We start from the raw sequence: 72,089 nt of genomic DNA on the forward strand, positions 1-72,089 counted from the left end.
TCTATCAGTTTATTTTGTTTTATCATATAAATAGAGGATATTCAATGATTTGTAGATGAATATGAAATTTATTTCACGAGTGGGACAAGATTTTTTGATATTTTCACGAGTGCGATGCACGTATCTTTTATTTCAAGATCACTGGGATATATTGAGTCTACATATGAATGAAAGTAACTATTGTATAAAAAAAATCCTCTCTCACGAGTGAAATAAATTCCATATTCATCTATAAAACATTGAATTTTCTGTTTATTACATTTTCTTAGATTTTCCCTTTGCCTCTGTCTTTTTGTAACACAGTGTCATAGGCTGTGACGTCATAGCTGAGCGGTTGAGACGTCATAGCTAAGCGATTGCGAGATTGAAAACGTTGTAAACATGGATTTTTAGCTACATATTTGGAAAAAATCTCTGGCAGTATAACTATAAGTCTCTGTCAGGATGACTCTTTAACACATATACCTTATAACAGGCCCGGGATTTTGTTAAAAACACTCTTCGTGAAGGGAAGGAAAATCGTAAGTTTTGCCGCACTTCTGATATTTTCACACTGTGAGAATACCATTTTGATACCCTTTCACACTGTGTCAGAATATCACTTTTATTCAGTAAATAAATAGAGGATATTCAATGTTTTGTAGATGAATAAGGAATTTATTTCACGAGTGGGACAGAATTTTTTGATATTTTCACGAGTGCGAAGCACGAGTGAAAATATCAAAAAATCCTGTCTCACAAGTGAAATAAATTCCATATTCATCTACAAAACATTGAATTTTCTGTTTATTACATTTTCTTTGGTTTTCCCTTTGCCTCTGTCTTTTCTTAACACAGTGTCATAGGCTTGACGTCATAGTTGAGCAGCTGAGACGTCATAGCTTAGCAGTTGGGAGATTGAAAACATTACATAGCATGGATTTTAGCAACATATTTGGGGAGAAATTTGCAGTTTTACCTCTATCAAAATGGTTAGTTACTATCTCTATCTTATGACAGACCAGAAATTATTTTTTACTTACTTTGATATCCTTTTAGACTGTGAGAGAATATCATTTTGGTATCCTTTCACACTGTGAGAGAATATCACTTTTATTCAATAAATAAATCACAGTATTTCACTATTGAAAATGTAATAAATTACAGTATTTCACTGCTGAAAATATGATAATTAAAATTTTCTATTCTGTGGAACATTTACAGGGTTTTTATTATACTCAGGTGACGCTAAAGCCTCTCGTTTTTCTGTGTTACCATTCATGGCTTCTGTGTCCAGGCCCCAGGGTTGGGCGAAGTTCGACAGATATTGAAAATACATTTTTGTTAAAGGATTTATAATGTGGTAACTGATTATATGATTAAAATGTGTTCTAACTACTTTACCAAAATTGCAAAATTCACGTCCCCTGTGTCCAGCATTTAAACCCCAGGTTTGGTCCAAGTTGGTCTTTATTTGAAAATACATTACACCTTTGAAATCTTCTTCTTTCCATTGAAAATCTAGGAGACTTACCCCTCTACCAAATTATCAAATTAATAGCCCCCCGACCCGTGGTTCAGGACTCCGGTGGGGCTAAGTTGGTTAAATATATATTGCAAGTACATTACATCATACATCTTTTATAAAAAAAAAAAAATCTTATTACTCATAGACATGTAGCTGGCAAATTGTTTGCATAATCATATGGAACAGTTAGCCATCTCCAAATATAGTAAAATTCATGCAGGACCAGGATCAGGCCCTAGGATGGGGCTAATGAAGCTGGTCAATGGACTCTTGTCATAAAATAATTGTATTACCGTGACCATGCTATGAAGTAAAGTGAAGTCAGTGTGTTTTTTCGATTTTTTATTCGATATTCAATCCCAACAGCCAACTAAAGTGTTTAAATCACAGTCTTGAAAAAAGTATCACATATACATGGAATTAAACGGGAATTAAACGGGAATCAACAGAATAAAACAAACCTCGTCAACTGTAGAACAGGGCAAGGGTCTGGGGTTACAAATATCCATGTAATGTGTAATATTCCAAACATCTATCACATTCAATGTAAGATCACAAAGCCAGACTTGAGTATTTTGCCATTTAAGTAACATTGCTTTCAGTTACACATTATAGTTTACTTGTGTGTTATTTTCACTTTTTTTCAATTCTAAGTACCACAAAGTAATTTTTTATAAAAATCCCTCAAGACAGCACAAACTATCTGGAGTAATTAACATAAAAAAGGAGTGGTAATTAAATGGATGCTGCGGTGAATTATATGGAATGACAAAGGTAGCAAGATGATTTTCTATTTTTTATTTATTTATTTTTTTTTTTTTTTTTTGAAACTTTTTCTTGTGTAAATCGGCTAAAAGATTTAGCTTGATACTCTTGATAGAACCTTAAACTGAAAAGAAGCACGAAAAATTTACAGACACAAAAAGCACCCAATTTGGATATTATGCCATGGATAAAACCTATCAAGAGACGTGTGCATGCAAAGCCATGTACTCGCACACTTACTTAGTGCATGTCCTTTGACTAAAATGCCGGAAAGATTTTATGTTAGAAGCACTATTCCAGCATGACCACCACAATACAACAATTATTGACTTCTTCATTCTCTGAACAGCATTATACAGACAGATGCTTTCGTCTCGTGCACTGGTTGTGGTTATCTTTAGTTTTACTTTATAATGCAAGGATGAGAGGTCGCTCATTATTCAGTGTCTGGTATCTCGATATCCGTCATCTCATAATGTTCTCCTGCAATAAACAAACCACGTGTTAGTAGTACTTACTGATTATACAGTAGTAAGGTAGATTGTAGTCATTGCCACATGGATAAACAACAGAAACAACATCACTGAAGAGTTTGTGCAAAGACAGTGAAGGGTGGCATGAACAAGTAAGGTCGGATCCAAATATTGTATCAAAAGGGGTGGGGATCAAGAATGTAACATAAAATGATTTTTTTTTAAATCAACTACACAAATCCCCTAAAATAATTTATCAAAATTTTGAAAACCAAGAATATTATTTTCTTATTTCCCAATATTTGAAGGTAAGCTATATCCAAAAAAAAATCTCTTACTCTGCCCCATCACAAACCACTGAAAGCGTGACACGAAAAAAGCTATACGCAATGCAGATTTGATTTAATGCATTTATTTTACCACTTCAGCACCTGGCTGTTAAGATATTTTTAACCAATGCACATGCCTTAAGCATCTATGAAATTTTTAGACAAAAAGACATTTGGCATGTCCATGGATATTAGAAAGCTTAATGCATTTTTCAACAAATATTCTTATGTGGATTCGAAAAAAAATCCTTGCCAACCTAAGCTGTACAACCTGAAAAATTCAAATATATTTCAAAGAAAAAACTCCGTAAATAATTTCAAACAGTTTTTTTAAATTTCTTACTTAAATGTAATGCACATGCACCTGTTCTCAAAAATAGTGATTATTCACATGATAACAAAAATTAAAATTACTTTCGAATTTTACAAGTACAGACAGCTAACAAACAATAAACCATGGTAACTGTCAATTCAGCGGAAATTGTTGCTCCCTACATCCCCAAGCGATTTCAATTTTAAACGAATTTGAAAGAATAAATCTCTAGACTCATCTTTGTATCGTGCTTTTCAAATATCACCGTACCTACCAAGATTTTAATCTTAAAGTATGATCAGAGCAAAAAAAAAAGTTCATGTATCATCAGTATGCAATTTTTTATTTTTTACAAATTAACCCAAGTTTATAGGACTTTATAACAATTATAAATAAGGAATTAATAATTTCAAATTTATAAAAAAAAAATATTTTACTCAAAGATAATAAAATGACATTATGATGACTATGTATATTTGTGATTTTAAAATCATGGGTAAATATCATTGAGCTTGAATTGATACTATGATTCAAGGATTCCTCAACTCAAAATTAATAATTATATTGTGTTGGTACAAATGCCATCATGAAAACCATGATCGTAAATGCTTTCTAAGCAGAAACCACAAAAATTCCAAACCGCAAAAACGAACGCCTCAAATTGGCATGATGAATAATTTCATACAAGCAAAGCAACAATCCAGCAAGTGAAAAATGTATATTTACCAAATATGTCCTCTAAAAGTTTTTCTTTGAATTAAAGGATAGCGTGTGAAATAAGCAAGCAATCACAGTAAATTGTATTTCAGTGCAAGTGCACATTTCACACAAGAAGAGAGAGACTGCGTGTAATTTTAACATCATTATCATATTAAATGATCACACATATAATCTACAAATCATAACTGAAAAAAAAAATCAAGAAGATTTAGATAGAGTTGTAAAAGAGAGAATAAATTAAAATATTGTTGCAGTTTGAAATCTAACCCCACAAAAACCCAAATAAATTGATTCTCATTACAAATTAAAGAGAATACCGACTACACATGTTGAATAAAAAAGTTTGAGATTGTTTAAGTTCACCAGACTAAATGAAAAGACCTACCAGTTACTGCAACTTCTTGTCCGTCATGGAACCAACTTATTTTGGCGCCATGAGCCGCACGGACCTTAACAGTCAGTTCTATCTCACTGTGGAGACTGACGTACTGATTTTCGGGAGGGACTATGATTTCTGGAGGGTGGTGAAGGTGGTGTTGGTGGGTGGTGCTGGCAGCTTGCTCTTCCAAAGACAGCTGTTTAGACACGCGCCTGGCACTTACTTCCAGGACCTGGGTCCGTCCACTAGCTGTCTTCTGTTCCACTATAGCCTCCCTATGAATTCAGATCAGCAAATAACTATTGACATCCTCATCAAATTGTATTATATACCGTTATATAATGATTTTAGGACTTATTGATAGAGAAATAATACTTGTTTTCACACATATTAAACTACCGTATGGCGGGAATTTTTTTAGCGGGGTGCTATTGCGCTGGAAAGTATGTTAATTACATATTGTTTGTATTCTCTGAGCAAAATATATTTAGAATTACATACAATCATGTACTTTTGTACTGAGCCAATGTTCTAAACTCAGATCTCAAGTTTTGAAACAGAAGGGCTACATATCAGTATCTGCTCTTCCTTGGATTTCGTTTATACAATTTGCATCCATCAATGGCAAGTTTTATTATATCCTTGGAATTGTGTTGTAAATTAAACAAATACTAGTATCAAGAATAGAATATAGTTTATAGACATTACCATTATGCACAATGAAAAATAAACAAAAAATATCAAATATTTCTAGATAACAAACTCAAAATGTGTTGACAATATCATGCTTCATATTCATTATCTATGAAAAGGTTCTTCCTATCTATACATACTGAAATGATTTATGAGACACAAATTAGCATATGTATGTAGCCTAAAGTCATTGATGTAATGCAAATCGACAAGCTTATTGTAAAGAATAAAACCAATTTCGTTCCTTTACGTCAGATAACCATTTATAAAGAAGCGTTCCTTTGCACCCTTGCTTATTAGTAGTAAATACAAGAAATATAACTTTGATCAGCCTGTTGTTAAACGTTATATCTTTCATCTGGTATTGGTTTTTACTTCAACTCTTGTGTAAAAAACTGTATTCAAACGTATATTAAACGAACTGAAATTCATCTAAAATGCGAATTTACTCTCTTTTGCAACGTCATGGAACTCGATCCGTGTCCGCCAAAAAAGATCCGCTAAAATTATTTAAGGAATCAAAACGCCAAATTTTACACCCGCTAAAGAAACCCGCTATGCGGTATTTTATGTCTATATAAAGGAACTAGGAATGTCAACGAGTACTCGATCGAACGTCCGAGTATCGAATACTAAAATCGGTACTCGGTTACTCGGATGCATTTTTTTTTTCATATTTCAAAGTGCATATTTTTATTAAAAACTTATCAAACATGTCATTTTAATATGCATTGTCCATTTGACCGATCACTGGATACCATACACAGCCGTTCTCACCTCTTGTGACCCTAATTTTGGATGGCTTTAATTATTTGTTTTCAATGAACATCTTTTAATTATGATGTATTAATTATCTTTTATTTAATTAGCATACGGTAGCGAAATCGGACATACACAGAAATGCAGCTACCAATTCAAAGTGAAGAAATATTTAAAAATAACCGGAGATTAAAAAAATGTTAGAAGTCAGCTTTGTATAGTAAATTTAGCGTATACGAGGGTACGAGGTAAAATCATATATATAAGGAATCACTGTCTAGTTTGTTGGGTATGCCAGGTCCAAGTTCAATTTATTTCTCTCCAACCACTCTCAACTTAGTCGTATATGAGGTTCTATGTACTATATATACAAAGACAATACAAAAGATACACGTGAAATAGCGGGAATACATACAAGTTAAGTAAACAAAAATAAGTCTGGAGGACAGCCAGGGCATCAACGGGAGCTGGAAACGTTGGATAATTTATGCGTAACGATGAAGTAAATATCGAGAAATCAACATACTTAACTTTCAGAATTTTCAAGGAAAAAACATTTGGAAATGTTAATAATATACGACTCGCGTTCATGACAATGATATTCTCTTTCGCTAAAGTCAAATCACTACAAAGTTGCGTCCTTCTCTTCCGTTGATCAAATTGTCTTCCTAAAGAAGAACTGTTAAGCATTTGTAATTATAGGTGTATTGATAATGTCTTTGTGTTTGCTTGATACATAAATTAAATACCCTAAAAACCGTTTCCTCGATGTTTATGTACATGCATTAAAAACATCGATGTAGTAAACATGTCCCAATAAAATTAACAAACTTTTATATGTATACACACTTTTTTCGAGTACCTGGGTATTCGATCGGAAAATCGTCCGAGTAACCGATTGTCAAATATTGACCGATTTGACATCCTTAGAAGGAACCCTTCATCCATATACAGATACATATACTTTCACCAAAAGTTCAAATTGTAGGAACATTTTTAAATTGGGTAGAACATACAAACCTGGTTTCATTCATTTTTAGAGAATCCACGTCAAGTATTTCTTTTACGTCCTCCATGGACATCAACCTGTCCACTGAAAAAAAGAAATCAGTCGATATTTATACATTTTCAAAAAAGCAATGAAAAACAAAAATACAGTAGCTTGCGACCTCTATGGTATGTCTAATTTACTTTCGTTTTTTTCTTTAGAATGAGAAGTACAGAATAACTCAAGGATATAGCCTTACATTGTCTGGTTTCTCTTATTGTTGTGGAAGCAGATTCGTTAGCTACAGAAGCTGTAACCGACTCGGAGGCTTTCTCTTTCCCACTTGTTTCTATCTCCTTTACTGATTTGACTTCAACATTTCCTTCAACAGATTTCGTGTGACTTTCAATTCGAGATGATTTTGTTTTGGACATTGTCACCTTTGACGTTGAGGCTTGCATTGATATCGCACCAGAGTCAACTGTGTCAGCAGAACCAGAAATCTCCACTACTTCTTCAAAAGAGACACTCTTACTCTTGGCTGAACTCTGCGATGATGTTCCTTCCTTCTGACCAGCTGATTCTGTTGTCTCAGTGGCTGTTTTTGTCGATATCTCGACCTCTTTACTTTCTGACTCTGCGCCCTCTGCTGCATCCTTGACACTGGACGCTTCCTCTGAGTCTAAGCTTTGGGAGCGGCGCTTCGATTTTGATAGCTTACGTTTTTTACTTTTGTTGATTTTTTCCATTTCACTGGCTGCCTCAGCAACTGATTCCTCCATGACAGACTTCGCCAAAACTTCTTCGAAAGATAAGTCCTGGTTTTCGGTTTTTGTTGAATTAGATTCCCCTAAAATTGTTTCTGCTTGCTGCACTAAGTGATCGATATCTAGTTCGCTATCATCTGCAGTCTTTGAAGTTGTTTCAGAACCTTTGGCGGTTTCCACTGCTTGTTGTACGACCTTACTTTCAGATGTTTCAGTCACGTCAGTAACTTCTTTTTTCTCAACGACTTTAGCATCTTCTAAGTTAGCAGAAACAGCAGATTCAGTCATAGCAGTATCAACTCTCTCTTCAGCTTTTAATACCGTTCCAGCTTGATTTTCATTTTGTTGAGTAGAAGTTTCTTCAGATTTTTTCCCTTTGTCTGTCTTAACAGCAACTTCTTCTTTTTTCATCATAGCAGCATTTTCTTCGGATGCATAAGCAACATTTTCTGTCAAGGAGACTTCTTCGGCGGATTCCATTGTCTTTGGTGCAGCTAACATCTTTTCCTCTGGTACCTGAGTTGATGTTTTCTCTTCAGCAACTGCTGGCTTTTCCTCAACCTCAGTCTTCTCTGCAACCACCAATTTTTCAGGAACAACCGCTTCCTTTTCAGTTGCTTTCTCCTGAGCAGGTGAAACATCAACCACTGCCTCCTCCATCTCTGTGGGTTTCTCTTTCACTGAAGTGTCCTCTACTTCAGCTTGTTTATCATCTGGCTTTACAATTGCTTCATGAACTTCTTCCTCTGTCCCAATAACTTCTTTCACCTCACTTGGCTCCTCTCTGCCTTCCGCTAATGGTTCTAAAGACATTTCAGCAGTGTCTTTAACAGAGTCAGTAGAGTCACTTTGAGATACAACTGGTTCCTCTGGTCTGTCTATCTCTCCAGAGATACTTAGGCGCCTGGTTTCTTTACAATCCTCTAAAAATACAAAATAGATAAATTTTACTGGCAAATGTTTATATTGCTTAGATTTCTTTTTAAAAGTTTTATTTAACTGTAAAATAGATAAAATACAAGAGATTTATGTCCCCAAAGAAAAACATGACGGACCGCTGACAATAAGTTTTGCTGTTTGTTTGCTTCTTCCTAGGTTGTTTTTTGCGATGCAAACGTACATTCCACTATCACGCCGATTGACGTCATGAATCGTTAAAGTTGTCTCTCCTGGAACGTTGTCGATTGTTATTCTCTTGGACTGGTAAAGATCTAACATATCTTTCTGCCTAATTTTTGAAAATAAAAATGATTATTTTTTAGTAAAAATGAATTCGCACGCGTGTGCGTTTGTAAATATGTCTGATATATATTAAAAGAAAGAGATTATTTGAACTTGCCATTTGAATTTAGGTACAGGATACCCGGAGGCAGAACACTTAAAGGTCACGACTCCACCTACAGGTGAAATAATCCCCTCCATTTTGCTCGTGAATTCTGGAGCTGAATTTTCCAGTTTAGCAGAGTCAACCTCTTCCACGACAGCTGAAACACAAACCGTTTAATAAACGATTCAATACGACAAGAAGCAAAAATATATTGTACATTGAAATTGTAAAAGTCAAAGAACATAATCTATCATTTGTTTTGGTAATTATTAATCGTTATTTTCTTTATAATCCTTCTGATGACAAATATTTTGACATACCTTCCATAGTAAGATAGGCGCTGGACGAACAGCAGCCTGACTCGCTTGTGGCCTCTACAGTATAGCAACCCTCGTCTGACTTCTTGAAATCCTCAATAGTCAGACTATGCTGCTGGTTCAAGTTCTGAAAAGAGTAAGAGAGTATAGTAAATGTTTTTTTTTTCTTTAAACAATAAAATACTTTCTTTGCTTGTTACTGCTGCGACATTGCAGATAAAATGCATAACCCACAAATGCATAGAATGCATAAGTGGCAACTGGTAGTCCCCACATTATCAAATAAAGAGAGACAATTTATTGATATACATGTATTGCATTTGTATACAATTTATATTAAATAGGTGGGGATATGCAAAATATTGTATTATTGGCCCGTACATTACACTGATGGAAGATCTAGAACACACTTCTGAAGAGATCTTTTAAATAGCATCAACTAGCATTGATAACGGCAATTGGTTTTCATAAGAAATAAAATAGAAAATATTCAGTGGATGTAAAAGGAATAAAAGCACCGCATCGATAATTAAAGAAGTCAGTAAAAACAAAGAAGTACTAAAGTATTGAAAAATAAAGGTATATTTACCACTTCCCCCCATTTACTGGATTAAGCGACATTATCAACTGAAAATTTAGTAAAATTTGGTAACGACAGTACACCTTATCATTTTTATGAATAAAGAAACTATGCTTTATTCAACACAACCAAAATACCATTAAATAAAACAAACGAACAAAACAAAATATATGAATGAATAAATAAATAATAAAACAAAAACATAAAACAAAACTTACTGTGATCGTGTATTTTCCGTGTCTAGATACAATCTCCTTTCCATGTCTTAGCCATTTCACTTCTGGTTCGGGATTGCCCTTTACAACACAGTCCAATGTTGTGCCTTTTCCTTGAAATATTCTCTTATCCTTCAGAGACAGGAAAAACTTGGGTGGGACACTTTCTGGAGGATCATCCCGATCTATAGTCTCAACCTTCTGCATCTCAAGGGCTATCAGAGATAAAAATACCGGCATAACAAGGTATGATGAAACTTGCTGTAACTTTTCGCTATGATGAACAGTAGATGAACAGCAGAGGCAATCATAAACAAGAGGCCCATGGGCCACATCGCTCACCTGAGTAACTTTGGCCCTGCTCTTCTTTACCAAATTGCCCCCTTGTAATACCTATTGTGGTCCCGCCCTATCCTGGGGGTCATGATTTGAACAATTTAGAATCTACACTACCTTAGGATGCTTCCACATAAGTTTCAGCTTTTCTGGTCCTCTGGTTCTTGAGAAGAAGATTGATAAAGATTTTTCCTATATTGGATTCCCTATTGTGGCCCCGCCCTACACCCAGGGGTCATGATTTGAACAATTTAGAATCTTTACTACCCCAGGATGCTTCCACATAAGTTTCAGTTTTTCTGGCCCAGTTGTTCTTGAGAAGAAGATTTTTAAAGATTTTTCTTACATAATTCAATAAAAAACTTGGATTCCCTATTATGGTCCCACCCTACCCCCGGGGGTCATGATTTGAACAATTTAGGATCTTTACTACCCCAGGATGCTTCCACATAAGTTTCAGTTTTTCTGGCCCAGTTGTTCTTGAGAAGAAGATTTTTAAAGATTTTTCTTACATATTTCAATGAAAAACTTGGATTCCCTATTATGGTCCCACCCTACCCCCGGGGGTCATGATTTGAACAATTTAGAATCTTTACTAACCCAGGATGCTTCCACATAAGTTTCAGCTTTTCTGGCCCAGTGGTTCTTGAGAAGAAGATTTTTAAAGATTTTTCCTATATATTTCAATGTAAAACTTGGATTCCCTATTGTGGCCCCGCCCTATCCCCGAGGGCATGATTTGAACAATTTAGAATCTACACCACCCCAGGATTCTTTCACATAAGTTTCAGCTTTTCTGGCTCAGTGGTTCTTGAGAAGAAGATTTTTAAAGATTTTTCCTATATATTTCAATCTAAAACTTGGATTCCCTATTGTGGCCCCGCCCTACCCCCGGGGGTCATGATTTGAACAATTTAGAATCTGTAATACCCCAGGATGCTTCCACATAAGTTTCAGTTTTTCTGGCCCAGTGGTTCTTAAGAAGAAGAATTTTAAAGATTTTTCCTATATATTTCAATGTAAAACTTGGATTCCCTGTTGTGGCCCCGCCCTACCCACGGGGGTCATGATTTGAACAATTTAGAATCTACACTATTCCAGTATGCTTCCACATAAATTTCAGCTATTTTGGCCCATTGGTTCTTGAGAAGAAGATTTTTTAATGACCCCACCCTACTTTTGTCTTTTCATGATTATCTCCCCTTGTAAGTTGACTTGGTCCTTTATTTTAACAATTTACCTTCACCCAAGGATACTTTGTACTTAAGGGAGCCGACTGGGGTTTTATTGTGTGAAAACTACTATAGAGAAACTCTTTAATTTTATACCATATGTACCTTACATTGACTTCGGTATACATGCTAAGTTTAGTGAAAATCTACCGTCTGGTTATTTTTTAGGGACCATCTCAAAATACAGGTACATTTACTATAGGATTATATAGGAAAATACCATTTTTTCGCACTTCGAAGCAAATTATACAAATGCTACTATAGACTTTTTGCTCAAATTATACTATTTGATGGGTAATACTATATTATAAATTTTGTGCATGAAACACAAAATTCTACCGTCTGGTTTCCAGAGGGAGCATCTCAAAATGTCAAAATTCATGATATTTTCCTGTTTTTATGGAGTACAACAAAACATGATTGATACCACAGATTTACACAAAAAATAATAAAAATGATTGCTAGATTCTCAATTTCCTATGTTTAAAATTTCAAGAGCATGTATTTTATACTTTTTATTTTCATGGCATAATTAATGACCCCGCTTAAAGAACTTCGGTCATTCATAACGTCAAAAACACACTATTACGACGTCTGTATACCCATTATTTGAAAAATAGTTCAAAAAATCAGTTATTTAAAAACGTAATTAGATTTTTTAACCTTAGATTTCCTAAATTTGTTAATTTTTATAAATTATGTAAAAATAGTTGCTCTAAAAGAGTAAATACGCCTTGTTTTACTATGCTGCGCGAGGTATTGCGCAATGAAAACCCCAGTCGGTCCCCTTAAGTTTGGTTAAAATTGGCCCAATGGTTTTTGAGAAGAAGTTGAAAATGTGAAAAGTTTACAGACAGACGGGCGAACAGACGGACAGACAGACGGACGGACGACGGACAACAGATGATCAGAAAAGCTCACTTGAGCTTTCAGCTCAGGTGAGCTAAAAAACGACTCATGAATTCGATTAGGACTTTTAGCTCAATCATTTGGAGATGGATTGGAATTGACCTGAAATGCTGTAAAAGTACTTTTTTCAGGGGGTTATATTTCCTCAGAAACAATTTTTTTGTTCATTCGGAGGGTAGAAATGAATTTCTTAGACTGCAATTGTGTGTCTTAAATTCAATTTAAGTATGCTGTGACAAATTTCTGCGAAAAATCCTTGTCCGCACACATAGCGTAAATTGATGCCACGCGGAATAAAGTATGTGTAGGTTAAATCCAATCCGTCTCTATAAATTACTGAACTAAAGCATGAGAAACGTCCAAATCGAATTCATGAATCTTTTTCATTGCAATACCTAATACGGCGTTGCTGTAAAAAAAATAATTCTCGTACGGTTCATAAAGTATTAAGTATCTTAACTTATCGAAAGTTGATGGAATAAAATGTCTCGTAATGATGTCTGAAGACTGTATATTCATGAAATTATGAAGTGGTATAAATACCGTTGTATAATTAAACTGGAAACCTTTTTGTTGGAAAATGAAAAAAGAGCAAATACACAAAAAGTGCTTTATCCATGTCTGCTTTCCACAATATCGGAAAATATTTGCTCTTATGCCTTCAACTACGTGTACCTTTAACGTGGAGAGTTGTTTTGGTGCTATAGCTCCCATTCTCTCCATACACGATACATTCGTACTCCCCAGTGTCCAGTATATGTAGTCTCTTTAGGAGCACACTAGCGATCCTGGTATCTGGATCCCATTCCAGACGGACTCGACTGGATTGCTCAAGCTTGACACCATCTTTGAACCTGACAAAAATGGAACTTGAAAGTGGAAAAAAAAAAGCCAATAATAGCAATACGTGGGTGGTTGTCTGGAAAAGTCCTATATATGCACTTGCAGTTGTAAAACATATGAATAGTCGTTATATTAAACTTTTTTATTCTTCAACATGGTGTGTCTTTTCACATTACCATGATAAAATCACTTTTACATTTTGTACATCCGGAAAAAAGACATTGTAAAGGAATGTCCAGTCTGTTATGGTTTTTAAATCTTTAACACTCTTTCGAGCTTATACACTATATTTGACAAATAAAGATGACATGGACCAGTTTCTGTAAAACAAGGATTCATTTTTTAAAATGTATTCCAGTAAAGATATCCTCAAGGGCAGACATACTCGTAGCTTAGTATCCTTCGTTGACGAACAAACTTGAATTTTTTTTCTGAGTATGCCTGCATGCATAACTTAATCATGGTCATGCTGTTCTTGATAAGATTTTTAAGTATTTCTTTCCTATATAATTCCATGCAAAACTCTGATCCACGACACAAAAAGTAAAATATTCGGTAAGATTATTTATTTATTATGCCCTGCCATGAATATGGCCGGGGCATATAGTGTTTGTCATGTCCGTCTGTCCTTCCGTCATACTTTGCGTTTAGCTCAGTTCAAAGCTCAGTTTCAAAGAAACTATCCAAGATATTTTTATCAAACTTCAAATGCTGATAGATATTGATAAGAGTTATGCAACTGCATCAACATTTTTTGACCTTGACCTTTCCTTTGACCTTGACCTAACTTTTCTTAAATTAGTGTTTAGCTCAGTTTTAATGAAACCATTCAAGTTATTTTTAACAAACTTCATATGCTGATACATACTGATGAGCGCTATTCGACTGCATCAATATTTTTTACCTTGACCTTTCCTTTGACCTTGACCTCACTTTTCTTAAATAAGTTTCTAGCGCAGTTTTAAAGATACCATTCAAGATCGTGTTATCAAACTTCATACGCTGATAAATACTGATGAGAGCTATTCAATTGCATCAATATTTTTTTTTTTACCTTGACAATTCCTTTGACCTTGACCCCACTTTCCTTACATTAGTGTTTAGCCCAGTTTTCAAGAAACCATTCATAATATTTTTATCAAACTTCATATGCTAATACATACTGATGTAACCTTTTCAACTGCATCAACAATTTTTGACCTTGACCTTTCGTTTGACCTTGACCTAACTTTTCTTAAATTAGTGTCAAACTTCATATGCTGATTTATACTGGTGTAAGCTATTCAACTGCATCAATATTTTTGACCTTGAACTTTCCTTTGACCTTGACCTTACTTTTCTCAATTTGTGTTTAACTCAGTTTTAAAGAAACTACTCATAATATTTTTATCAAACTTCATATGCTAATACATACTGATGTAACCTTTTCAACTGCATCAACATTTTTTGATCTTGACCTTTCCTTTGACCTTAACTTCATTTATTTTAAATTAGTGTTTAGCTCAGTTTTAAATAAACCATTCAAAATATTTTTATGAAACTTAATATGCTGATACATATTTATGAAAACTATTCAACTGCATCAAAAACGTTTGACCTTGAACTTTTTTGGGACCTTGACCTCACTTTTCTTAAATTTGCATTTTGCTTAATTTTGAAGAAACCATTTAAGACATATTTATGTAAGCTTATGCACTTATACATAATTTGGTGAGAATTTATCATCTATATCAAATTTAAGGAAACTATTCAAGATATTCTCATCAAATTTCATACACTAATACAAATTTTCATGTTCCATTACTAATATACCCTCGGCGGGGCATTCATGTCCTATGGACATATTTCTAGTTGATAAATACATGATATACGAAATATTTATATAAAATTTCTTTGAGGTCGATAGTTAATCCAATTTCAAAGAAAATTGAAAGTTGTCAATGAAATGACTTAATATCCTTTTTTAAATTTCAGAAACATAAAAAAAAAATAATATGTTATGTTAATTGGCAAAATATAATTCTTGAACTGGTATACTTCCAGAAACGCATGATTAGTCGATAAGACTAATAGTAAGTTTGATCTTTAAAATAGAAATAAATAAGACATTATACTGACCACACTATTTTTGGACACGGTTCTCCTGCTACCACACATTGGATTCTGACGTTTTCATCTCTCTCTAAGGGATACAGTTCTTCATCTAATGCTTGGCTAAAGTGAGGGCTAGTTTGGGAAGGAGGCAATTCCTCCTCTAGCAAAACAAAGAGTGCATTTGTAAATTAATTCATATTTTGTTTTTAAATTCAAAGGCCTTGAAATAATACTCTCTGAAGGGGCCTTAAAAGTGACATAAAGCGAAATAGAAAAAAATATGAAAAGAGATAGATTATCAAGGAAATACATCAGAAATATATGTATTTATCGAAAACAATGTATACTTCATTTAAAACCAAATGTCCACAAAATAAACCCATTGAAAACTTAAATTAATAACAACAATATCAGGAAAACGGATCTTTTCATGGACAGGATGAGAAATAATAATTTTCCACTGACAGACAATCAAGAAAGGATCTTAGATTCTTAAAATACACAATTTATTTGATGTATTTACAGGTAAACAAAGAGTGCTTTAACAACAAATATATACAAGAACCAGCACTGGAAAAGAAAACCAAAAACTAACTACAAGGTAAATACACTTCAGAGGGGATGTTGGGGAAATGGTGGAGTGATCAACTTGATACCTTTCTCGGCCTTGTCTAGAGGACTGGAATGGCCTGTTTAAAGTTCAACACATATATGTTGGTACATATCCTTAGAACAGTTGATTCAAATAGATTTGTTACAATATATAAAATTATATTAAGATGTCGAATTGGTGCCTTCGGTTTTGATATTGAAGAAAAAATAAATGCTCTCTATATTATTTTTTGTGCAATAAATATTAGAAAATACAATGAATACTTACAATGTACCCCTGTTGGGGAAACCATTGGAATGTGCATTTTGTTAGCGTCCAACTGACCTTCTTCACAAACTTCTTGGAGATCAACACTAAAGAGAAAACCAACTTTTAGGACAGATAATACAACTTTTTTTTTCAAAAATCATGAAAATAACAACTAAATCTATATTTATATAAGTAAAATGAATAAGTTAAGGCACTTACAGTTTCATTTTTCTTTCGAAGTATTTCGATAATGTGATAAAAAATTGTATAGAATGAAGGAAAATGACAGATAGAAGAATTTGAACATCATAGAAAGTTTATAATTTAGAATTTTTAGAAATTTTATATATGCATCATTTACTACCAAAATATTTCCAAAAATATAATCCTATCCATGCATCCATTTTTTTGTTTGTATTATATGTCTTTAAAGCCTTTGAGAAAGTATTAAGAATAGTGCAATGAGATGGATGTAAAATCTGTCAACAAAACCTTTATTTAGGAACTAGAAAAATCCAAGCAACAACAAAATCCTCAAGGCTTGCAATTTTTTCTGTGATAACTTGATGTCAAATAAGTTTTATTTACGCGTGATTAGCTTGTAAAAATTGTCTCCTCCATATCAAATCCATATAATGCCTGAACATAACGTGTATTACATTTACAATTTTAAGACTCTTCTATTCATAAATCCACCATAGTGTTACCATACAACACAAACTTTATTTTCTTACCTGGGCGGTATTTGTAGTTTCAGTTCTTCTTGCTCAGTAGATATTTGTTTTTCCACCAAAGGTAAAAGATCTCTCTCCTTGATGTCCTCCTCGACGAGTCCTGTGCTTTCCTCCATGGGTGCAGTTGTCAAGATAAACACTTTACATCTTGACACCACGTCCTCCTGTTCCGCTGAGCTTGATCCTCCGACAAGTTTAGCCGTATACACACCTGAGTTTACATTGTGATTAACCTTCTTGATCTCTAATGCGTGAACGTCGTGAGAATCTTTTATGAAAATATTTTCACTGGCTTCGATTGGCTTATTTTCGTGCATCCAAATAACTTGAAAAAAAGAATATCCATGATATCACCTTAAACTTATTGATTAACACTTCTCCTGATTAACACTCCAATCATAATTACAATCATACCTTCTGGTTTTGGGAGTCCGTCAGTAATGCACTGAAGAAGCAAATCATCTCCATCTTTTAAATCCAATTTTTCTGGAAGACTCTTGACGAAGGTTGGTGGTTGGGGCTCTCTTTCCTCTTGTTTTGGTGCGGCTTCCTGTGTCTCAACTTGTTCTGTCACGGTCTCTGATGCCTCTGCAGTTACAGTTTCCTTCTGTTCTTCCTGTACGACTTCTTTCTCCTCTTGAGACTTCTCCACCACTATTGGGACTTTTTCTTTCTCTCCAAATGCTTTTTCCACATTCACTCTCTCTTCCTCCACCGGGAGCTTCTCTGCGTCCACCTTCTCTACATTCATATCCCCGGGGGATTGTACCTTCTCTGTCTTTTCTGTCGTTTCCTTGATCTCAGAAGATAAGGTGTCCTCGGAAACAGCTTTTCGTCCATCGACAGCGTCAACTTTTAATACTTCATTTTCAGGCTTTTTATCACTTGGTGTTATACTGGGCGATCCAGGTTTTTCAATGCCCTCTACTTCAGAGGTTTTTACTTTCTTTTCTATGGGTGACGACACTCGTTGTGCTGCATAAATAATAAATATTAAAAAGACAAATACTTTTGTCGTTTGTATTTTTAAAAGAAAAAAATATATACATGAGTTTTAGTAATTCTATCGGATTAACTTACCAGGAACTGATACATTATAATCATCAATCTCTTTAGCAGATGATATATCACTACATACTGAGTCATCTCTTGCACTTGCTTTCAACTCAGTTTCTTGCCTGGCATTCAGATTTTCTTGACCGACCTTAGTACACAAACTTTGGTCATCAATATTGATAGTGCTGTGCTCAATGTGCAGTGACGTGTCTTTTTGTGCTCTTTGCTCTGGAGACAGAGAATTACTGTCACTAGGTTGTGGATGAGAAAGATCAGTGGGAGTATCCAGGGAAGAAGAGGGTTCACTGGTAAGAAATTCAAAGTTTTCAGATTCAGGGGACAATGAGGAATAAATGAGTGCATCGTCAGATTTTACAGATATATTTTCAAGTTTCTCTTCTGCTGTACATTTAAGTTCCATCTGCGCTTTAACGTCTTCTTCACTTGGTTCTGAAACAGGAGAAGAAATTGGGGATGAAGTTTGGAATCGTTTTAAATGAGTTGTCTCGACAAGGGATACAGATTCCACATCGCTGCAAATTATTTTTGCCGGTCCCTGCTTCTCGCCTTTGTACGTATGTATGTCACAACCTACATGATCTTCTGTGTTTTCGACTCCAAGTACTTCAAATGACCCCTCAGTTGATCTGTTTGAGTTATTTTTGTTAGTCGTCTTTGCGAAAGATACTTGCTCCATGTTTGAGCTTACTTCTTGCTTTGCCACATCGGCAGTTCTATCAACACCCTGAAAAGGTTTTGAAACATTAACAAAACTTTCCAAAAGCGTGTCATTCAATGACACGAGTCCTTCCTCGTGAACATCAGGTTTAAGCGAACCATCCTGTAAAGGTAATTCCGAACGCACACCAACCTCTCTTTTTGAAACTCTTGTTTTCGACGCTTTGCTGATTGCGTCAGTACCAGAAACTTGTTCCAAAGTTTCAAAGTCACAGTCTGAAGGAAGGCTGGAATCAAGTCGATGTTCAACTTCAACTAAAGACGTATCAGTTGATATGATTTGCACATCTTTTGAATCTGATTGCACTTCATATATTGTCCCTGAATCTCTGTGGGAGGGTTTATCATACTTGCCTTTCTCCACATCAGCTGCCATGAGCTGTTGTGAATCATTTTTAATTCGTTGATCAGCATCTGCCAAAGATGGTGTCTGTTCAGATTTAGAAACAAGAGTATCTACAAGTGCTAGTTTGTTGGAATCGCTAGTGATATCAGTTAATGGTGATCTTTCGATTTCTAAAACTGTTAAAGGAACAGAGGAGGTGTCGACATTCACCTTTGCTGGTGTTAATGAAGGTGAAGATTGGTCAGGAGAAAGAGGAATTGTTAATTCAAGCTCAGAAGTTTCGGATTTTGATAGAGATTCAGCAGGAGAGGTTAGACTAATTTCCATTTCTGTGGATTGCGTAACATTACCAGCTTTTAAAGTCTCGTCCAAGACTGTCAGAATTTCTGATGACTTCAGAGGTGTCTCCTTTACAGCCTCTGTCTTTTCTGCGGTCACAGCCTCCTTCAGTTGTTCTGGGGACTCTGTTGAAACTAGCCCAGCTCTCCAGGCCTTTGGTTTCTGAACTGGTGCCTCATTTACAATACCTTTAGCATTCTTTGTTCTGCTGATGATTCTCTCTACTTCAATGTTGCAGGATACATCATCAAATGCATCTGCCATAGATTCTGAAAATCCAAATAATCTAGCTTTACTTAAACCTTTTAAAACAAGCTTGGACTTCTCAGCTATAATTAAATACTAATGCTTTATTTTTTAAGATGTGAATTAAGTAAAGTCAATCAAAAGACTTAATCCATTTTTAGCATACCCAAAACCTGGAGCTTTGCTGTGCTTCTGCAGCGTCCCGCCATGCTTTGGGCCTCACACTTGTACAGTCCCGTATCACATTCTTCAGCATCATGGATCAAAAGAAAAGCCTGTCCCTTCTCCCCTTGATGAATGTCAATTCTGTCCGTTTGTTGAAGTTCTATTCCATCCTTGAACCTACAGTTGTATAGAAGGATGATATAACTTAATCTTTTATACATATAAGATCTTACTTATATAAGAAGGATAAAGAAAACATACCGTATTGATATGGTACTAATCATTCAATACTATGCAATAAAGTCATGCCCTGCCTTAATTTGAGGAACTAAAACGTGTAAATATACAGCAATCTTAATTTTTTTTCTTTCACATAATTGTCCCTCAATAATCAAGTGTAAACCTTCCTCGGAACTTTTGACTTACCATCTAACAAAGGGAGCAGGGGTGCCCTTTACTTTACAGCTGAATGTAGCAGCTTGTCCTAGTTTTACGCTAACATGGTGAATTGGCTCGATAAATTCGGGGTGTTTGTATTCCACACGAGGATCAAAGACGGCTACAATTGAAAGACAAATAGATAAGGAAATAGATTAATTAATTTTTACACACTTGCTGAGGTACGGAGATACATCCTTCAAGTTTATAAACGTACGTTCTACTTGGAGGTAACAGTTGGATTTAATCTTCCCCTCCTCATTGCGGACCTCTACCATATATTCACCAGTGTCGTAGGTAGAGGTGACCGGGATCTCAAGACTTAAGAAACCTCCATTGCTCTAAAATTGAAGGAAGGATTGATATCATATTAAATTTTAAAAGTAAATTGTCCGATAATTAAACATAAATTTAACTTATAGTTTATTTTGTAAGTATTAACACGTTTTCGATGATTATGTTTTATAGATATTATTATTATTCTTACCCTGATGTGGAAATTTTCCTCTTCGTCCCTTGACAATGCAATCCCTCGCCGGTACCATAACACAATAAAAGGTTCTTTACCAGTGACGAAACACGATAAGAGGACACTATTACCCTCCAAGGAAGACTTGCTTTTAAGTCTCTCTATGAATGAAAGCGGCTTATCCTTTACCCAGTTGGTCCCCAACTTCAGTAGCGCTTGTCTCTCTTTGTCATACATAGCGTTAAGCACCTTATTCTTAGTCTCTAACTCCGGACCTACAGACTGTGCTCTTTTGGGTTGTTGGCGCCGGGCCGGGAGTTTGGAAGTTCGGATATCGTCGAAGTCGAAAAGCTCGATTTTGTTCTTCCTTGCCCTGTGTTTGGTGTAATCAAATCCAGTGTCTTGTAATCTTTCTTTTCTCCACGAGGGTACTTCGCTGTCTTCAATATCATAGAATGAATTGTTTGCCCTGTTAATGAATTGATCCAGGTTTTTAAGGTACATCTTTCTTTTGAATGCTTCGTCTGACAACATCTCTTCCTCATCTGTATTTGGTTCATTTTTTACAGGCTTAATGTAGGTAACTGGCTCCTCATTCTCAGTGTCTTCAGTTGAACGTGACGATTGTTTATTCCTGGACATTGAAACGTTTAGTAGATCCCTGTCAACTTTATATCGATATCCCTGTTTATTAACAATCTCTCTAGCTTTCAAACTTAATCCAGGATTGATTTCTTTGATTGGCTTATTCTCGTCTGCAAAATGTCTCGTAAGTGTATGGTACTTGAGATCTTTTCGGTGTTGTTTTCTTTTGCATGTTGGATTGGAAGTTTTGTCTGTTCTTTGTTTGTTGTGGAGTTCTGCTCTATATGCCTCAATATCTGCAAACTCTGATTTTCCAACACTACTTTCTCGTACAGAACGGATGAGCTCCTCAGTTTCACGCGACACGGATAAAGACCTAGCTCGAGCTTCCCTTTTTCCTAAAACCTTGTCTTCGTCCAATTTCTTATCTGATGTGACGCCTATATCCCGAGCTAGAGAAGCTGACCTAGTCCGTCTTGATGTATCAAGATCACGTGAGAAAGATAATGACTTTGGTCGTGTTCGTGATGACCGGAAACTCTCCTCCCTGTCAGACTCGTAACCAGATTTTGAAACAAAATCACGTGTTACACTAGCTGACTTAGGCCTACTTTCGAATTCGGAAAATTCATGCAGCATAGCAACCGACTTTGGTCTTGGTCGCAGTGTGTAATATCCCTTCTTGTCGTCAAGGACGAGTCGGGAGGTCACATCTCGACTTAAAGAGACCGATTTCGATCTTCTCAGATCTGCACTAGTACCGACATTCCGACCCCTTGTTAGCTCTATTGCCTTTTTACTTAGGCCTGGGTTAATCTCATCACTCAGTTTCGTTCTGCTGCGTGTAGATTTCGGTTTATAGCTAAAAGCTTCAAAACCACTGGATTTTTCAATCCCTTTGTCATGGGGTGTTCTTTTTGTCAGACTGTCAAAGATTTTCTTTGACTCAAGCTTCCTTTGAAGCTCCATTTCTTCTAGGATATCGGTTTTTGCCCCGTATTTGTTATCAGTAGTGAAAAGATCAGTCGTTTTGCTCTTGTGTTCATTTTCAATATCATATATGCTGGATTTTCCCTTCAGCTCTTCATCATCATAACGTTTTCTAGGTTTGTAGTCGTTTTCAACATTATATATGTTCATCCTGTCCGTTTTATTTTCATCATATCCTGGTGATTCATACTTCTTTTGTCTTCTTATGTCCAATGCATTGTAAAGATGAGATTTTCTATGACCTTTGAACTGCGGATCTAAATGGTACAGTTCGGACTTCTTTAAGTGAGGGGACGTCTCAAAAGTATACTGATCAGACTTCAACATCATCCGCTCAGCTGCCTCGAACTTAGAGAGGTGGTGTCCGGTAAAGCTTGCAAGCTCCTCGTTTCTTGTCCTGGCTCTACTGATTGAAAATTGGTCCCTCAGGTCTGCATTCGTTATCTGTTCTGTAAAGAAAAATTGATAAATATGATTTATCCAAGTTTAGATTCTTTACAGGGAAAAGTTTGCAAAATTTCTTTTATTATGACTTTGGGAAATATAGGGAAATATATCGATGTCTTTTATACTACTACAATTATTGCTAAGTAATTCATACTTCTAATGGTGAGATGCGCCTCGGTAAAACTGGAACCTTCGGAATTCCTTGCCACACAACGGTATGTTCCACTGTCTCGATCCGCTACGGGAGAAAACAGCTGAAGGTATGCCGTGCCATCTCCTCGATAGGCCGTGTGCACAAAGCTGGTTTTTCCAATGGGTTCGAGGTCTCTGTACCTGTAATATCAATGGATTAAAGACCGTATATTTTTATAATTTTAAAGTTGTCTATTCGGGAGCCCCAAGGATCCGAAAACATAGTTAATTTAAAATGTGACTTACATTGAAATCGTGTTTTATATGTTAAATATCATGTTGCCATTTGTTTTATCATTTAACACTAAAGCCTGTTACCATTCGATCCTCGGGATTGGGTTTCCGGTGACGACACATTGGAACTTGACACAGAATCCTTCCTCTACCTGCTGGTCCCTCAGGAAGGTCACAAACTTAGGTCTGGAGGGCAGACTGTAGGGGTCTACAAAATATAACGATTGATAAGGATCTATGAGGAAAACCCTACACCGCTGGGATATTACAGAAATGTTGTTAACATTTCTCATTAAAAGTAGAAATGTTACTTTATGTCAAAATACATTTCCTGGCAAAATAATTCGCATAAACGAAATGATTAACGGATAGGTGGTTTCTTACATTTGGTCATTTATGATATATTTTCCCCTCATTCCTTTTTTTTAAAGGCAACATAAATGGGCAAGTTCAGAATAAAATATCCGGTGGATTATTTCAATACTTGTTGGGACAAGTTCATTATTTCTTCGATCGGGCGAACTGCTTAGACTTCGTTCGGATAGAATTTCATTTGGTTAAGAAGAATTTACTTGGCTTTGGATTGTGTCTTATATAGTCAAATATCTGGATTTCAAAACTGCGTTCGCCTGGATAATGCTTACAAGTGAAATGGCAAGCTTTTAAATAAGGAGCTCTCCGTTTTCACGAATTCCACTCAATCCGAAACATAGGAAAAAATATGCATATTTTTATAAATCAATTCAAGAAAAAAACCTGAAAGGGGGAATGCTTTTCAATCTTGTTACGGTTAAGAAGAATTTACTTGGCTTTGGATTGTGTCTTATATCTGGATTGTGTCATATATCTGGATTTCAAAACTGCATTCGCCTGGATAATGCTTACAAGTGAAATGGCAAGCTTTTAAATAAGGAGCTCTCCGTTTTCACGAATTACACTCAATCCGAAACATAGGAAAAAATATGCATATTTTTATAAATCAATTCAAGAAAAAAACCTGAAAGGGGGGATGCTTTTCAATCTTGTTACGGTTAAGAAGAATTTACTTGGCTTTGGATTGTGTCTTATATAGTCAAATATCTGGATTTCAAAACTGCGTTCGCCTGGATAATGCTTACAGGTGAAATGGCAAGCTTTTAAATAAGGAGCTCTCCGTTTTTCACGAATTTCGCTCAATCCGAAACATAGGAAAAAATGTGCATAGTTTTAAAAATCAATTCAAGAAAAAAAAAAACTGAAAGCGGCGGGGGGGGGGGTGCTTTTCAATCTTGTTACGGTTAAGAAGAATTTACTTGGCTTTGGATTGTGTCTTATATAGTCAAATATCTGGATTTCAAAACTGCGTTCGCCTGGATAATGCTTACAGGTGAAATGGCAAGCTTTTAAATAAGGAGCTCTCCATTTTTTACGAATTTCACTCAATCCGAAACATAGGGAAAAATATGCATATAGTTTTAAAAATCAATTCAAGAAAAAAAAAAAATGAAAGCGGCGGGGGGAGGGGGGGGGTGCTTTTCAATCTTGTTACGGTTAAGAAGAATTTACTTGGCTTTGGATTGTGTCTTATATAGTCAAATATCTGGATAAATTTCAAAACTGCGTTCGCATGGATAATGCTTACAAGTGAAATGGTAAGCTTTTAAATAAGGAGCTCTCCGTTTTTTACGAATTTTACTCAATCCGAAACATAGGGAAAAATATGCATAGTTTTAAAAATCAATTCAAGAAAAAAAACCTGAAAAGGGGGGATGCTTTTCAATCTTGTTAGTTTTGTTCTTGTTAGAACAAATTACATGTAGAGGTATGTTCGGGAAAATAAAAAAAAAATTCGAATACATATACGATCGCTCTGACAAACTACTCATTCGTTTAAATACTAGTAAATCAAATATGTTTCTTTACGAATAGATATCGCTCTTTGAACTATTGACGATAGCTTGTTTGGTCTTGTGATATTTCGAAAGCAAGATGTATAGGTCATATTGTTTGCTGGGGTTAAAACATTGATTCTAATCCCCCCCCCCCCCCCCCGCCAAAAATATGAATTTATCTGAACTAATATTGCATGAACTAAGTTATATTCGCGTGTAAAATGATAATTCAACCAGAACAAAGAACTATAAATCGCTAAAACAAATATCAAAATAGCCTGATCGAAGAACAAAAAGAAAGTTATTCGTCCAAACAAATTTTGATAATTAACTTTTCGTATTAAATAAACATTTCTTTCAAAATAATTCCTATTTCGTCGGAATACGGAGGAAAAAATATTTTGTTCTATCTATCCATTAACTGCGCCGTGATTTTGTGACACACATGCACGTACGAGTATTTTAAGTCCCTCCTATCATATACATGCTAATTGACTTGGTAAACAAAAACGTTTACGTTGATTCAGTGTGTGTGTGTGTTGAAACAGAAATATGCTAAATAGGTGGATTTTTAGAATAAAATTCTGAAAGGATGATTGCTTTGATTTTCAGAAAAATGCAGTTAACAAGAGCTGTGAGTGAAAGTACATTACCTTCATTAGCCGGCTGAAAATGTGCATGGCCGTAGGAACAGGGGGGCACGGGGGGGGGGGTGCCCCCCCCCCAATAATTTTGCCGATATATAGATTACTATATTAAACATAGATAATGTGTGCTTGTGCCCCCTCAATAAAAAAGTCTGATGACCTTTTTTTTTTTTTTTTTTTTTTTTTTTTTTTTTTTTTTTTTTTTGCTTGTTAAGGAATTTTGGTAGTTGATGTTTTTTTTTTCTTTTTGCTTGTCAGGAAATTTTTGGTAGTGCCCCCTCAACGTCAACTGAAAAATGTATGGCTGTGCCCCCCCAAACTGAAATTGCTTCCTACGGGCCTGATGTGTTCTTTTTTCATTTTTGCAAATGAAAAATGTTCACCATAATAATTATACTAGCAGTAAATTAAAGGACAACATAGACATAATAAGGTTCATTAATCCTCGGATAATATGATGATAACGGGATAAAGATTATATTGTCGAAATGCCATTTCTGTAAAAAAGAGTGTAATTTAAATTTAAATAATTCTTTCAAAAAGATCTTTAGCAAAATTTTATGTGAATGATCAGAGGGATGAGGAACTTATAGACATATTAAGCTTCAGGTTATGACAACGGTTTGATACAGTCTCACTGAGGTAAACAGTCATAATACTGACAGAGATCAGAGGTCTACACTGTCATTTATCACTGGGAGGTTATTAACCACATATCTCCTGATGCCAATACCCCCCACCCCCCACCCCCCAAAAAATATAGACAAGTTAAATGTTTTCATATTATAAAGTATCCATAATTTTCACAATTTTTGACACAAAGGCAAATGGAATGCTATATATCAAGCTGTCATTACACATGTCAAACTTATAAGTTCAAACCCCACCCCCTCCCACCTTTGAAGTCACCTACCTCAGTTGGGCACACTTGGCCAGGGGAAAAACCCATAAAAAGTAGACTTATATCAATATTTTATGTAAATTTCCCCAACATTCTGCAAACTTTATATTTGATGCTTTTAAAACCCATCAGAACTTCACAAAAAGAACTTTCAAATATCATTTATCTTCATTTATGCGCCTTTAAATATATATATATATATATATATATATATTATATATATATATATATATATATATATATATATATATATATATATATATATATATATATATATATATATATTGTTAAAATACAGTGACATATAGGTCCTCTGGGCTTGGTGTGAGAAACTAAGTTTATGTTGTTAAATATACTGTATATAACTACCAATATGCATGTCACTTTAATAAATAATTTACTTACTTACTTACCATGCTTACTATCAATTCATATGTTGAAATAAGAAGCTACTAGTATTCAATAATTATGCATGAAAAAAAGACCCATTTATGTATTTATTTAAAAAAAAATGTTCTTGTTGAAACATTAATAATTTATATAAAACACCTAGACCCAATTTTAGTAATACTTTATTATAATTTAGCATCTCTTATATATTTGTAAAAACCTGAAGCCAAAGCAGATACTATTGACTTAAATATATCCGACATATTCTTTAGATCTTACAAAAGTATTTCCCATGAACAAAATTTTAAACTAAAATTACTTCATTTTTATAATTGAATTCAAAAGTTCAGACAAATCATACATTTGAGAACTTGGAAAGATAAAAAAAAAAATCAAATTCAGCACACATTTTTTCTTTTGATATTTGAAAAGGGATTTACTCCTGGCCCTGACCCCATTAGTATGTTCTACCTATTCAAAGTTTAATTGAATTTATGGACAGTTTAATTTCAATAATTGTCCTCCGCGTGGCGCAGTGGTTAGAGCATTCGCTCTAGAGTGGCTAAGTAAGGAGTTGATCCTTACATCGCGGGTTTGAATCCCACTGTGGGACGTGGAGACTGGCCCTACAGATGAGACCGTATAAACTGAGGTCCCATGTCGCAGTAGGTGCTGGCACGAAAAAGATCCCTCACTGCTCAATGGCCCTGAGTGCTGAGTATAGGTCAAAATTTGTAGCTCTCCACCGGCAAGTGGTGGCATCTCCATATGAGTGAAAAATTCTCGAGAGGGATTTTAAACAATAAACATACAAACAAACAAAAAAATTTCAATAATGAACTAAACAGACAATAGTATTTAATTACAGATTAAAAATAAACATTCCAATTGTATGGATTTATGAACTTTCAATAATAAACATAAAATGCAAATATATATAATTACAAGTTTAAAACAAAAGCTCAGCCCCCCCCCCCCTTCCATAAGAACTGAATCCTTCAATGATCTAGTGGCATCTCATTTGTGACACAGGGCATTCTGAGGATGATTTATTAAATATGGTACATGCATGGTCATTTGAACACACAAATAAAATATTTCTCCAAGCTAGATGTGAAATGCACATATTAAACATTTAAAACATCCGACATGATGATCAGAGGCAAAAAAATTTCTCTCTTTAATTGGATGGGGATGGGAGATGGTAGACTTGTCATCAAAATAAACACCCAGACCCCCCCCCCCCCCCCCAAAAAAAAAAAAAAAAAATCAAAATTCTGGAAAATGAAAGAGCTAATCACACATTTCCATTGAATATGTAATACGCACTGTAAATAAATACTAATCAGGAAAATAATACATTATTGCCATATATACACAAAAAAATAAATATAAGCCAATTAAAAATAACTAACATTTTAAGTTTTGTTTTCCTTATAAATTTAATGAGTTTGTTTACACATGCACATATATTCACAATTTTTACAATAAAGAAATGAATATTTTAGAAGATTTAGAAGATAAAAAAAGAACAGCAAAAAAACTGCTTTTATATGACTGAAGATTAAACAAGGTCTCATATGAACCAGATCAATGCCTGGCATTAAAGTAACTGCAGTTCAATACACGTTTTTCTGTATATTTGTTTATCTCCAAATGCCATAAACACAGCCATTAGGTCTAACAACAATAAAATTGCCGACAACACTTCTCTCATATCCTATTAACACGATTTAACAGCAGTCTTCTAAATCGAGCACAAAAACACTGCCACTTCTGTCTAGGTCATTATGTCAACTCTGTAGAACTGGAATAAATTCCCCTTGGTGACTCAGTGAAGAGGTGCTCTTTCGGGTTGTGGCAGTGGTTTGGGATCGTAACCAATACGTTCATGAACCGTTCGATTATCTAAGTGAGACATCGGATGAATGCCAGATGTGGTCGGAGTTTGGCACTGTTCCGACAATAATCGCTGTTTCGTCTGCTCGTTTTCCTTCTCCTTTTTCATGTCGTGGTATTCCTGCATGTCCTGAAGTTTTAGTTCAATCCGTGTTGGATTTCGTCGAAGCATTTTACCGACAGAAAAGGGTTAGTTTTAATCTCTGTGTATTTCCAACACGACAATATTTTTTAAAAATTTTGACTGGAAATTTATTCTGCAAGCTAAACGTCAACTGATCACGGACACTAAGAATATTTCCGTATTTAATTGTCAATCCTTACTGATTTGTGTTGTATAAACACACACTCAATAACGACATAATTAATAACTTCTGATGCCCATAACTTGACCGAATGTCATTCTAATATGATCTTCAGGAGCATGATAAAAGAATCGTTATTGGCATTGTAGAAAACTTGGCTCTGTCCACAGTGTATCCATTGCGGAACCGTATCATGCTTTTTTGCCATTGATAGATTTATCGTGAATCCTTAAGAGACCTCTATACACTGCACACTAAAGAGTTCTGATTTTGTGGTATTTTTATGCAGATAGAGTAATCTGCACTTTGTTCAAGAATAAAATAAATTGAAATGTACAGTTTATTACTTAATCTGTAATCAAATCAAGCATTCATGACATTTTTTAAAATAGGCCAAGATGAATAGACTGAACACTTCATTTGCAGGTATTTTGCCCAATTAAAGTAAGCAACAGTTATTTCTGTTCATAGTACTTCATTGTCTTTGAACATTTTTCCTGGGGGTAAATGCAAAGTATCCTATGTTGAAAATGTGATAGATAAGCTCAATATTTACACCTTTATACACTATAATTTTCTCAGTGTCCAAAAAATCTTTTCCTTTAGTGTATAGAGGGTCCTTAATCACATAACTTTGTGAAATATAAAAAAAAATTATAGTTATTAATTCATTAAAAGTCATATATGGAGTATTTTGATAAGTTCAGATTAACTAAAATCAAAAAGATCTTTCTATTTGTTTTATTACTTTATATAAAGAAAGTACTTTTTACACAATATTTAAATCAATCACGTTTCAAAGATATTAGAAATTTAAAACAATAACCGATTTATTTACCGACTCCGCATTTAAATATCAAACACAGTTTAAAGTCAATTTAACTATAGAAACGTGGGGTTATTCAAGTTCAAAATCGGTGAAAATTTTAATCTGAACGTAAATAACAAATGATACCATGTTCATCTACACTCAATTTCGTATTTTTAATTTTTAGCTCAGATACTCCATAAATAGCTTTAATATTCTCAATCTCTTCTTTCAGAGATGTTTGACAAGAACAAGTATATAAAGCACGTCGGAATAATTTTGTAATAACCATGCAGTAGACCTTATAGCATTCACAGTGATACTGCGTAGAATTTGTTTTTAGAATTCTGAAGAAATAAAAAATCGGGAAAAAAAACTCACCAAGAAGAAGATTGCAGGAAGATGACGTGGAACCATACTTGTCCTCGACTTCACAGCGCCATCTTCCGGCATCCGTCGCCTGAGCGTCATGAATCCTTAGTTTGTACAGATGAACTTCCTCATCGTCAAAGTTATTCCCCTTGCTGACTTTACCCGCATACGTCACTGATGGTTTTGGTTTTGGATCATCTAATATTAAAATGCGGTCATAAATCAATGTAATATGTATCCCCCCTCCCCCCCCCCAAAAAAAAATATATTTAAATATAAATAAATGGAGAACATGACTAAAATCAATTTTAGTAGTCCCCTTTAGAATGCATTCAAAACCCCCAAAATTATTAATTTTTGCAAAAAATAATAAATAAATAAGTAAATAAAACTAAAATAAATAAATAATTTTTTTTACGTATATAATTTTAGAAAATAATTAAAAATAGCAAAAAATGTAATTTTTCAATTAGAGAATATTTACCGAGAATAGCAAGGTTACATGACGTGGAGGTAGAGCCGTATTTGTCTGCGACCTCGACTCTCCACTCCCCGGCGTCCTTGACATCTGTGTCATGAATTTTAAGTTTATAAACGTGGACCTCCTCCTCAGAGTCAGACGATCCCTCAAGTACGCCAGCCTTCACCACGGACATTATGATCTACAACATATATGTAGTATTCGGTGTCAAACACTTTCATTGCTTGTTTTGACCTGTTTTATTAATATGCAAGTCTTGTCAGCATATTACGCGTTAGCCTGGTACTAGCTCATTGACACAAAATGTTTATGGGCAAAAAAGATATTGTTCTCAAAATAAATACAGATTGTTAGTTTGTTTTAACTAAGCTTGGAGATTGCTTCTGTGCGTGTACAACATAGCTATTTTGTCATGGGATGGGAGCTGGGAATTTCTCTTAGTTACGCAAATGATGAATGTTTCAGGGAGCTATTCATACATTCATTTTTATTATACTTTCATGTTAAATACTAAAATCTGATTGGTTTAGACGCACTTAACAATCCGTAATGTTACCCTCAGAGTTAGCAACACACTTGACAACGGGTAACATTACGAAAATATCACATGCGTTCAAATCATGCGCGTACGGTTCACCGTAGAATTCTCAAAACGTCGGTTGTGCGTTTGAAAGAAGCCGAATAAACTACGTCATTAAAAGCTTCCGTCCGATGTAGCTTACCTGAAAACAACAAACGACAGACGAAACATCCTTGCGAGTGCACACTTTAGATGATAAAGGACTTTTTGAGTAGCAAACAAACAATAAAGAGGTTGGTAAATCTTTTCCGAAGCTTTCTTATTGAGAAAAATAGAAGCGGGGAGTTTGAAAGCTTTCTAAACGTGAACTTAACGACGATCTCCGAATTTTTTTATGACACCCGAAATCAATAAGACATTCAGTATAATAAAATAAATAGTGCACGTTTTTGAGGGCAACAGTTGAAATTGACACCCCTCGGAAAACCATTGTCAACCTCCGCTGACGCGTCGGTTGACAATGGTTTTCCTTGGGGTGTCAATTTCAACTGTTACCCTCAAAAACGTGCACTATTTATATAATAACACATGCATGTCCTAAATCGATCCAACATTAGATCTATACATGCCAATGTACTAAACAAAGCAATATGAATATACCGTCCAGCTAGTTCTTTGACGACAGGTCAGCTCAATCTAATCCACCATCAAGAGGAACAAGCAAGACAACTGTTAATGGTACAGTTCGGTAGCGATCACGAACTGCTCTTCTAGTAACAGAATATCTTGCCAATGTCAGCATAAAATATGTATAGCTCTTGCTATTAAACACGTATACTTATTATTCCAAATGAGCTTAATTTCAACGACATGGCTTACTATCATGTTTTAAATTTTGAATTTACTAGGCGGAGATGAATGCAAAATTTGTAACAAGTTATCATGTTGTAAAGTTTGCATTTACCTCCACCTGGAAAATTCAAAATTTAAAACATGATAATACATTCGTGGTTCAAATTATTCTGTCTTTTATACATACTTAACTGAAGCCTCTTAAGATATCTTGAAATTTGAAAGAAGAAAAAAACTCGAAACTTGAAAATCTATTATTTGTTTCCAGGTATTATTTTTCTGTATTCTTATTTGCTTAATTAATGGAAACATAATCTTAGCGACAAACTATGCATTGAAATTCTATTTTTGAGTAAGATAATGAAAACACATCTCTGCTTGTAGGTGGATTAATACCATTTCCAGATTACGCCATCTGCTATTACGCAGTTGTTCGCATAGTTTTCTTGCATTAGTGATAAAAATATCGTGTTATAAGTATGCTAGGAGGATAGTTTGGCAGGTCGTAACATTCATAAAAGTTAGTTGATATTTATGAATGGCTGAATGATCAATGCACATCAGAAGAGGAACTCACTACTAATCTAAATTTTGACAAAGTCTAAAAACTTTTAAACAAAAGAAACAAATTTAACATTACATACAAAACAAAACAATATACATGTAGTCAGATTGTTCGGAATTATTATAAGAAATTTTATCCTTTAGAAAAAAAAAAAATAAAAAACTATATGGAAAGATTTACCTAAGACTTTAAGGAAATAAATATGGAAAATGAAATATGTTCCACATAATATAAGCTACAAGCTGTAGCTGAATGGAGAAAATATTGAAAACGAGTACTAGCTCATTCCACAAAGTGAAAACAATTGCATGCATTAAAACGGAAATTATTACTTTAAAATCATGTGACAGAACAGAAATTTCTGAACATATTAAATGTTTATTTTTGAAGTTTCTATAAGTATATTAAATGTTGCTATAGCAACCTTCAATTTACATTCATATTACACATTAAAAAACAAAACAATAAATAAATAAAATGTTATCTGGGTAACCAATTTAAGGATGCAGTATCAACATTCTTCTGCAACAAAACAAAAAATTGTACTAAAAAAGAAAAATTGTAACTTTGAAAACACAAAAACTTAATCATCGTGCAACTTACCTAATTCCTATGTGAAGAGAAATTAGTTCATATTTCTGTCTTAATAGAAGTGAAAGAAATCCAAAGGAGAGAGAGAAATCCTAGAATCCTGAATAGAAAAGATTCACACCCCCCGAAATCTGTGGCTTATGGAAGAGGGTAAAACAGAGATGTTAATTGGCAGAGTGTGGTGTTTAATTATAAACATATGGCGGATTGGAGAGGGATTCCGATATATGCTTCTATCGTTTCCAACCGTAACAATGGTCAAGGTGAAAAAGTCGGCTCCATGCGCCATGTCTGAAAAAAACTGTTACGTGCATCAAAAATGATAAATCGCGTTCTGATGAACGGCCGACAACTGACGTTTCCACTGGGGGGGGGGGGGGGGGGGGGGGTCATTATAATTGTATTCAAGGGAAATTGCAACACTTGCAAATCAACTTTTCAAAATATTTGTGAAAAGAAATTTATATACATGCATGTAAGGTTTTTTTTTTTGGACACACATATATTTATTTTTTAATTTTCTGAAGGAACATTGTGTCCTTTGCTTAGAAGCGATTTTCCCCATCCCCCTTTTACCAACAGGTGGTCATCAATCACTTTTTAACAAGTAACATTTCAGAACTATACACGTGCATGCTCTTCCAGCAGGGGTCCTGCAGTTCTTGGCTCTGATTTACAGATGTATTAACGTAATACCCACACGATCGGCATCCCCCTTCTGTTATCAGTTGTTTCTAATTAACGAGTGCTCAGAGTAGACTCATCGACAATTGCAAGGTGATCAAAATATTACAATGGCGTCATATAAAATGTGGACTGGAAAGAGATCCTCTTTGGGGTACTCAATTCATAGTCACTGTGAAAATTATACTAAAGGCCATCGATGATTGTTAGACGAAGAATCATTTTTGATATAGAAAATGTAAACAATAGGCTACTGAAAACGTATTTTAGCAAAAAACTTATATCGCACAAAGTAGAAAATTGAATTTTTTTTTTTACACAAATGATTTTTTAAAACGAATATCTTAACCCAACTATTGCATTGTCCCTCCTATGAATTTTGCACCAAAAACCAACTCATCCAAAATAATAATAATAAAAAAAGAATATTCCACTAATAATTAAAACAAAAGTATTTACATATATATACATTCTTGCGAAAGAATAATGCACATTCACTCTCGTATTCGCTTATGATGAACAACATATGTTTGAAGAAACCTCTTAGAAACACTCTCTGAGGAGGTCGCCCTGATATTTTTAAAAGAAAAAAGAAATCACAGGTTTATTATAGGATTAGGTATAATTATTATCTTGATAATACATTATAAAAATAACTTTCTCTTTTAAGGATATCCGATCCTCAGCTAGGAAGGATAACTCTTAAAATTATTTAATTTAAAAAGTCTCAAAATTAAGTTTGAAATTGAAACCTTTTCGTGCAACAGTTTTTATTTTATGCATCTCAGTATGATTTTTTTAAGACTAAGAAACGGTAATGTAAAAATTTGACATTTATACTCCATGAAGTAGAAAAATAAATGCATTTTCATAGAAACCGAATTTCCTTTAAACAAGCCTTAGATACCAAGGTTTATTAGCATGATATGAAATTGGAAGTGATCTATGGTGTCTTACAATGATAGTACAATCATTTTACACTATTTATTTTGTAACAATTGAACTATATAGAAGAACTAAAGTAACGAATTAGTATGAAAGCACAATTTTCTCCAAATGCCTGGATACCTATAATTTTTTATCATAAAATATATTTATTGATCAATTTTTCAATCAAAACATGCATAGCGGGTACTTTGATTGGCATTTCCTTAAAATATAATTGAGATTTAATATTTTTCCCTATATAATACGATTAACTTAAATGATAAATTTTGAAGAAATACCTTGGGTAAATACACATTATTTTGAGATTTCGGAGACATTTTTGTGGGCATTTTCAATTCCCAACTGACTTTCTGGACCTGGGGATCGTACCACCTTAAATACGAATAAAATATGTATACATGTATTATACGAGCATATAAAATGTATATTATGCATGGAAATTTAAACTCTAAAATGTAGATTTCTCGGTAGTTTGAGGATATTATTAGTGATATTGCGCAATTTTGCAAAATGAAAAGAGTTTCCTCTAACAACTTAAACGAAAGGTATGATTGATAGTTTACAAAGTTTAACTAACAAGAGATCGAGGAATGTATGACTGGGCTCCATTTCGATAGCCTTTAAAGCTACCATGTATGCTTGAATGTATCCATGTTATATTTTTTTCCAAGAACAAAAATGATTAAATCAATAAATAAATACAAAATTCTTTGTTGAAAGAACGTATTTCTGTAAAAGTGTTTCATTATTTTAAGATAATATATCTTCACGTTGCACATTCCGAGATTCAATCAAAAGAGGTCCTGCAAGGCTAAGTAGTGCCAATTTCTGCAGAGTGTCCGAGCGGTTCTTCTCCGTCGTCAGTAAGCGGTTTCAATATCGTATAGCGCTAATACAGTACTGTTTCAAAGGAAGCTCAATTAAGTAGAACACTCAATTAAGTAGTAACAAAGTGCGCAATTCTGTACCATCTCTGTGATAGTTTCGGAGGCCCCATACCTCACAACACAAGTCCAAACGGGTGCTACACAATTCAGAACAGTTTTTGAAAGTTGAAATTCCAATACATGTATCTTGATATGAACGAATTTTGAAAACCATCCTTCGAAAGCACGTATATTTTAGGATAAAACTATAGGTATCCTTGCATTTAGAAAAAAAAAAATACATGTTTTTATATTTTTGAGGTAATTATTTTTTTTTCTATTAACTTCAATTGTTATAAAATACATAGTGCAAAAAGCAAATGATATCATTACAAGATATCACAGATTACTTCCAATTTTATTTCATGCTAATAAAGGTTTTTACTAGACCAATTCCATGGCTTCAAGGAATCATATTAAGATGTGTGAAAGGAGAAAGAAAATTATTGAACGGAAAAAATTCAGTGTCAAGTTTCATTTTGAGACTTATTCAATTAATTAATAATTTTAAGAGTTATGATTCCGACTGAGGAGCGCATTTCCTTAAGGAGGTTCGATCCTGAGCTTTTGAGCAGCTTTTTATGTGGAGTTCTACAATGTATTTCTAAACTTCTGCATTTTATTTTAGTTCTTACAATTGTTTTGAACATATTTTATAAACTACATCAAAAGGATAGGAAACAAGTTCTTATAACTTACTGGTTCCTCTCCTTATACTAGTATGTTACAAGAAAAATAACACAACTGATACAAATGAAAAGCAATTAATTAAATAACATATAAACTAAGAGAATCTACATGTTAAATCAATAAATTTATAAACAGCAGCAAAAATACTGTTTTTATCTGTAAAGTCAAATTTACATGACCTCATACGGGGGTGGATCCAAAAGTAACGTTACAGGTGGTATAAATTCTTTAATAACTGAATGTTATCAACAAAATTTCAAATATTTACTCCTCTATCTATTTTGATTTTTGCCGTAAACTTTCATTTGATTGGATAGAATACTTTTTAAAGTATTAGCATAAGCACAACGTTAGGTTATGTCTAGATACACTGTATCTTAATAAACCTCTCACGTGCTTCTTTTAAATAGTCTTTACTGCGATTTTGCTGAGACGCTTCTTGTTTTGAGCAGTTGTGTCAAAATAATTTGAACTTTGTTCAAATAATATTTTTTAAATTCATTCCATTTTGCGCAGATATTAGTTGCGGATGAACTGAAAATGAGTGCCGAAGAAAAACTTCATCACAATGTCGGTACGTTCTTGACGTGCGGCGATAGATGAGACCCAACATTGTGTTTATTTTAATAGTTTAAAAAGTACTGAGTATATCGGAATAAAATTTTAAGCCAAAAGTCAAACTAGATAGAGGTATTAGTATATAAAATGATGTTGATAACATTTGATTAATAAAGATTTTATAACAGTTGTGACATTACTTTTTGGATCAACTCTCGTAATGATAGATTTAAATCAAAAGTGGCCAGTCCAAGCATGAACAGGCGATTGAAAAGATTACTTCGAGCAAAAAAATAATTTTTGCATGCAAAAAAAAAAAAAAAAAAAAAAGGTACACATCTTCATGTTTTCCACATTTACATAAAGGACTATATATAATATTTCGTTTACACAAATCATAGTTTAGTATACAGCAATGTCTTATGTTAGTATGAATGTTATTCATATATCGCTTACCAAAAGAAAAGTACGATGGTGGACTATTAATTTTTGTTTATGAATTTTCTGACGTCTATATTTAGTATATTCCATAATGATTCTTTGTCAGCGTCGGGTACGAAGGAGTTTTCTAAACAAGCAAATTCAAAGAATTGTAGTTCCCGCTTTCGGTGCCTTAGTGGATGGGATGCCATTGTTTATGGCATCTTGTAACTGTCTTGTTTGTGTGTCTTGTCTTGTACATGGCAAATATTATAGCTTCTCAAAACTAGGTCAAACTTCAAGGTCACGGGGTCAAAAATCATAGTATATTTGGAAAGTTCTTGTCACAGGTAATGTACATGCCGAATATGAAAGCTCTATCTATTTTCAATCAAAAGTTAAGAATAAAGATAAAATTTTCGGAAAGTAGGTCGAACTTCAAGGTCAAGGTCTCGGGGTCAAATATATTTACATTTACATATCTGGAAAGGTCTTGTCACAAGTCATATACATATGTAATATGACAACCCAATCGTTTCTCATTCAAAAATTATGACAATTTAAAATAAGATAATGTTAAAATTTTTGAAAAGTAGGTCAAACTTCAAGGTCACTGGGTCAAAAATCAAAGTATATTTGGAAAGATCTTGTCATAGGTAATGTGCATGTGATATATGAAAGCCTTATCTCTTCTCATTCAAAAGTTATGACCAAGGGTAAAGTTTTTGTGACAGACTGTCAGACAGACGAATGAGATTTAATGTTCCCTTGCTTTCTCATATGGGGATGTGGATACATGTTCACTCTTATTGCCCCCCCCCCCCCCCCCCGCTTTCGCATAAGTGAGGGAACATTAAATCACATTCATCTGTCAATCTGTCCGTGTCAGTCTGTCTGTCACAAAACATTTTTATCTCTAAAGTAATGACGAAGTTGGCGGTTTCCTTTTCAGTACGGATGCTTAAAAAAATAACAACAGCAACAACAAAGAAATCTAAGGGTGAAGCCCTCGCGGAATATGCTTTTTGTTGGCTGAATAAATCTTCATATTTTACTCACAAACATGCAATAAATGTATCATAACACGTAAGGTTTAAATATCGAAGGATACTACGAAATTGATGTGAATAAAATAGCCATTTCGAATTCTAGTATCCTCTAATTTTAAAAAGATTAATTTTCCATTTTTTTTTCTATGCTTCATATTTATTTATTTATTTATTTTTTTTATTATTTTCAAATATGATGAAGAGGACTAAATATTGATCAAAAATATTGATCGTTTAATAAGAGAGAAAAATAGGAAAAATGTTTTTACTGATTTTTCACACAAGTTACAATGCTTTCAATAATAGGTTTATCAATGTATATAAATTCTTTTTTTTTCTTCCTTTACGGGGGACTCTTAACGTTGTTTTCCTGTTATGAACCCCGATTTTAGAATATGCAGGCTTTGGTCAGTCGTGGAGCATTTAAATCCAAGTAGACGAGGTCAATGTTTTTATGCTCGTTTGCCATTTTTGGTGACCAGTCCATGATGTTTAGATAGTCTCTATTTCTCTACAAAGGGTAAGTTGAATTTTTCTTACACTTTAGCTATTTGGGCACTGCTTTTAGACTTGTTACTCTTTGTAAGGACACAATTTCTTATGTTAATGTTTGTGTATACGGTTCCCGTCGGGTAGGGTTACTCATGCATGAAACGTTCTATTTTGGAGCAATATTGAAAATACTAGTACTATAAAAGTATGTACGGTGTATTTAATTTGCTTTACAGGCGACCAAGAGTTGTTGGTTTAGTTGTTCAAACCTTTTAAATTGTTCTGTTCTTAAACTACCTAGTACACATTGAAAGAAATTTGGAAACAAAATGATTCTTTGTTGACAGATAAAGCTTGTGTGGACTTATTAGAGCAAAAGACAATGTAAAAACCCAATATGCAAGCCCAGTCTATAATATGGAAAAGTTACAATTAACAATTTGTTTTATCAAATATTTGTTAATACTGCATTAATGGAAATTAGGATGAGAAAAAAAAACTTTACATATTCATATTGAAGCAATATAATGTAGATTAAAATTGTTGAATTCGGGAAATCAGGGGTATGTGGCACAGTTGGGTATAAAAAAATTTTCCAATCTTTTCAAGAGTAGCTAGGCCACACTAAATTTTATTATTATGCAAATATGTTCCTAGGGTGTGTGGATTCAGTTCTTTTGGTAAATTATGTACTAGCACTATGGTGTTAAGACGAGGCCTTAAATTGGCGATCAAATTTTACATAATGCCAGTGTTAAGGAAAAATATCTCTAAAAAGTTTTCCTTTACAGAACAACAAGGCCTTGATAGTCATATTGATGTTGAAGCATTCCAATATTTTGTAGATTCAAGATTGGTTTAATAATAACCCCCTGAGGTGAGGAAGGGCCACAATATGGGATAATTTTTCATTGGAATAAATTTCTATTAGAAGAAGGCCAATGTGACCCCTGTGAATGTTGTGGCCCATTTGACTCTTGTGTATTAACTGCTTTATCATCGTATGTCTCACATTGTACAACCCTTCAAATAATGTATTTAAAATAAACTTCTCTCCCTTCATTCACACCGCTGCATGCCATGAATAAACCAAAAGACTAATCTGCATGTACTGAAAAATAACCATGGAGTACACAGAAATTTGATATTGAATGTGTCATGACTTATTCTGATTGACAAAATATGGCGGTCATGAAACAAAGCATAATATACTCCCCCTCTCCCACTCTCTCTAGATGGACCAACAAAAAAAAAACTGAATTTTTGCGTATACGATATGATATGTGTTCCCTCATGGAATATCATTTTTAGCGTAATTGAAAAGATTATTTATTTATTTATTTCAGGTAGGGCTAAAATGTTTACATCCAATTCCCACTGAAATTTAGCCCACCCATTTTAAAAGCCCAAATACATATTTTACCAGAAATAGACGGTTTTTTTTTGATTTGTTTGTTGATTAACGTTCCTCTCGAGAATTTTTCACTCATATGGAGACGCCACTACTTGCCGGTGGATAGTAAGAATAATCTAACTGTGTCTCGGGACAAGCCCTCACCACAGTTAGAATACGTCCCATATACATGCAACGTAGCAAATCGGAGTGGATCTACTCCGAAATGATTTTGAAGAATACAAAAGGAGTTACACTGAAAATAACTACCAAATTAATCATAACAAACCTTTTTGAGATTGTATATGCCTTTTAACCTAAAAAAAATAATCCATATAAATGGACACAGACTACCAATTATTTTGCTATACATTCCTTTATAATGTAAAAATTAATTTAAAAAATCACACCGGCTCAGTTACCTGAAACTTGGCACGGAGTAAGAACAATTCAAGTCCAAAAATTTTTCAGGCTCTCGGGAAAATTCATAGTCTGCAAGTCCTGCTATGGCATCGCAAATAACCCCTATCCTGCTTATTTCACTTTCCCTTCGAGGAAAGGGTAAAAATGGGCCTCTTTACACCCTTCCTACTACGCGCTTAAAAGCAAAATTTCCCATTATTATCAATTTTATAATTTTTTCAAACCCTCTCCTTTCCATCCATGCCCAAAAATAACCCCATTACACCCCATATACATCCCAAAGAATTTTTAAGAAAAAACCTCTATTTTTAAACTGGCACTACTTGCGTGGTCAATGAAATAGGGATAAAATTAGTAGCCTGTGACCAAATACGAAATTTCAACTGATTTTCTCAACGTTTTTTCCTCGCTTCAAATTTAACGCCATGTTGACATTCGGAACTCTCTGGATTGTTCATAGAAAAGCACAGAGTTCGAGTTATCGCCCGTGTTTATTTTGCAACATTTCCAATACCAATCTCTATCCAGAGTTATCGTTTCCGCTACGCTCCACTTATACCTCTGTCAACGTCTAAAAAGTAGTACGGAAAGCGGAGACGAGTGGCCTTTATCTCAGGAAGATTAATAAGCGTATAACCTTCACTTTTTTGTATACATGTCAATGCTGCAAGTTGTTTGTCTTTAAAAACTAAACCATGTTGATATTTGTCGGCAATGCGTTTTAAATTTTCCACGTTCTTCATATCTGTCTACATGAGTGATGCAATATCCCGCCGAGAAATAATCCCTCGTAAGATATGGTGATACAGATATATCTCTTTCTAATTTTCATACATAAACTTTTCTTCAAATCTTAAAGCTAAAATAGATAACTTTAAAATATATAATTTGTTATGCAATAGGTCAGGGTAAGTTTTGCCAAGAATCTTGGCATTTAGACGTTAACGGAGGTGTTGTAGCGAAGCGTAATACGCCTTCTGGTGAGAGATTGTGCCAATACACTGAACGAATTCTATCGTTAAACCGGATCCGTAGGACAATATCATTTAACGGTAGAACGTTCTATCTAGCAGGTGGAGAGCTGCAAATTTTGACTTATACTCGGCACTGAGGGCCATTGAGCAGTGAGGGATCTTTTTCGATCCAGCATCCATTGCGACATGAGACCTCGATTTATACGGTCTCATCCGAAGTACCGGTTTCCACGTCCCACAGTGGGATTCCAACCCGCGACGTAAGGATCAACTCCTTACTCCGCGACCCTAGATCAAACGCTCTAACCTCTGCGCCACGCGGGCGACTGAAAAAGACGGTAATGGTAACCTAACAAATCTTTGCAATAAACGTGATGACTTCAACTTTTCTATCGTCAACTTCAACTTCCCTTATTTATGTAGCAATATACCATCATCACTTGCATAATGAGTTTATGTCTCCCAGTTAATTTAAGAGCATGCTTTACATACGAACAATTTCTAAAACGAGGCAAGCTATCGACAAATAAGTTGATGGAACAAAAATATCAACAATCTCGTTTAAAGTCAAAATTTTGCAAATTCTATGGTCGAGTTAATGACCGTTTCAGCAAATACAATCTAATCGAATGTTGACTGGCATTTTTCATATAAACTGTTAGGTCATTATTTCACACTGAATTGCATATTCACAGAGAAATGAAGTTCTTAAATATATTATATGTTCTCTCTAACTGCTTTCCAGATCTTCCTGTATTGTAGATACAAGAATTATGACTCTATAACACTGCACATTGTACAGTTTATGTAAAATGAGAATAACGTATAATGAAAGGATTAAAATATATAATGGCATATTAAACTAATTAGGTTTGAAATTTCTTTTATTTTGGTGTCATATTTTCAAAAATAAAAATTAATGCTGTTTTTTAAATTAATTTCAGTTCCACTTTTTAAAGACGGACAATGGTCACTCCCTCTTCCTGGGCTCAGGAAGAAGGAGAAACAGTCCAAGGGAGTGAACTCAGCACAGAGTTAGGAGAATACAAAGATATGCTGGCACAGACAGCATTATCCAGTCTGACAGATAAAGTCTCTTATCTTTCTACGAGAGAGTTATTAGACAAAGCCAGAGTGATTGCTACCATTCCTACTAGAGTTAAACCTCTTCTCAGAGTGGCCTGTGGCGGAATAAATGAAGCTTGGATTAGTGGAAGACAACAAGTCATAAGACGTGTTGACCTCAATGGATGTGAACTGGATTCTGTTGCCTCCACGTGTACAGACGGTCCATGTTTAGCTTATCCTGGCGACGTCTCTGTGAACAGACAGGGAGAACTGATTTACAGTGATTCTTACAATGAAACTGTGAACGTTGTCAGAAATGGAAGGACAGAGGTACTGATCACCACACCACAAGACTGGAGACCATATGAACTACGCTATGCACGGTCAGGAGACATACTGGTTTGTGTGTGTAGAGAGAAACAAAACAAAATATTACGTTATGAAGGAAATGTAATGAAACAGGAAATAGATAAAGATGAAAATGGAATACTAATCTCTAGGGCAGGAAATAGATTAAACTTTGTTTCAGAAAACAACAATGGAGACATTTGTGTCTCTGATTGCAATGTTGACATCTTGATTGTGGTGGACAAGACACGGAGAGTTCGATTCCGATACGACGGTACAGCAGCCAGGAGAGAAAAGTCATTTAGTCCTAGACATGTAGTGACAGACTCTTTGAGTCAGATCATTGTGGCAGATTATAACAATGCCTGTCTACACATCCTAGATCAGAATGGACAGCTCCTGAAATGTGTGGACAATTGTGGACTAGATAGTCCTGGTGGATTAAGTGTGGACAGTGAGGGGAGGTTGTGGGTAGGAGTAGCTAGTTCAGGAGATGTGAAAGTGATCCAGTACATGAAATAAATATTGAAAGTTTTTTCTTAAATATCAGGTATTAACACAGTTATTCCATTCCACGTAACCATGTGTGTGTGTGTGTGTGTGTGTGTGTGTGAGTGAGGGTGTGTTGGTTTCACCGATCTCCCGAGGACTATGGTGTGAAAAAACACCTTTACTCCGAGGACGTAAATTTCTTCCGAGGACTTTTTCCACGTCCTCGGAAAAAAAATTGCTTGTATCGTCACAAAATATCGAACTACATCACGTGGTGAAATTTGGTGAAAGTCCTCAGAAGAATAGTAAGATGTGAAATTGTGTTACACCATCACACACTTTTATCGTCTGCCATAACACACATTTGATATTTTAGACGCGCGCTGATGCGCGCGCATCCAAACAGGATATTTCCGATGCGCACTGATGCATGCGCATAGGAATGGCGGAAATGATGAAAGGTCTTAACTTTTACGTCTCAATATGTAAGTATTCACAATATATTTACTTAACGTTGTTTTCATTAATGAAAATAAATAATCTTAGATAAAAAAGACATTTAACAAAGAATTTTAATGCTAGTATCTGTACTTACATGTAGATGTAAACAGATAGGACATACACGAACATTAATAGGAAAAGACATAAACAGATAAATGATAGATCTCATTTGACTACTTAAAAACGTGTAATTGAGGAAAAACTGTCAATGAAGAAGGGGAAATGATAAGTACGGAAAACATATGTTTATACCATGTTCATTTCTATGAGCCTTTCAGGTTTTTAGGTGACATTAACTTGTTGACAAAACGCTTGCTTATAATAACCCCCCCCCCCACCTAAATATTTTTTTTTAAATCACAAAACACTTGTACAAGCAATGATACGTGGCACTGGTTAACTTAATTCACACGAATTAAGGTAGGATTATTAAAAATGGCAGTTTGTAAATTTAGAATTTACAGAGGGAAGAGCCAAAATTACTGAAAAGGGAAACTAAAATATCGATCATTTATCTTCACATGACAATCTTAGATTCCTCACTTTTTCACTGTAGAGACTTTTTATTTGGAATCGAAAACAATGTATAGTTCCTTTGACATAGTTTTCAGAAATGGAGCAGTAGATTAACTTGTTAAAAAAGTAACATGCATGCAAATCTTTAATTTATGGAAAAGCAAAATTAAAAAAAAAATATTCTATTCTTTTGGAAAATCATGGTTAAGTTTTATGGGTCTGAAAAGCAGTGGTGATCAAGAAAACAAGACCAACCGTACTCAGTATTTATAACTTAACAAACTTTCAGAAATTTATAAATGGAATATTAAGGTTATGGATTTTGTTTATATTTGTTGTTGTAAAACTCGAGATTAGTATGAATCTTTTGCACACTTCAATTCATTTAATGTTCCTTACCTTTCATCTTCAAAACACAAAACTGATCTCCATGTTTGTTACACGTTCCTTTGAGAATTTTTCACTCATATTAAAAAGCCACCACTTGCCGGTGGAGGGCTGCAAATTTAAAACTGTACTCAGTACTTATGGCTTTTGAGCAGTGAGGGATCTTTTTCATGCCAGCACTTACTGCGACACAGGACCTCAGTTTATAAGGTCTCCTCCAAAGACCGGTCTCCATGTTCTGCTATGCGATTTGAATCCACAATGTAAGGATCATCTTACTCCTCGACTCGTCGCCTGCATGGCACAGTGGTTAGAGCGTCTGCTCTAGAGTCGCGGAGTAAGGAGTTGATCCTTACGTCGTGGTTTCGAATCCCACTGTGGGACGTGGAGACCGATCCTTCGGATGAGACTGTATAAACCGAGGTCCCGTGTCGCAGTATATGCTGGCACGAAAAAGATCCCTCACTGCTCAATGGCCGTAAGTGCCGAGTATAGGACAAAATTTGCAGCTCTCCACCAGCAAATGGTGGCGTCTCCATATGAGTGAAAAATTCTCGAGAGGGACGTTAAACAACATAAAAACAAACAAACAAACTCCTCGACTCTAAAGCAAATGCTCTAACCATTGCACCATGCAGGTGACTTTGATTTCCATGCCTCAGAGGAAATGACTTGATAGCCTCTTATAGGAGTAACTGTCACTGACTATAGTATATGCACTACCTATGTAGTCACATAAACCAAATACTGCTGCTCTTTGAGACATAGTTTATAAGTCTTATATAATGCACTTAAAATAAGTCAAGATTCCAAAGAATTTCAAACATCCCATTCATTCAAAGAGTTAAAAATAATCAATACCTCAGGAAGTTTCAACAATTCTTAGATTTGAAAAAATATTTGCTCAAATTGAATTAGATTTCATATTTTATTCTGTTTATGTCAAACATGATGTTCTATTTATTAACAATTGATTTCTCTCCTTGGTAAAATGATTTCAGGGGCGTAGCTTCCATTGTAGCAATGAGGCAACTGCCTCACTAGATTTTTTCATCACCACCACCCCTTCCCATAATCAACAATGCATTGCAGATAATACGTAAAATTAATGGCATTTCTTTTAACATTTTAAGCAGTTCTATAATGTTGAATTGAAGTTTTAAAGAAATAAAAGCAAAGTTTAATATGCGCTTTCACCTTTAAATGTTTCAAAACTTTTAGTAAACGTATTTATTAACTCTTTTACAATATGTGGTTTCATGCTGAAGTCTTAAATAAAGAAACCAGTACAGCAAATGAAATTTCAATGCATTTTAAAGTCCCCAACTCCATTTTCTGTCGGAGTACCCCCCCCCCCTCCCATGACACCACCCGGAACCTGCTGGGAGCTAAAGGCGGCCCCAGACCTCTTGCTGCTACATGTATGGTTTTGCCTCACTAGAATTTAAAGTCAAGCTACGCCCCTGTGATTTTTTACTGTTTATTTAATGTCCCTTCGAGAATTTTTTACTCATGTTAAGAAGCCACCACTGCCCTGTGGAGGGCTGCAAAATTAGACCTGAACTCAGCACTTATGGCCATTTATATTAGCAGTAAGGGATATTTTGTGCAAACACCTACTGCAACAAAGAACCTGCTTTATACGGTTTCATCCAAAGGACCAGTTTTCAGGTCCCACAATGGGATTAAAACCCTTGAAGTAAGGATCAACTCCTTACTTTGCAACTCTGGAGCAAAAGCTCTATACTCTATGCCACGTGGCGACTGGTAAATTGATAAACATGCACTAAATATGTTAACTCTACCACAGGCCTCTATGTGACCTCTAAAATTTAGGCACCAACTGGCTCCTTATGAAAAAAAAATTTAGTCACAAATGCAAATTTTAGCCGCCAGGTAAATTTTTCTTCGGCACCAATCTAAAAACTGATATTAGTCAATATTAGAGACATGTCCATTGCTTCTTTTCGGCTCTTTCTAAAAAAAAAAATTGAAAATGTTTATAGTTCAGTAATTTGATGATCACCAAGCCAATTTAAAATGGTCGCCAATTTGGCGAATTCTAGAAAAATTTTAGGCACCAATCATAATTTTTAGGTGCTATGGCAACTTAATTAGTCGGCAATTAGACCTATACCATATATCGCATACCCTGTAATTGTTTTCACTATCTGCACATTTTTGATTTTTTTGCCTTTACAAATCAACTTGGTTATAAAGATACATGACTGTATAATTTTTGTAAAACAGCTAGATTTTTAAGTTAAATTTCTTTTGGTTTAAAGCTAAGAAAACTTAGATATTATAGCTAAAGGACTGGTTATTAAGGGACATGCAAGCTTAAGTATTTCTGACACATTTATTCTATCCCCTTTAAAATTACCATGGGGCTATAGATACACGTTGGTCATGTGATCAAATCCCATGGAATCCAAAGGGCTTTATGGTAGGTAACAACATATGACAATAGTCCCATAGATGATAAAATATTATACTTTTTCATGTTACATTTTGCCCATATATGAAGCATTAGAATATTATAAATTGTGTATAAAACATTAATGTTTTTACTTTGAATTTCAAATGTCAAGCGTCACCTGTGTGGTGCAGTGGTTAGAGCATATGCTCTAGAGTCGCGGAGTAAGGAGTTGATCCTTACGTCGTGGGTTCGAATCCCACTGTAGGACATGGAGACCGGTCCTTCGGATGAGACCATATATATCGAGGTCCAGTGTCGCAGTAGGTGCTGGCACGAAAAAGATCCCTCACTGCTCAATGGCCCTGAGTACCGAGTACAAGTCAAAATTTGCAACTCTCCATCGGCAAGTGGTAGCATTTCCATATGAGTGAAAAAATCCCGAGAGGGACGTTAAACAACAACAACAAAAAATCAAATGTCAAGCTAGAATAAGGAACTACAGCATTGAACTATTGACCCTTTTTAGTCATTCATAGTTATAAATGAGTCTCCTTGAATCCTAATATTTCTCAGGAGAAAGCACTGCAATTTTAAATAAGTGTTTATTTTCTAGAAACTTTTGTTTGTGCAGGTGTATCAGATGCATTCCAAAAGTGTTCAGTCACTGAAAATTTAAATACAGTTGAACTTTGGTATCTCAAGCACTGATAACTTGAATACCATGGATATGTCAAAGTTATCTGGAAGTCCGAACCACTTATTTTTTAAGAAATTAACACTCGATATCTTGAATACTCCTATATCTCTAAGTTTTTTCAGTTCCATCTATTTTGAAATAATGAGGTTTGACTGTGCATGTTTCTTATTTAGCATTTGATGAATTTCATATGAATCACCAACAAGTTTTCACATTTTGATGCAAACTTTTATAGTTCTAAACAACCAACCACTCATTAATCAATTACTACATATAATTTAAATAAAATAAATTAACAATTAGTTAAAAGTTCATAATTATATACATTTTACCAACTCTTTTTATGTATTCAACTACAAGATATTATATACATAATTTAAATAAATTTAAATTGATCAGAAATGTCAAAATGGAAAATTTGAGAAACATGGCTTCATTTACTGGACAGTACTGAAATTGTAGAAAAGAAGTTCATTCATTTATCAATTTTATGATTCGTTCTAGGAACAGATCAGAAAATATGTTTCAAAAATAGGTAGTATCTATTAAAATAATTAAAAAATCAAAGTGAAGGAACACTTTAGCATATGTGCCTGCCTGTTCATCTATTTGCAATCATACTAATAAATATACAAAGATGATGTATCAAGATAATAAATGCTACTATATAAGTGAAGCATTTCAAGTAAATCTTTTGGTTGTAACCATTATAGCATTTTGTCGTGTTAAACAGAAAAAGTAATCTAACTATGAAGTAGCTCCCAAGTAGTCCATGTGCAAGTACTTCCAAGTTTCTTTTTAACAACCAGTTTTGAACCCATTTTTGCAGATGAGTAGGGCAGTATACATGGACCATATTCAAAAGCTTTAGAGATATTTATGAAATAATGAAAAAGTTTGGTAAAATAATTATAATTTCATTGCCTCAATTGATATAATTTACGTTTCTTTGGATTGAAAAATCTTTATATAACCTTCAATAAAAGTCCTTAATTATTTCCTATGTATCTTAAAACATGAGATCTGATTGGTTAGCAAGCGGGGTGTAAATTTCCTTACACCCAGCTAAAGCTGGGGTGGGGTGGGTGGGGTTAAATAATGTGACATCACAATGAATAGTTTCTATATCAAATAAACACCATACAACATGATGTCACGATGTATTGAAGCATGTAGTAAATCAGTAGTTTAAAATATTAGTGGAATTGGGTTTACAGAGAAATTATTAGGTTATATAGGAAATAAAGATTTGTTATCCAGGTGTAATCAAGGGTGTACAAAGATTTACCTGTTAGCAAATATAACCTATCACTGGGTCGTATTTTGGCTGACTTGCTTCATACCAATTGTTAGGCCTTTGTTTATATGCTAAATTTGACTATCGAATATTCCATCTACTTGATCAATATATAGGGCTCACAGTGGGTGTGGCCGGTCAACAGGGGATGCTTAATCCTCCTTGGCACGTGATCCCACCTCTGGAATTTTAGGGGGTCTGTGTTTATGCAGTGTTCAAAGATTTGTATTGTTTGTAATTTTTATGAAATAGATCACTGTTCATTATCTTCTCTTTTTCATTCCATATCCATACCCCGCAATCATAACTTTCACCTTTTGACTCCAGAATCAAGAGGAATCATCCTCTCCACTGGAGTAGAGACTGATCTAAAAGCCAATTTGAAAGCAACTAAATCATAAACACAAATTTAATTCCTGATGTACACATACCCTAAATTAAATTAGTGACTATTGTCTGCCCCAAAATAAATACAGGGACCCAAGACTTTATCTTTGAAATAATTAAAAATTCTTTTAAACAATGTATAAGTACTGCACAACAAATGTAAATCACATAACACATAAATATGTATAGACATTTAACACATACAACAGGGTGATTGGGCTATGTGTATGTTTAAGGTGTGCAATAGAACATCTCCTATGACATGATACAATATTTTACAAGATGGTGCTTATATATCGAATAAATTATGTGATATTTTGTTAGTATATTACTATATAGGTCTCTGGGTATTGCTAAGAGACCCCTAACATAGAATGAAATGCAAGTTGGGACCCATGCATGTAGTTTTCTCGTTTATTTAATTAGACGCATGCAATTTCTTCACTATAAGAGCATATTTTATGATTAAACAAATGTCATTTCAAACTCTACCAGATATACTGTAATACAGTGCCCTACACTCAGTATGTGTACAGGGTGATAAAAAATACATGATCAATATTGCCATTTATCATGTTTATTTACCAATAATTTCAAAACTTTTTAATTCTGTATTGCATATTTATGAAAAAATCATGACGATACTATCATTAATTACTTGCAATAGGATTAATCAATAAAATAAATGAATTGTGCATTTCCGTCCTCATTACCATCTTTCTTCAGCATCGACTAATACGAGGTTCGACATGGCAATTATAAATAAATATTTATCTTTTTATTCTGTCTTCAAATGCTGTACAGCTGGTCTGAAAAAAATTGTGATGGATTACCAGAGGAAATAAGATCTGATTTATTAGAATTAAATGTTCTGTATTTAAAAAAAAAAAACGGGTTGGCAATTTACGAAACAACAGTGGGTCGGGTTATTTAGCCGACCAAAATGGCAGTACAGGCTCCGACCGAGGACTGAGGAAGCTTAGGATGACTAATAAGAATGGTTGCGGCGAGTGTTTTGTTGTGGAGGTATTAGAAGAATGTGTAAGAAACATACGGTTAGTCGCCTAAGTTCAAATCTATCAAATTCAAAGTTTTAATTAAAAGATATCTACAATTCTACACTTGGACGATACACTGATACACAGTCATTTAGCTGGTACAATCACTAGTTTTAGCTACGTAGCTTGAATTACCTACATAGCTTTATTTACCTACCTGAAGTAGCTTTATTTAACTACTAAATCAAACATTTCTTTAATTAGCTTTTTTCTCAAGATGTGCACAAAATCGCACTTTCGTGCAGTGATAATTTTCAACTTTTAGCTAATCTGAAAACAATTCATTATGTTCATGAAAAAAATTCTCTTGAAAATGTGTCTTTTTCTGCGCAATTGCACTCAAAGTTATAAAAGTTTTAGGGCTATATACAACGCTCAGTTAATTTGTGACCAAACAGTTACTATTAACAAAGAAGATCAGTTCAGGTAAACTTGATAATTAATTGGTAATTATTCAGCACAATGTGAAGTAATCATACTTATCCATGCCTCACCGCACACAAAGTGGTGTATGGTTACTCAAACAGCAGAAATACTTCTGTATTCCGAATGTCGCAGACCCGCGCTTCACGACTCATGGTATTTTACCTTGCGCAGTTACGTCTGTTCCTCGCATGAAATATCCACACATTTGACAACCAACAAGTCATGAACATGCATGGTACACATGTATGTATAAAATAAACAATTTAATTCATAGTTTAACTTGCTGTAATCCTTGTAACAACAATAAAGCAGTGGAGATACCAAACACCAAAACCAAAAAATATAAAACTCATTTTTTGTTTACACTGCAATAGACTGGAGTCATCTGGAAGAGGAAGTAGTTGTAGATAGAATTTTCTAATCATTAAAATGATTAATGTGCTTCAGACCCGGTTAAAGAGAGGTGTGGTGAGGGCTCGTCTGGAGACGCAGTTAGATTATTTAACTAATTTAAAAGTAGTTCGTGCCCCAAAGCTATTAAAGAGTTTTAAGACCGCGTTACAACATCCTGATGACTAAATGCACCCTCCTCCATCACATTGAAACCCAAGAAGATTATTATAAATTTATACTTGTACATAAACAAATTGATTGAAGAAATGCCCATGTAGAAAACGCATGGTTTTTTCTCGTCAATGTCGTAGCATTATACTGGTGGATGATAGTTGACATATTAGTATTGATAGAATACTTCCAATTACAATTACTTGTTTTTAATTTTAACCTAAAATCATTAAAGTCATGACTGTATTTGTAGACCCCTACAGTTTGGGGTATTTCGAATCCTGTGTGTACATGAGAGCAGATGAATAAAATACACATGCTGCACACTTGTTATATTAATTTTACATGTCAGATGTACACTCAATTTTTAGACAGGACCAAACTTTTACTAGTCAGTGTCGATCAGACATGCCTTATAAATGTTAAACCCTGTGTCCGAATGCATAAATATTTTTTACTTGTCTGATTCTGAACAGATTTAAAGAAATTTGTTGAATTTAATGAAGGCTAAATTAGCTATAAAAATAACTGACTTATTTAGATTTGTGTTATCATGAAGATAGAAATATTAGTTGCGCTCCTCCTCTCATTAGCAATATTTATCGAGGTATAACTGAGCGTTAAAGATGGAAAATTTATGCTATGCTACAAGTACATATTTTAACTTCAGTATCTTGAATCGTAGGATATCACAAAGATTTTTCTAGGACCCATTAGGTTCGATGTTTATATTCTACTCTAAAATGCTTAAAAATGAGTTTTTATACTACTAGTATCATTTACATTTTTGAAAAACATTTTTTAATAATTTTTTTTATCATGTTTTTGTCACAAATATAGTTTCACTATATATACCATGAAGAATTCACATCACATCAGAAACAGTTAATAACAAATGCCAGAAACAAATACAACAAAACAGAAACAGTTGTAACACCCTCTTGATCATCCTCATGTGCTTTTATGCTACATATTATAATAGTTCAGGTTAGAGATTTAATGCTGTTGGTTGCTAAGGCAAATATAAACAAAAAATGGGGCATAGTTCCTGGGATCGACATTGTATGCTCATCCACTTGTCCAGTACAGGTACCAGTAAAATTTTTCATGAAAAATTGATAATTACTGACCACTTGTCCGATTTGACAAGGGATATTTTTCTAGGAAGAATTTTTTTTAGCTGAGCATGAAAACTTAAAGAATTAAAATTTGTTGTCAACTTTTTATCGGAGGTTCAAAATGAAAACATGCCATGCATGCGGTTTGTAAATAGTTAAATGTTGATCCTGCTCGTAATAATGATGGCCCTGGTTGTCAAACTTGATCAGGAACAATGTTACTATGAAACTTGTCTGAAATATCTGATGTTTTTCAGGCATTTGTCACAATTTTAATTTTAATATTTAAAGTACCAGGAAGTTGACTACTTAGAACTACAGTAACTTTGAAACGTGTACTTTTACTGAAGGAAATTCGGGTTTTTATTATCTGGCAGGAGAGCTTTAGCAAAAGACAATTTAGGCTACAAAGGATAAGCAAAAGAAGGCAAAGAAAAATTTGAAGTCATAAAGTCAGCTATTTCTTGTTGTTACTATTTTTCTTTCATACATGTAATTATATAACATGATTTACATCTACTTTAGGATAGGATGATACAGTTTAGTAATTTGCAATAGATGTGTCCACTCAAAATCTCAAAAACAGACTCAATGAATGTATTATAGACTATTGTAATGTACAATATTTTTTCAAATTGTTAAATAGGTCTTTTATGAAATATTTTCATACAAGTAAAAGTTATGTTCAGACAAGTAAATTTCACAATCACTTACTTCGAGGGTAACATGCCAGAATATTTTCCCCAATTGTGTCACCCAATGTCGAATGCATATCTTGTCATTTAATTATTCAGTTTTATTTATTTCAATATATTAATATCCAAAAACATTATTGCTTACATGTATGTAATTGCTAGTCATGAGAACCCCCTGGAGATAAGCCTATTATGGCAATAGATGGGACTGAAAAAAAAAAAAACCTTTGAGAAACAGATAATTGAGGTTTCAAGAATAGCGGGTAAAGATCATAAACTCACTGAACTTGAGCACTTAGACATATCCATGGTATTTGAGAAAGAGTTTTAAAATACATAAGTAAAACTGCCATTAACAATAAATTTTATTTCTCCATTTTTTATTTTAGCGCACCTGAGCCAAAGGCTTAAGAGAGGTTTTCTGATCAAAATTTGTCTGTTGTCTGTCAGTGTTGTTGTTGGAGGCGGCAACATAAACTTTTCACATTTTCATCTTCTTCTCCAGAACCACTTTGCCAATATTAACCAAACTTGCCACAGAGCGTCCTTGGGTAAAGGAAATTCAAGTTTGCTCATATGAAGGGCTACACGCTCTTTCAAGGGGAAATAATTAAGAATTGTTGTAAATTTAATGGCATCTTTAAAAACACTTCTTCTCAAGAATCAGTGGACCAGAAAATGAAATTTCTCTGAAAGCTTCATTACTGTGTGCCAGAAAATGAAAATTCTCTGAAAGCTTCATTACTTAGTGTACATTCAGGTTTGTTTAAATCATGAACCCCCCTCCCCCCCCCCCCCCCCCCAGGGTAGGGTGGGGCCACAATGGACAATCAACTTTTTACATATGAATAAATATACATCATCATGTGTAGTAAAAAAAAAAGTAGAACAGCAAGGCCATAGTGACTCGGGTGAGCATTGTTGCCCATGACCACTTGTTCTTTTTACAGGCATTTTTACTTTGACAAATTGCACTTTAATAATGTAATTATAAGCTTAAATTGGATAATATTTTATTAACCATAACATTGTTATTCAAACTTTTGTGAAACTGTGAAATTAACTTGTCAAATGACTAGAAATTTCTTACTGAATCTAGATATGGATATACTGTTCTACAACATTTAAAATTTTACTGTGGCTCAGCACACATAAAAATTTTTGGAGATCAATAACATTTTGTCGAAATCAAAGACAAAACCAAATGCTTGGGTATTTATTTACAAAGTTTGATTTGTTAATTTCTTACCATATGAATAATTTACCCTTTCTTTCCAGTAGTACCTTGTTATGCCATGCTTAGCTTAGAGCCAGGAATAGCAAATCAAAATGAACTTAGTCAGTTATTGTTCTTTGTAGAAAGAGACAATTTCTTTTCATGTTTGCTTTTTCGGTTTCTCATTTTAGGCCTACAGTATTTATTTTTTACTCAAATATTAGGAATATTATACTTGTGGGCAATCAATGAATTTAAGGAGTACTCTTTTTTTAGGTGCTCATGATGCAACTTCCTGGATGGTGTGTTAACTGTTTATCAGCATGTGAAATCCACATGATTGAAGGTATCTTACCTATCAGTAATATCAATTTTCTCTATTAAAAGCTGCATAAGGAATTATTTTATTTCTGGTCTCAAATTTTTGTCCAAGCATCATTCATTTTTTCTTCATCTTTTATCTAGTGAGGGTCATATTAATTGATTAATTTAATCAAGGCTTTATAGTAAAATATAATGAATTGTTTTCTTGTGTATGACCTTTAAAGGGGCATAGACTCAGATTTGAAGTTAATATTTTCTAAAATTTTTGACTAGATCATGACATATGTGTGGCTATAGTATTTCACAGGGAAATATCATAAAAACTTATTTTACCTGGAAATTATTGAAACTACGAATTTAGGGACGCATTTGATTGACACATCCTTGCACTTTCACAAAGTAAAACTTCATCCTTGATACTTAAAAAAAGTAGAATTTTTGTTGTGTTTTAATGAAATAAATTAAAGATAAAATCCAGAAAATTCACAGTTGAAATGTGAGAAAGCAAAACCAACTCATCAGTATTGTCAGTCCGTGCTCAGTGATGTGTGCAGAGTTTAACAAATTGATCACACCCAATGGAACGTAAACTGTTTTGTGTTCAATTTGTTAAACTCTTCACACGTCACTGAGCACGGACTGGCAATACTGGTTAGTTGGTTTTGCTTTCTCTCATTTCTACTCTTAATTTTCTGGATTATATTTTTTTTTAATATTTTTTCATTAATATGTATCAAAAAACCTATTTTTCTTAAGTATTAAGGATGAAGTTTACTTGTGAAAGTGCAAGGATGTGTCAATCAAACGCATCCCAAAATTCATAGTTTCAATAATTTACAGATAAAATAAGTTTTTTATTATATTTCCATGTGAAATGCTATAGTCACATATATGTCATGATATAATACAGACAATTTGAGAAAATATTTCAAAATGTCGAATCAGTGTCTATGTCCCTTTAAGAGTAACAGGTAACTTCACTTTTGAAAATAATTTTTCTTATTTCAGGAGAAGTCTCCCTTGTTAAAGATCAGCAACGGCAGATAAACAATGCATGATGCAATCTGCTCACTAAAAAGATTACAACAATACACCCCATGCATGTATTTCTACCTATCACCTATGTAACCTTTGTCATGCTCTTCAGAGAGGTAAGAAAACAAAATAATTATGAAAAAAATTTTTGGTAAAAGTGACACTTAGAGATCACATTTCCGCATAGATGCAATGATTTGTCAGGTTCGAATCTATAGAACAGCCCTGTCTCATCAGCATTGAAAACATATGCTTCATATACTTCAATTCAAGAAGTTTATTTTCCATTTACTTAATTACAGTGGATTTATTTACTCCGGCACTTTCACCACTAGGGCTGTGTCAATATATTGATTAATCAATACATATCGATATTCAGGAATTTATCGTATCGACAAACTAACTTCCAATACGTATTGGGAAGACAGTTTTTCTTGTAATTCTGTGAAAAAGTTGGGAATTTCAGTCACCAAAGATAATTTTTAACTGTTTTTAATTAAAACTGGTCAATAATAAAATAAACATTAAGGAGATAGCACATCTTAATTAACTATTGCAAAATTCATATACAACTATATTTTAACATATTAGTTTTTCAGTCATTAAAAGTTTGAATTTGAAGTGTTCTTTGTAAAGACAGTGAGACATATGAACTTCCAATTTGGTATTAAAACACCCAGTTTTTATCAAATTTATGCATTAAATGATTTACAAGACCTTTTTGCTAGACTTATTTAAGAATCCAATATATTGCATATTGCTTTATAAAATATCTTATCGAAATATTTTGGTCAATACACAGCCCTATTCTCCACACACCAATGTACACATGACACCCCTGCGTATTTTATCCATGTCGGTTTTAATGCCGTAGATAGAAAATAAAAATGGGGACTAATATGTTCCGGTGAGAAATGCTCAATTATTATTATTTTATCTATACAACACATATTAATTATATTTGTACAGGTCCACCAACATCAAATCACCTGTGAAAAATTAACACGTGCTAGACTTTATATATAGTCAGTCACCTGAGTCCATGCGTCGCAATCGGCAACTTCAATGTACCCGTTATCAAAACTGGTTCAGCAGACCCCAAAATCACTTCAAATTAACAGAGTTTTTCAAGTTAACCGATTTCAATCTAAACGAGTATTTATTGCAAAAAAACTGTACCAGCATTTTGATTTTATATAATCACTCTGGCGGTTGATTGAATTATTATTATGTTTTTCTTTGTTTTTTGATTTTGAGAGGCAGGATTTTGATAATTAGCATTTATATCACATGTTACTGTATATGAGCTCATGACACTGTACTTTGAAACTGTATGCAATATAACCACACAAACTGAAATTTAAATACAATGAAAAGACATCAGGATGGGTATACCAAAAGTATCGTTATAGAGTGAATAGAGAGTGAAATCTCTTTTGGAAGATATCTGGGATAAAGGTATATTTATTAAAAATAATTATTTTAATTATTATACCCCCATTCCGAAGGAGAGGGGGTATACTGTTTTACCCTTGTGTGTCTGTCTGTCTGTCTGTGTGTCTGTCTGTCTGTCCCTAACAAATATTTCGTCACAGTTTTCTCGGCAACTACTCATCGCAGATGCTTGAAATTTTAGCACACACTTTATTGAGGTATGCCATATGGTGGGATTCATTTTTGTACGAATCCAATGTCAACTTCCTGTTTATCCGTGTGTCTGTCCATACCATACATAACAAATTTTGGTCGCAATTTTCTCAGCAACTACTGATTGCAGATGCTTGAAATTTTAGCACACTCTTTGTTTAGGCATGTCATATGTTGGGATTCATTTTTGTACAAATCCGATGTCAACTTCCTGTTTATCCGTGTGTCTGTCCGTACCATACATAACAAATTTTGGTCGCAATTTTCTCAGCAACTACTGATTGCAGATGCTTGAAATTTTAGTACATTCTTTGTTTAGGCATGTCATATGGTGGGATTCATTTTTGTACGAATCCGATGTCAACTTCTTGTTCATCCTTGTGTCTGTCCATAACTGAACTTGTGTATATTCACATCAGAATGTATATTCACATCAAAGCGGGGGTATTACTAGTGAACATTGGCTCACAGACTTCTTGTTAATTTCAATTTTATAATTCACTTTAGCTTTGAAGGGTGGAGAATCATATATCTATTGTCAGATTTTTTATGATAAATGCTATTCTGTATGGGTCTTACTATTTGTGGATTTTTTTTCTTTGCTATATAAGGGCTATTTTGAAATTATAATGAGACATTTACTTTTACTCCATAAAAGAAAGACATAAATTCATGAAAATTTGTCAACATTTTCACAAGAACAAATAAAACAGCTATGCAAAATTTCTAATTGATAGGATAATTAGACATGTCCCATTGGAATTATAAACTTGCATATGTCTATTGACCTAAAGCATCATTGCTTCTTCATTTTCATCTCATGCCAGCCATAGATCTTTACCATGTTGAGACAGTCTGGAAGCTTTAATGCTTCTTTCTCTGACATCATAGAGACTACTCAACTGATTGAGATGAAACCTTTTTAGGGTTAACAGGCATGTTGTGTAGATGTGCAGAAGGAAGGTCATTTTACCCACACTTACATGCACATGCGTGCGCGTGCAAGGAGTGAAATGACTGAAGCAATTAAAACACCATTAACCTTCCTGTTTTTTTTTATGATATGCTTTGAACTTCATTGTATAAACTTATATTAGTGGTGTAGACAAGAAGAGGTGGTTGAATTAGCAAGAAAGCATGTGCATGCATGTGTGCTTTGCTCTGTTTGACTGACACAAAAAATCTCAATAACCTTTTTTTTTGATGAAATGCTTTGAAATTTAAAACATAGTCATACACAACAAGGCTCTACATTTTGATATAATATATGAGATATTGTGAAAACATGCTCATGCAAGTGTGCTGCAATTTGATTGGCTTAAACTTTAAATGGCTGTTACAGTAGTAACTTTCTTAGTTTTTAACAAAACTGGATGGAATTTACAATATAGATAGGTGTATTGGGTCTACATTGTGCTACTCTGAAAATTGAATGCAAGAACGTGGATTCTGATTTGCTAATACTTATATGGCTGTATCTCTCATTGTTTTCAATGAAAATCTTTAGATTTCTTACATAGCTATTTATTGTGAGTCTCTTCACGAGGAAGGAATATGAAATATTTAGAAAATATGGGCATTTGCATGCGCTAGGGGTGTAACGATACAGCAATACATCGATCGTATTGATCGCAAGGGCTGATGATACGCGTATCGCCATGTATGTATTCTGATACAGTAGAAGATAATTTTCATTGTTTTGTTTGTAACTTCTACATTCATCCTAACAAATTTTAATGTTTTAAAATGGCTGAAAAAAGGTAGCAAAGAAAAAATACAATATCAAGACTATAAATCCACCTTTTGTTAACTTTGATAAGGGTTATCAAGATATTCTTTGTATATTTTCTATAACTTTGGAGTTAGCAAAGAATTATATGTTAAGATAAAGCTTAATTCAATTGGTGACAGCTGTATCGTGGTACATGTTGTATATCACATGACCGTATCATGATATGTGTCATATTGTTAGGTAGTTTGCAATACTCAGGCCTAGCATGTGCTGAAATCCAATTGGCTAATACTCGAAGAACTATACCAGTGTTGTTTTTCGAATAAATACTACTGAAAATAAAGTATAGATTTATTAAACAAAAGAATTGCATAATTAAATGAAGCCTGTAATGAATGGGGCCAATAAGAGAATGGGGAAATGCTGGGGAACATCTGAAACAGTTCTCGTTACAGTTAGCACTAGTTGTTATTGTTTAAGCAGATCTTTTAGTCTGGAAAAGAGTTCTCCACAGAGCTACGTAAAATTCTATAGGTATGCTTGCTGTGTCGCATTGACGTCAAAATCTATTTTATTGATGTAATCAGATATCTATACCAAGCTTAGATTTTTTTATGATCTCCGTATTTCTGATTGAAATTCTAAGAAGCTTGCACAAAGTGAATTGAAATGAAATTGAAAAAATAAATACCGATATATAATTTGAATTATTTTCGCTCTTGCTGTATATTGGTCCACTGGGAGTTTGAACATAGGTATAACATATTTCAATATATGATTTCGTGACGGCACCGGGTACCCCTTCTATTTACCTATTAATATACCATTGAAAAGAAGAAATAAAATATTTGTAAAATATTTGTTGCTTTTATTAATTCTTAGTGTTTTTCAAACATATATGCCATTTTTCACCAAAAGGCATTACTTGGAAAGAAAAATAAACACTATGTACTAATAATCTCTTAACAGCCCTCATAATGCTTGTATCAAATAATATTTGACCATCTTAGATTTTCTTTTAATCTTAAATGATGCTGTTCATCAGGCGACACATGTGTTCCTTGGAACACTCTTTTAATTTTAGCTAGCAAGATTATTTGGACTTAAAAGTCAAGTTAATAATCTTTTAACAAACATTTTCTTCTGTCATGTTTAATTCATAGTCACTAGGCTACACTGAAATTTCCACTCATTGCTTTTCAGTCATCGACGGGAAAAGGAATTACCGGTAAGTTGACAGGACTTTCCACACTGTTCCTGGTAGCAGCTTATGATTGAATTGATGGTAGAAGACATGGCCCACTTAATCAAATGTAAATCTCATGGAATAGTGCTAATAGTACTGATATTTTTTTTTACTCTGTTTTGCATTGAAGCTTTAGGTCAAAGGCAAATTTTCTTTGTGTGGATTCTTTTATTCTTCTCAGAATGTGTGGCTGCTAATTGAGCCATAGCTGTCTGTTTTCTTTGAGAATCAAAGAATTGCAGCAAGTCTTCTAGGTTTTCAATGAAATTTCCTTGTTTTTCAGATAATCTGTATAGAGTGGCACCTTAACCACCACTGGTGAAATAGAAGATGACTAGTGGATGGTCATCACTTTGCAGCTCACTTTCACTTTCTGCAGCCCATCTCTTCTCATTCACAATCATTGTCTTTGGAGGAATGGTGACAGTGCAGTCCTCATGACTGGGCAGGTAACTTCCTTTCCTTTATTTCTCAGCTTTCACCTTTCTTACAAAATTTATTTCCATAGAACACTGCTACAATATTCTTCCTCTAAGAACACAGTATATGTCACTTGGGTAGCAGCTTAGAATTGGGTTTTCCCAATGGCACTGAAGGTGGCATTTTGTATTGAGCATCTCCTTCCACTCTGATACGTGTATCAGGAGTTCCCCATTTTTCATTTAGATCCTGAATGTTCTGTTATATATTCATCATGCTGGTCTTCTACCCCCACAATAAAGGTTGGGGGAATATATAAGAATCACCTTGTCAGTCTATCGGTGCCAACTTGTTGGTCATTGGAAGCTCAAACTTGGTACAAAGAATGTTTATGACCTGTTGGTGTGTCAAGATCTTGACCCAAGGTCATTCCAGCTAGTTCAACAGGGTTTGACACTAAGGCATGTTTGACCCAGTCTAGTAAATGAGTAGTCCAGTCGTGTAAAAGACCAATTGGTCGTATTGATAAAATAACTGTTGAACCCCCATTTCAGTCCTTCAAATAAATTATCTAAAAACTTTTAAAGAAAGGACAAGGTATGGTAATGGCCGAATCTGGCCCCTTATTTGATGTAAAAGTCAGAACACAGTTAACTGTTGCAACATTCTAAAAGACACCCCAAACCAGGGGCCAAAAAGGGATCTTAGCCTATCTTATCCTTTCTTATATGTTAGATTGTAAACAGTCATTGCTCTGTAAAGAAAAAATCCCCACATGTCCCAATCACTATTTTTAGCCACAGCTGTTATTAACAAGTCAAGGGCAAAACTACTTTTGTTCAGTACAATGTTTCAATATGATGTAAATAGTTAAGTTTAGTATAGTTTTAAACTAATTTATTAATATTAACGATAATTATTTTATGAAAGTTTGTTGAATCTTTAAGGCTTATATTGCTCAAATGTCCTGATGAACCCGACGTGATTGGCGGGATCCCATCAAACAGTCTGTCAAAATTCAAGGTCACTGACAGAAATGATATAAATTCTTGTCCAGGATATCAGTTTGCAACAGAGAATCATTGAAGCTCATTCTTGGTACAAAGATTATTGAAGACCTGAGAGTGTGTCATGACCTTGGCCCATGGCAATTCTGGCAAGTTCAAGGTCACTGGCTTAAAAGGTATAAAACACTTGTGTAGGCTGTAACTTTGTAATGGAGAATCATTGGAAGCTCTTACTTGCTACAGAGATTGTTTATGACCTGGACGTTTGTCTTGACCTTGACCAAGGTCATTCTGGCAAGTTCAAGGTCACTGGCAGATAAGAGATAACATTCTTGTCCAGTCAATAACTTTGTAACTGAGCTTTAATTTGCTACAAAATTTTTTTTCTGACCTGAGGGTCATTGTGACAAGTTCAAGTTCAAGGAGAAAAATTGGATGTCCATATTTCACTCTTAGATTAATCATGTCCAAAGATCTGTCTTTTTTTTTTATCAAAGTCATTTTGGTAAGTTCAAGGTCACATTTACACATTCTAAATAAAAGAATTGCAGCAGGGTTATAACCTTATTATTTTGTTAGCTCGCTCAAAGCTCCTTTAGCTGACATAAGTGATGTAATAATTTTTCTCACTTTGTTTCAGGTCTACTGCATGTTGACAGCTGATACTTGTTCTCTATTTACTCCGAGAGGCCTACTACACATTGTACCTCAGTTATGACTGTACTCGTGCTGGCTTCTATGATGTTAATTTCCTTTACCTGCACTGCGTTAAACTTGGTCAATTCTGTTACTGTCGAACACCAACAGATGAAAATAAGATTTAGCTGATCCTGCCAACATTGTGACATAAGCGGTCCAATGTCCAATATCTCACTCTGCAGTCAAACATAATTTTTTTTGTATGAACGCTCAGTAAAACATTGGAAATGTTAGACTTTTTTAGTATTGATTTATATAGTTACATATTTTTAAAATAATAACAATTCTTTTTATTGATGTATGTTTAAGTATGCAAAAATGAACATTGATGATATTAAAGGTGAGGTATTTATTTGTGATTTATCTTCTGAATAAAATTTTATATCAATAATTTATGCTCTTGTTTATACAAACTGCAAATGAGGCTTTCTATTCATTAGGAACTGGACCCATAATTACTTCCTTAAGGAGGAATGCCACACCAAAATTTAATTCGATTGGTCTTAAGACATCCATTTAAGGAAGCTCTAAACGCTTTCTGGGCTTTGAGAAAAATATATCATATAAAGGTGCACATATTCAGTATATCAAGTTCATTTTCAACATAAAGTACCTGCCTTATTTCTGCAGAAAAAATGTTCAAAGACAATGAACTATTTGTGAACAGAAATCAGAAATGTTTTTTACTTTGATCAGGAAAATTAATGGAAATAATGTATTCAATTACTTAATCTTGGTCTAACATAACATTAAGAATACTTTAATTCATAAGAAATTGTGTCATTAACTGTAGATTCCCATTTATGCTATTTTTCTTCTAAGGGCAAATCACCCAATAAAACTACCCTACAAATAGAACTCTTTAGTGTGCAGTGTTTAGAGCTTCCTTAAGTCATGGTTTCAGCATTGAAAGGCCTAGCTCTTAATTATGTTAAGAATATTTATAAGAATTTTCTCCAATTTTTCATAGAAAATGAAAAAAATGTTTTATTTGCAAATAAGATGCTTTATAGTTAAAAATTTGATGTTAATGAATGCATAATATAAATATCTCATAAAATATGTGAAGAAAAGCCAGATAGACATTTTAATTTTTTTACTAAAATTTTTTTTCGGAAAAGTACATTATTTGTGAATATTTTCAAAACATATGGATAATATATTCAAAAAACAAGTCACAGCTACAAAGGATATGTTAGACAATCATATTTGAAAAAGAAATTGAAACGAAATTGCGAAATTTTAGAGAAATTATTTTTTACAAATTTTAGCCGATCCCGATCGAAATTAAACTGATCCCAACCAGAATTTTATAATAATTGATAATAGATAATATTTTCAGAAGAAATACAAGTTTGTTAAGGTGTAATACGCGTTAAAAAGTAATTGAACTTGATAAATAAATGAATTTCTTAGTGAAGGCAATAATTTCATCTTATTTATTTTGTGTTAATTTTGATCGGGATTGGTCTAAATATTGAAAAAAATAGTTTTCCTAAAATTTTGCAATTTTATTTCAATTTCTTTTTAAAATATGTTTGACTAACATGTTCTCCATAGTTCTGACTAGTTTTATGAAGATTTTATCCATAGGCTTAAAAAATATTCACAAATAATGTGTTTTATTTTCATAAATAAATTTTTTACTTAAAAAATTTAAATGTCTATCCAGGTTTTCTTTAGATATTTTATTACACATTCATATTATGTAAAAATTTGTTGTTTATATCAAAAATATTTGTAAGAAAAAGCTTTCCAACAACTACATGTGTAAAAGTTTTTGGTTAGCAAAGATGCATTTCATGCGAGAGGCGCACCAGTCATTGTCGGATTATTTTTTTGTTTAATATTCAATGGTATTAAGCCGATATCTGTACCGGTAGGTACGCATATCCCAAGATGACGTCGAGCTTGACAGGTTCATGAGTTTACACCGTTTGATTTTGTTATTTTTGTCATATTTCCTTAAATGAATCAAAGTGAATTGTAGATATATTGAGTCTTAACAATTAGCTAGCGACAAGCAGAGTTGAATAAAACCGCCAAATAAATTATATATCTCGTATGAAGGTGATAAGCGTACCTTGATGTTTTGGACATAAAAACCATGTGTAAATGATATCGATACCTGCTAGTTTTATTTTTTTCTAATTCTTTGCATTTTAACAATTTGCGCATAAATGTATCTGTCAAATATTTCACAGGAACGTAGCATCGTTTTTGAAAAAAAGGGGGGTTGTGGCAGCAAGAGAAAAAAATTCAACATACTCGAAAATCCTATTTCGTGGGAGGTGTAAGGGGGGAGGGTAGGTGTTCCATCTTTCAGTACCAAATTTTATTAATACATTACCCTGAATTGACTATACTGCAACAAAAAAGGGGGAGCTGCCCTTTCAATGAATGAAATATATGTAGATAACGAACGGTATTCAAGCTCAAATGTCCATTAAACAATACAAATCGGGAGCAGAGCAAACACGGACCTCTAAAATGTCAGAGGTGGGATCAGATGCCATGGAGGAGCGAGCATCCCTTGCCGACCGGTCATACCCGCCGTGTGCTCCTTGTCATGATCGTGAAATACGGAAAAATCCGTCGACAAGGAACCTTTGCAATCGTGAAAAGTAAAGTTTGTAGTTTCAAGTCTGTAACAATGTTTTTTAAGGTGGAGAGGGGTTGAGCCTCAGGAAAACATTCAGGATTTTTTTTAAATGTTAAAAAAGCAAAATGTTTACAAGCAATAAAGGGAAATAGGCTGTTGACTATTTTACAAAACTTAAATTCTTAAAACTGAGAAAGGAGGGGGAGGGTGGTGGTGTAATACTCTCATTTTCTTTTCTGCACGAAATATATTCTGTACAATACGGTGCAAGCGGTTCAACGCTACCACAGAAAAGTGTGGAAAGTGTGTGTTTGGGGGGGGGGGTCTCAGATAAAATAATACCATGCATACAGGTGTATCTGCAAAAGACAGATGAATCCAAATCCAAATCTTATGTAGAGAAAGAATACATATTCTTTTACATGTACCGGTAAATACAATGTATAAAAATGTTTGTTTGTTTGTTTGCTTAGTTGTTTAACGTCCCTTCGAGAATGTTTCAATCATATTGAGACGCCAACACTTGCTGGTGGCGGGCTGCAAATTTAGACCTGTACTCGACACTTGCGGCTTTTGAGCAGAGAGAGATCTTTTTCGTGCCAGCATCTACTGCGATAAGGGACTTCGGTTTATACGGTCTTATCCTAAGGACCGGTCTCCACCTTATACAGTACGGAAATAATCCATACATTGTAAAAACAGTTTAGAAATGAGGCAAAAATGATACTTATATACATTTTTGTATGCTACGAAGAGATGCAAAAACAGATATATTCGAGGTGCCGTAACATATTTGGAGATTCGACCGTACATTATTTCGCCTACCACAATATCGAAGTGTATGCTTAAATCTTTGATAAAGTCCCAATATTTAATTACATTGTGACCCATATTCTTTTTCTTGAAATGTTGGGTTTTCTTTGGTGATTATTCAGATTTTGAGCGCTTGAATCATTTCCTTTGATTTAATGTATTGTATAAAGTTATATGTTGCAAATTTCTCTCTGCTTTATAGGTTTAAAGACTATATGTATATATCTTCAAATCATTTTAATGCACTAGCAGATTGAAGGGATATATAAGTATATCTATAGATGTAAACTCTCGAAGCTGTGGAGCTTTTCGACATCTGAGGATACATGTATGCGTACCTACTGGCACGGATATCGGCTTAATACCACTGATTTCGGTCACTGGAGGAGAGATTTTTTATACATGTATTTTCAAGAACAGATTCTTTATTTCCAAAATCTGCCAGCGCCCCCCTCTTAATTACCCCCCCCCCCCCCCAATAGAATGAAAATTGTCGTGCCCTAAAAGATATTGATGATTTCTTTAAAAGAATAGATTGGATAGAAGTTTCTAATCTGAATTAAATTCAAACTATTCGGAAATTGAAATTATTATTTGTTTTCTGCATCAAGCGTATGAGAAAAGCAAATTTGGATTGAAAATTAACTTCAAGCTAGAATTTCAATCAATTTTTCTCAGACGTCCGACACGAATTCGCTTTCTATCACCAAATCATATGCGGCTTTTCCCCAACCAACTCAGAACCAGCAGCATACTTTGTACATATCTTAGGACTATCTTAAGATACGTCTTTGGATGTAAAACAAAAGCATCTTAGGAATATCTTTAGTTAAGAGGTCGTAATTTGGGAGGGGGGGGGCGTGGTCATGGGATCCGGTCCCCTTGGAATTTTTAGAGTTGTTGAAATGATATTAATAGTAAACCCAATCCCTCTAGAAAACACGGACCCCTGTTACAATGGCATAGAAAGTCACATACATTTATACATCTTCTGTATATCTATAAAGGCAAAGCGATTTAACACCCCCTCCCCCCTCCAAAACGAAATAGCTATATAAGGTATGGATAAGTTTATGGTTTTTTATCCATGCTTGACAATAATGTCTGAGTCTTCTTTTTTTTTTGAGTGCGCGGCTCTGTACCCTCCTCCCCTCTCCGGAAAATGCCTGTATCCGCGCTTGATATGTATTGGTAATAATAAAATGTTTCAGAAATTTTATAAATAATCGCTATTCCTCGATTTTCATTTCAAATTTTTTTATCAGGTTTGTCCATTCTTATCCCGTTTTCATGTATTGAGCTGTAATAGATATAATAGAGAAATAAAATAAAAAAAAAAAACAGAAAAGAAAATCTATATGCAATTTTTAAAAAAAATATTTATATTAATGGATAAGTCAATTTGAAAAAAAAATTGAAGCATTCCCTTTTTGAATAACAATAAAAATTAACATTATAACATTATGATATATTTATAATTCACATATAAAGAACAATTGAGATTAGTAATAAGATTTATTTTCAAAATGCCACTTCTTGCGGATGTTCGTCCCCAGATGTAACAGACCCCCCCCCCCCTCCCTCTCTCTCTGTAGAAAGGTTGGAGGTAGTGCCCGTCTGCATCCGCGCCGTAGTCACGCTTATGAACGTTTTAACCTGCTACATGTTTCATTCATCAATTAATAAATGTATTTTCATTTATCACTGTCTCTTTTCTATTTGTACGGTTAAATGCATACATATACAGTGACACGGCACAGTGTCTACTTAATTGATTTAATTCATAAAAGAAATTAATATTTTTACAAAAACTATTGGATTAAATTATATAAGCTCTGTAAATTCAATATATTCTAGTTGTTTTCCTGGCACCAGCGCTTCTGATATCATTTAGATATGTCTTAGGATAAGCACATCGTCGTCTTGAAGTTAGGGCAAAGATAAGGAAGTCTCCTAAGATAGGATAGCATCGTTGCCCCCCCCCCCCCCCCCATCTCTCTTCTCCCTATGATATGCCGTAAGCTCGTCCCAGGAAAGCTTCAAAAGCATGCCTGCAACTCTAGAAAAACATACCATTCTTTGACAAAAAGAGATAGGGAGAGAGAGAAATTTATGACGCCAAGTGCAAGGAATATATATATATATATATATATATATATATATATATATATATATATATATATATATATATATATATATATATATATATATATATATGAGATACTTAGATATATATATATATAAATGAGATACTTAGCCCCCTCCATTTCCCGGATTTCATACAAGTATAAGCCAAGTATTCACATAGTGCAGTTTTGATTTATTAACTATGCTGTATTTATTATATAAAGGCATGGAATAAAATGTGATAATAACATACGTCATTATAATAGTGGTTGTTACATGATTTTGGGGAATGCGAAAGAGAATCTGCTTAAATGCATGTAAAATTTTAATTTTTGCACTCAATATAATTATGTAGGTTGCAAATTTCGAATGTTCATTACGTCATACATGCACTGAGGTTTTCATCATCTCAACCCCTTAACAGCATACAATTCATCTAATTCTTGAAAAATATTCAATGACTAAATTAAATTACATGAAAGTTTATACCTGTATGAAATCCGGGAAATGGAGGGGGCTAAGTATCTCATTTTTGACTCATCTTCACGTACCTAAATTAATTCTTTTCTTCCTGTTCAACTATATCTACTTTTGGTTTCAGAATTACATTGTAATTAGTTATCAGTTAGTTGATCAATGGTCAGTTAGGATTTAGAACTGATGAGGGAATCCGTACACCTACCCCTGGGATTTTCAGTCTTAAACTTTATAGAGTCAAATAACCTTCCCCCCAACCCCCTAAGGAGAGGAAACGCAGAGCTTTCGGAATTCATAAAATGTACATGCATTTACAAGAAGGAAAGGGGTCTGTCAGTGTAACCCCTTTCTAGTTAATTTTGTATCATTCATTTGATTTATGCCCAATTCTTTTTAGATGCATGTATAATATCCTCTAGTCCCTTACAAAGTCTTGTATGATGTTTCCTTTTTTATTACATGTGCACTGCATGCACCGCTTGGTATTGGAAAAAAAACCATCTAGTTCAGAACATTAATAAAAGTGTTAAAGTTCTGCCGGCAATTAATATTTCGTAGTAAATAAGGAAATTCTAAATACTAAATTTGGAGATTTTTCAAATTGGTGCGCTCATATATATCTCAGTCCTTATCCCAGTTTATATCAAATCAATGTATTTAAGAATAGTTTGATTTATATTAAGATTTGGGTTGTTAAGCGCAACATCTTGTAATTTTTGCTAACCAATGCAAAGTAACATGCACCGCATGCACCAATCACCTTTTCCTAGTGAGTACTGAATCTATAAGTATTAGTATGCTGTCACGGTTGTTAAATTTCTGTTAAAGTACATCATTGAGGGAGTTAGCAAGATTCCAGTTCCCCAAGGCCAGGACTATTTCCCGAGGCGAAGATTCCAGTTCCCCAAGGCCAGGACTATTTCCCGAGGCGAAGCCGAGGGAAATAGTCCTGGCCTTGGGGAACTGGAATCTTCGCCTCGGGAAATAGTCCTGGCCTTGGGGAACTGGAATCTTGCTAACTCCCTCAATGATGTACTTTTAACTGTTTTATTATACCGATACAAACGTAAAATTTAGAGGATTCGGATGGCGTGATTTCAAAGCAGGGATTAGCTCACTGAACTAACACACGGAGATATGTCCATTCACATATCATACCAATGTAAAAGTAAAATCATTTCGGATAACCGGGAATTAGCCCCCGAAGGAGGGATTGGCTCATTTGACTAACGCACGGGGATTAGTCCATTCATAACGATTTCCAGGGAATTAGTCAGATACAATAACTGCGACATAAACACTTCGTGGTCGTTTCATTTTGTAAATGAGCAGAAACTGTACAATAACTACAAAATATTAACAATACAGAACTGTTTAATTTTAGCGATGATGGAAAGCTGTGTGAATCACTCAAATTACATGACAGCGCTGTTACGTATTTACTCAAAATTTTAGATGAATTTAGGATAGAAGTGAACAGCGGCGGATCCAAAATTTTAGAAAGGAAGGAGGAGGAGAGCAGTTCACGGATGGTTTTCTTTGACAAAATAAAGAAAAGAAAAAAATTGTCCAAACTCTAAAATCGTATTTCCTGGGTTAGGGATACTAGGATAAGGATATAAGGATACTAGCTCATCATTAGTCCTGAAACTATGTGCCTGGTCGTTACGTGTGAATAAATTAAAAATTTACGAAAACCAAAAAGAAAAAAAACAAACAACTCAAAGTTGGGGGGGGGGGGGTGCCCGACGCGCGCCAGTATGTGCTCTAAAACCATTTTCCCGGGAAATACTTGAGGATGGGGGGGGGGGGGGTCTACCGTACAAAGTCGGTCCTTTTGCTGGTTAGAACAATGTTGAGGTCTACATGAATATTTTATGTGTTTGAAGGGTCGAAGAAGGTCTTGATTAAAACTATGTAAATTAAGATTTACGACGCTATCACCCCCCCCCCCCCCCCTCGCCTGTGTATGACGAATGATGACCCTTATTGTCAACACACATGGCGCACGTTCTTACAGCGCACCGTAAGAATGATTGAAAACAAAAAAGTGTGTTTCCTAACTTTGTTTACATCTCTTTTGTGGGGCATAAGCAAAACGTCCTCTATCGGATAACACATCGTCCTCGCAAGGTTAACACAGCGTCCTCTCAAGCTTAACACACCGTCCTCTCACGGTTAACACACCGTCCTCTCAAGCTTAACACACCTTCCTCGCAAGGTTAACACACCGTCCTCTCACGGCTAACACACCGTCCTCGCAAGGTTAACACACCGTCCTCTCACGGCTAACACACCGTCCTCGCAAGGTTAACACACCGTCCTCTCACGGCTTACACACCGTCCTCTCACGGCTAACACACCGTCCTCGCAAGGTTAACACACCGTCCTCTCACGTTAACACAACGTCCTCTTACGTTAACACAACGTCCTCTAAAGCATAGTGAAAAAATCATGCTTTAATTTTCAAAATACAACATAATGCAACCCCCCATCGTGTATCTAGTGCCAAACCTTATAAATATACCAAATCTTGAAAAAATATCTCAATTAGAAAGTATAGTCCTCGGAGGAAGGTGGGGTGTCATAGTCCTCGAATGGTCGGTGGTGCATGTGAGGGTGTGT

General features: G+C 34.3%; 1 protein-coding gene and 2 long non-coding RNA genes across 4 annotated transcripts; 2 read left to right on the plus strand and 1 right to left on the minus strand.

Annotated features, from left to right (window-relative positions):
- Positions 1–1,834: 1,834 nt before the first annotated feature.
- LOC133203813 (muscle M-line assembly protein unc-89-like) lies at positions 1,835–33,826 on the minus strand. Of its 2 annotated transcripts, XM_061339599.1 has the most exons (25): positions 33,602–33,826; positions 31,065–31,242; positions 30,590–30,778; positions 23,472–23,595; positions 23,116–23,294; positions 20,958–22,963; positions 20,688–20,811; positions 20,459–20,591; positions 20,034–20,209; positions 18,223–19,890; positions 17,557–18,117; positions 17,143–17,467; positions 16,427–16,512; positions 16,203–16,235; positions 15,571–15,706; positions 13,285–13,463; positions 10,136–10,347; positions 9,341–9,464; positions 9,029–9,177; positions 8,749–8,917; positions 7,186–8,616; positions 6,959–7,031; positions 4,493–4,761; positions 4,114–4,137; positions 1,835–2,755 (listed from the first exon to the last, which is right to left on the minus strand). In XM_061339599.1, exons 2-25 carry the CDS (start codon positions 31,234–31,236, stop codon positions 2,709–2,711), a joined length of 8,589 nt encoding a protein of 2,862 aa, XP_061195583.1. In that variant the 5' UTR covers positions 31,237–31,242; positions 33,602–33,826; the 3' UTR covers positions 1,835–2,708. The 2 variants fall into 2 exon arrangements, with proteins under 2 accessions (XP_061195583.1, XP_061195584.1); XM_061339600.1 differs by lacking the exon at positions 4,114–4,137 and having other exon boundaries at positions 33,602–33,823.
- A 17,380-nt stretch (positions 33,827–51,206) lies between these two features.
- On the plus strand, positions 51,207–61,323 carry LOC133203779 (uncharacterized). Its single transcript, XR_009723470.1, has 4 exons — positions 51,207–51,313; positions 55,612–55,681; positions 56,668–56,810; positions 61,277–61,323. It is a non-coding gene; the product is annotated as an uncharacterized LOC133203779 (long non-coding RNA).
- Positions 61,324–61,527: 204 nt separating this feature from the next.
- Positions 61,528–63,836, plus strand: LOC133203699 (uncharacterized). Its single transcript, XR_009723448.1, has 2 exons — positions 61,528–61,768; positions 63,387–63,836. It is a non-coding gene; the product is annotated as an uncharacterized LOC133203699 (long non-coding RNA).
- The last annotated feature ends 8,253 nt before the right edge of the window (positions 63,837–72,089 follow it).

Source organism: Saccostrea echinata, unplaced genomic scaffold (genome assembly GCF_033153115.1).
Source record: "Saccostrea echinata isolate AGI-Se365-2 ecotype Australia unplaced genomic scaffold, CSIRO_AGI_Sech_v1 ptg000051l, whole genome shotgun sequence".
NCBI lineage: Eukaryota > Metazoa > Mollusca > Bivalvia > Ostreida > Ostreidae > Saccostrea > Saccostrea echinata.

Bases quoted from the DNA above. Each gene is read 5' to 3' on its own strand.
- LOC133203813 (XM_061339599.1), bottom strand. From the start codon at position 31,236: ATGTCCGTGGTGAAGGCTGGCGTACTTGAGGGATCGTCTGACTCTGAG. The intron at 23,295-23,471 runs GTAACAGGCTTT...TTGATATTACAG, and splicing joins CCAATCCCGAGGATCGAATG to GTACAGAGACCTCGAACCCA. The intron at 9,178-9,340 runs GTATGTCAAAAT...TTTGTGTTTCAG, and splicing joins CGCCTATCTTACTATGGAAG to CTGTCGTGGAAGAGGTTGAC.